Source organism: Triticum dicoccoides, chromosome 5A, assembly GCF_002162155.2.
Source record: "Triticum dicoccoides isolate Atlit2015 ecotype Zavitan chromosome 5A, WEW_v2.0, whole genome shotgun sequence".
Taxonomy (NCBI): domain Eukaryota; kingdom Viridiplantae; phylum Streptophyta; class Magnoliopsida; order Poales; family Poaceae; genus Triticum; species Triticum dicoccoides.
In genome coordinates, this window is record NC_041388.1 from 441,676,996 (window position 1) to 441,749,084 (window position 72,089).

Below are 72,089 nucleotides of genomic sequence, written 5' to 3' on the forward strand. Positions count from 1 at the left end.
GACAACACGGGGAGGGGAACATGCGAAAGGAGAGTGACAGACTCGATGTAGGCTACCGTATCAATCTAACGTACTCTGGGGCTAGACTCTTCATATTCTAAAAAAGGCCCATATCAAACCAAGGCGATGGAGGCCCAACAAAAAAACAAAAATAGTCGCGCTCCGTTCTAGGCCTCCCAGCCTGACAAGACGATATGACGGGACACTGATTGATCGCGACACGTGCGATCGCTCGAGCGTGAAAATCAAAGCACAAATAGATCGGACGGCTGGACAGAAAATTGATGTCGCCGAAAATAATAAAATTTTAAAAATCATAAATTACAAACAAAAAAATTTAATAGATAAAGGAGAAAAAAGAAAGCGAAAAATAACGCAGCCCAGCTCATTCAATTCTGCCCGTACAAAAAGGCCTAGGTTCAGACAAAAAAAGAAACAAAAATGACAGAGCGCACCAGCATATATAATATAACAAAAAATAAAAGCCCACATACTGAGATCCCGTACAGGAAAAGGGAAAGGCCGATCGGGCAAACAGCCCAAGGACACTAGTGTGACACGGGCCTTAGCGATGACAAAAAGCAACAATTCACGTCAAAGAAAACAACAACAATTTGCACAAATCTGAATCTTAAAGCCAATAATCATGTGGTGGACAACTTAGATGTGACATCCTTAAAAAACATCTAGATGTGAATTAGTCATTCTGATACATATAACACATCAATGGAGTTGCTAATCAGGAGGAAATCAATAGTTGATATTTTTCTGAAACATACAACAATTGTACGCATGAGGGTATTCAGATGCATAGTAGTAATTATTAGTATTACCATAATAAAAAGCACCAAGCTATCACGCATCATCCATTGTAAAAGATCCCTGAAATTTGCAACCACGCAAGATAAGACAGTGAACCAATCATACACATATCATCCAGAAGATGGAATCAAGAAACACAACAACATGCATGATCCTACCATGGACAATACACCCAGGGGCGGATCTGGCATAGAAATCGTGTGAAGGCCCCATCCCTACCCTACTGGAATTGATCGATTTGATTTAACAAGAAAGAGAATTGAGGCTGCAGTGGATGAGAAGAATCAACCCATCTAGCTGCTCATGCATACCTCAAAGGGAGGGAGGAGATAAGAAGGCCGGACGAAGACTGGATGGGGTGGAGACAGGAGCAGGATGTCCCCAGGCCAGAGGAAGATTCGGAGAGGCAACGACGAGGGGGTGGAGAAAGCAGCATGATGTCCGCCTCAATGCCCTTGCTGCACCTGGGCGCACTCGCGGCAGTCTTGCTCCTCGTCAGTGAGCGCCGGGTCGAGCACCAAGAGCAGCCTACTCCCCGCGCCCGCTCCGGGCCCGGAGACGGTTGAGGCAGTTGCGTCCTTCGAGGCGAGCGTTGGAAGCGTGAGGCCTGCCGGGGGTGGGGGAGAAGGGGCGGCGGAGGGTGAGTCAGAGCGGGGCGAGGAAGAGGAGAGAGATGGTGGTCGCCATTTTCGTCCTCTACTGCCCGCTTATCGTGTGGGATGGTGAAGAGGGAGAGGAGGGGAACTTGGGAGGAGATCCTCGCCTGCGTCGCGTGGGGCCGGCGGTGGACACGACGCGGCCGTGGGGAGAGGTCAGCGGGCGAGGGGAGGGAGCAGTTATTTTTGGCAGACAGAAGTGGAGAGAAACAAGAAAAATCTTCGGTTGTTTCCGTAATTAAGGGAATCATGCGAGCGAGGGAGATCACACACTAATTTTGTTCCGTAAATCAGGCAGGGTGGGCCGCGGGATCGAGGGATGCGGGGCGCGGAGAATTGGCAGACGATAGCATCTGCTTGGCAGAACATCTAATCTGAGACGTTGATCTGTTTGGCTGACCATTGACATAATATGGACGGTAGGATATGTTTAAGTTAATTTAATCGGAAGGTCCTGATTATCCCGTGTACAGTTTGTTGTGTGGCTTTAGAGGAGTTTATGTTTGCTCTTTTAATAGTAGTATAGACTAGTGGGAATCTTTCATTATAGAACTTGGCTTTTATATTCCAATGATGGGCTTCCTCAAATTGCCCTAGGTCTTCGTGAGCAAGCGAGTTGCATGCACACCCACTTAGTTTCTTTTTGAGCTTTCATACACTTATAGCTCTAGTGCATCCATTGCATGGCAATCCCTACTCACTAACATTGATATCTATTGATGGGCATCTCCATAGCCCGTTGATACGCCTAGTTGATGTGAGACTATCTTCTCCTTTTTGTCTTCTCCACAACCACCTTTCTATTCCACCTATAGTGCTATGTCCATGGCTCACGCTCATGTATTGCGTGAAGATTGAAAAAGTTTGAGAACATCAAAAGTATGAAATAATTGCTTGGCTTGTCATCGGGGTTGTGCATGATTTAAATATTTTGTGTGATGAAGATAGAGCATAGCCAGACTATATGAGTTTGTAGGCATAGCTTTCTTTGGCCATGTTATTTTGATGAGACATGATTGCTTTGTTAGTATGCTTGAAGTGTTATTATTTTTATGTCAATATTAAACTTTTGCCTTGAATCTTATGGATCTGAATATTCTTGCCACAATAAAGAAGATTACATTGATAAATATGCTAGGTAGCATTCCACATCAAAAATTCTGTTTTTATCATTTACCTACTCGAGGACGAGCAGGAATTAAGCTTGGGGATGCTTGATACGTCTCCAACGTATCTATAATTTTTGATTGTTCCATGCTATTATATTATCAACCTTGGATGTTTTATATGCATTTATATGCTATTTTATATGATTTTTGGGACTAACCTATTAACCTAGAGCCCAGTGCCAGTTTCTGTTTTTCGTTGTTTTTGAGTATCGCAGAAAAGGAAAACCAAACGGAGTCCAATTGACCTAAAACTTCACGGAGATCATTTTTGGACCAGAAGAAGCCCACAGAGTACCGGAGCTGGGCCGGAAGAGTCCTGAGGCCACCACGAGGGTGGGGGGCATGCCCTACCCCCCTGGGCGCTCCCTCCTACCTTGTGGGCCCCTCGTGGCTCCCCTGACCGACTTCTTTCGCCTATATCCATATACCCTAAAAACTTCGGGGAGCAGAATAGATTGGTAGTTCCGCCGCCATAAGCCTCTGTAGCCACCGAAAACCAATCTAGATCCGTTCCGGCACCCTGCCGGAGGGGGGTATCCCTCTCCGGTGGCCATCTTCATCATCCTAGTGCTGTCCATGACGAGGAGGGAGTAGTTCACCCTCGGGGCTGAGGGTATGTACCAGTAGCTATGTGTTTGATCTCTCTCTCTCTCTCGTGTTCTTGAGGTCGTACGATTTTGATGTATCGCGAGCTTTGCTATTATAGTTGGATCTTATGATGTTTCTCCCCCTCTACTCTCTTGTGATGAATTGAGTTTTCCCTTTGAAGCTATCTTATCGGATTGAGTCTTTAAGGATTTGAGAACACTTGATGTATGTCTTGCATGTGTTTATCTGTGGTGACAATGGGATATCACGTGATCCACTTGATGTATGTTTTGGTGATCAACTTGCGAGTTCCTCGTGAACTTATGCATAGGGGTTGGCACACATTTTCGTCTTGACTCTCCGGTAGAAACTTTGGGGCACTCTTTGAAGTACTTTGTGTTGGTTGAATAGATGAATCTGAGATTGTGTGATGCATATCGTATAATCATACCCACGGATACTTGAGGTGACATTGGAGTATCTAGGTGACATTAGGGTTTTGGTTGATTTGTGTCTTAAGGTGTTATTCTAGTACAAACTCTATGATAGATTGAACGGAAAGAATAGCTTTGTGTTATTTTACTACGGACTCTTGAATAGATTGATCAGAAAGGACAACTTTGAGGTGGTTTCGTACCCTACCATAATCTCTTCGTTTGTTCTCCGCTATTAGTGACTTTGGAGTGACCCTTTGTTGCATGTTGAGGGATAGTTATTTGATCCAATTATGTTATTATTGTTGAGAGAACATGCACTAGTGAAAGTATGAACCCTAGGCCTTGTTTCCTAGCATTGCAATACCATTTTCGCTCACTTTTATCATTAGTTACCTTGCTGATTTTATTTTTTAGATTACAAAAACCTATATCTACCATCCATATTGCACTTGTATCACCATCTCTTCGCCGAACTAGTGCACCTATACAATTTACCATTGTATTGGGTGTGTTGGGGACACAAGAGACTCTTTGTTATTTGGTTGTAGGGTTGTTTGAGAGAGACCATCTTCATCCTACGCCTCCCACGGATTGATAAACCTTAGGTCATCCACTTGAGGGAAATTTGCTACTGTCCTACAAACCTCTGCACTTGGAGGCCAAACAACGTCTACAAGAAGAAGGTTGTGTAGTAGACATCACTCTCTGTGCCTGCCCATTCAGCTGCGGATGCGTGACGGACATGTTGTCGACTCGAGTTCCTTGGGAGGCGCAGAATGCTCTGAACTCATCAGAATCAAAGTTGGAGTCGTTATCTGTGATAATATTGTGAGGGACTCCATATCTGAACGTCAGTTCTCTAATGAAACTGATGGTAGTGCTTGAGTCGAGATTCTTGATAGGCTTGGCTTCGATCTATTTGGTAAACTTGTCGACTGCTACAAGAAAATGTGTGAAACCACTTCTGCCGGTTCTCAGGGGTCCAACCATATCCAATCCCCAAACAGCAAATGGCCAGACGAGTGGAATGGTCTTTAAGGCTGATGCAGGCTTGTGGGTCATGTTGGAGTAGAACTGACAGCCTTCACACTTGTCAACTATTTCCTTTGCCATTTCATTTGCTCGCAGCCAGTAAAAACCCGCTCGGTATGCTTTGGCCATGATTGTCCGAGAGGATGCATGGTTATCACAAGTCCCCGAGTGGATATCATTGAGAATCATTCGACCTTCTTCTGGTGTGATGCATCGCTGAGCAACTCCAGTAACAATCTCTTTGTAAAGTCGTCCACCTATCACGGTGAAGACTTAGGATTGATGGACGATCTGACAGGCCTCATCCTCATCTTCTGGGAGCTCTTTTCTGAGTAGGTACGCAATATATGGCACCGTCCAATCAAGGGTGGTGACTAAAACCTCTATGACCAGGTTGACCATGGTTGGGATTTCAACTTCAGTCGGATCAGTGGAACCTTTCGGTTGTGGGGGCTTTTCTGTGAAAGGATCCTCTTGAAATGATGGAGTGTGGGGATGCTCTAAGAACACATTGCTAGGAATAGGCCCGCGCTTGGAACCTATCTTCGCCAGATCACCAATTGCTTGATTCTTGACTCAGGGTATGTGGTGGAGCTCTAACCCCTCAAACTTCTTTTCCAACTTCCTCACTGCATTGCAATAGCCGGTCATAGCTGGGCTCCTGATATCCCATTCCTTCATCACTTGATTGACCACTAAATCTGAGTCGCCGTAAACCATTAGGCGACGAACACCGAGTGAAATGGCCATACGCAACCCGTACAGAAGTGCCTCATATTCGGCTTCATTGTTGGAGGAATCAAAGTGAATCTGGAGAACATAACTGAGTTTGTCACCTCGCAGGGATACCAGGACTACCCCAGCACCATAACCATTCAGCATCTTGGACCCATCAAAGAACATAGTCCAATGTTCCGAGTGAATTTGAGTCGGTTGTTGTTGCTCACTCCACTCGGCGAGGAAATCTGCTATTTCTTGGGACTTGATTACTTTCTTTGCCTCAAACTTGATATCCAACGGAAGGAGTTCAATCGCCCACTTCGCCACTCGACCAGTTGCATCTCTGTTGTTTAGAATTTCTAATAACGGAGCATCACTGACGATTGAAACCGAGTGATCTGAGAAGTAGTGTGCAACTTTCTTTGTCGTCAAATAAATTACATAAATAAGCTTTTGATAATGCGGATATCTCTGCTTGGATGGAGTCAAGACTTCAGAAATATAGTACAGTAGGCGCTAAACTTTGTAGGCTTTGCCTTCTTCTTCTCGCTCGACTGTGAGCACTGTACTGACAACTTGTCCAGTGGCTGCAATATAAAGCAGTAAAGGCTCTTTGCTGATTGGGGCAACAAGCACCGGCTGGGTGGAAAGCAGAGCTTTGAGCTCCACAAATGCCGCGTCAGCTTCAGGAGTTCACTCGAACTTGTCTGATTTCTTCATCAATCAGTAAGAGGCAATGCCTTTTCACCGAGACGAGAAATGAATTGGCTCAATGCTGCCAAACAACCAGTAAGCTTCTGATCATCATGCACACGCACGGGGCATTTCATTCGGATAATGGCACCAACTTTCTATGGGTTTGCATCACTCCCTCGTTCGGAAACGAGGAAACCGAGTAACTTTCAACCTGGGACTCTGAATGTGCACTTCGACGGTTTAAGCTTGATATCATATCTTCTTAGATTGGCAAAGGTTTTGGCAAGGTCAGTCAGTAGGTCGGAAACCTTTACGTGACTTGACCATGATGTCATCCATGTATGCTTCCACATTCCGACTGATTTGAGTGAGCAGGCACTTCTGAATCATGCGCATGAACATGGCACCAACATTCTTGATACCAAAGGGCATGGTAACATAGCAAAAACACACGAAAGGGGTGATGAAAGCTGTTTTTATTTCATGGGGTCCATATAGTCGATCTCATGGTACCCGGAATAAGCGTCCAGAAAGGACAAACGCTCGCATCCCGCAGTCGAGTCAACAATTTGATCGATGCGGGGCAGAGGGAAATGATCTTTTGGGCAGGCCCGATTGATATGCTTGAAATGGATGCACATGTGAAGTGAATCGTCTTTCTTAGGGACCATGACAACATTGGCGAGCCACTCGGAGTGATATATCTCGTGGATGAACTCAGCTGCCAGAAGCCGAGCCACCTCTTCACCAATTGTCTTCCTCTTCTCCACGGTGGACCAACGGAGATGCTCTTTTGACAGGTTTTGCTTTCGGATCGACTCACAAACGGTGCTCAGCCAGTCCTCTGGGTACACCTGGCATGTCAGAAGGCTTCCATGCAAAGATGTCCCAGTTCCCACGGAGGAACTAGATGAGCGCTTCTTCCTATTTGTTGTCGAGTGTTGTTGAGATATGAGTCAGAGCAGCATTAGGATTGGTCAGGTGAATGTGAACTTGCTTTGTTTCACCAGACGACTGAAATGCAGATTCTAAAGCAGGCTTCTTGGCACATAGCAAATCACTCAGATATGTGTTCTTTTGGTACTCTTGCATTTCCACTGCTGCCATCTGTTCATCGGCAATCTTTGAGCCCTTCTGGAAACACTCCTCCGCTCTTTGCTGATTACTAGTGATCGTGATCACACCCTTGGTACCAGGCATCTTCAGCTTGAGGTATATGTAACATGGTCGAGCCATAAAGCGGGCATATGCAGGCCTGCCCAGAATAGCATGATAAGCACTGTGAAAATCCACAACTTCAAATGTCAACTTTTCTTTGCGATAATTCTTTGAATCACCGAAAACCACATCAAGAGTGGTCTGGCCAAGTGAATCAACTTTCTTCCCAGGGATGACACCATGGAAGCGCATATTGCTTTCACTGAGCTTGGACACCAGGATGCCCATCTCTCGGAGAGTCTCATTGACGGTGTCCTGGACTAGGGGGTACTCACCACGTTATCTCCCGATCTATTAGATTGGGCCGAGGACCCCCGTGGCCGTATACTCATGGGCCAGTTCGGACGGCTGCCGCATACAAGGAAGATTCCACAAGACTTGGCGATCAAGACAAGGACTTCTCCCCACTGGCGTATTCGGCCAGGACTCTTGTTATCCTAGGCCTCCGGTGCATTATATAAACCGAGGCCAGGCTAGTCGATAGATATACAATATATACAACAATCATACCATAGGCTAGCTTCTAGGGTTTTAGCCTCTCCGATCTCGTGGTAGATCAACTCTTGTAATTCTCATATCATCAAGAATAAATCAAGCAGGACGTAGGGTTTTACCTCCATCAAGAGGGCCCGAACCTGGGTAAAACATCGTGTCCCCTGCCTCCTGTTACCATCCTCCTTAGACGCACAGTTCGGGACCCCCTATCCGAGATCCGCCGGTTTTGACACCGACATTGGTGCTTTCATTGAGAGTTCCGCTGTGTGATCGACAAAAGGACCGATGGCTCGCCTGCAGATCAACTGCGACTTCGGCATCTTCGTCACCAGCTCGACTGGTCACCCTGGTTCGATCAAGAATTGCGCCCCGTGTTCAGATCACCATGTCCGGACGAGGGCCTTCATCAAACATCAACTCCGATCTCTATCAAGATCACGGAGGAATCATCTATGGAGCTCAGGGGCTCAATGTCAACATTGCCCTCAAGCGACCGTGCTGTTTTTCTGGATAGCGAACTCGTATCTGCCACCACCACCTCCTCGAGTATCGCTTTGACGATCTCTTTGGTGGAATTGTGCGGAATTGAGTCTATAACAACCCTAGAAAATTTCGTCGAGTTCCGATGGAGGAATCTCTGGCAATCCACGATATACCGGAGCCCTGTCAAATCTGGACGGGAATTTGGATGAGTTTAGGGCGTGGTGTCCATCTTCTAGCTCGGACGTCCTTTGGAAGATCCAACCGTTGATCGGCTGCGGAGTTCCTATATCTACCACCTCTCAAAATTTCGCCTCGATCCGACCGTCCAAACTCCGGGAACCTTCCGATTAGTGCATCACTTTTTGGATCTGTTTTCTGCGCGAAAACGAATCCGACCCAAGTTCATCTTTTTTATGAACAGGATTTCGGACATCCCTCTTGAAGGAAGTTTTGTATGGGGTATTGTGTTTTGTTCTCGAACACATCCCACTAACTGTAAGATCTTTTGAACATGATCTTCAACATCATGCTGGTGTCAAACCAGTCCGGCAATATTACTCCACGGCTGCCGACCTGCGCTAGACACGGCGTCACTTTGTTGAGCCGAGCTCAACTTCTTTGGATCATCATCTCGGCAAGCCGAACAAGAGCCCGGCATCGCGAAGGATAAATCATCACCAACACCGCCGCCCCACGGATTACACAGAGCGGGCATACCGGCATCGCCGCACGGTCACTTCATCAAGCCGGCATCGACCACGTCACGACCTGCATCGACAGGGCCGCACTATTGCTTCTTCAAGCTGGCGTCCATCACGCCGACCTACTTCGACACCTCGGCTGGACCGGGGGCTTCGCCATCTCTTCATCAACCTACTCCGGACACTTCGGCATCACTAGCCAACCAGCTCTGTCACGTTAGTTGGGCCGAGAGCTTTGCCTCGGCGAGCCAACCTTTACCAGCATTGCCATGCCGTCGTTTTATCGCCCATCAGGCAATGGGTGTGCCGAGCGAGTCCCAATTTTGGGAATCACCTTCCTTCGGATTGCTGCAACAAATAAACCAGGTGCTATCAATCCCAATATTTTTTGCTTGTTTGGGTTCATTTTTCCCAAAGAATTATTACTCTGGTTTGTCCATCATATGTACACAGGTCTATCAAATGGTTGCCGCATTAACGACAGTCGCATGGTGGTTTGGTCAGTTTCCGTACATAGTCCGGCGAACGCCGCATCCGGAGCTCGGACCGACCTGTGAATTCAGGCTTTGCCACGCCTTTACTACATCACGCCGACGCCCTGCATCGACATTGACTTCAGCGCCAGGCCATATTTCTTCTATTCCTCACTTTGCATAAATTATTTATTATGCAACATTTTTTTTATTTTTTAATTATCATTATTACTATTATCTCCGGTTTGCACTTTTTTTGTGCACAGGAAAATGATCCGGGGACTTCGGCGTCACTCCGCCGGTCTGCATTGACCGTGCTATGTCACCACTTCGGCGTGTCGAGCTCTCCGCTCCGCCACCTCGGGAACAGCTTGAGGGATGGAACTTTGCCCCGCATCAAGCTCGGACCGCGTCATCAATACCGAACACATTAACCAGCTAAGTCGCTTTCATGCTCAAAGCTTTAATTTCTAACTTGCGTTCGGTTCGACCAAGCATTATACTTTTTTGGAAAAAAGTTGCTTCTAAAAAATTTCCTTGTCCAAACTTTGTTTGTGACGCATAAATTCAAATACCCCGTTTACTTGGGGGCTTCCTTTATGAAGCTTTTCCTGTTGCATATGATTATACTTGTACGGCTTCGTTCCTTGTTCGTGTATTACGCCACAATATGCACCATATTGACTTAAGCGGTTTGCAAGCTGGGTTGCCTCGCTCCTGTGTTTACCCCTACGTTCCCGATTGTTCGGCTAGGGAGTAAAGGGAGCACCTCTGCGATTGTCACGATCGGGTCACCCGAGCCGAACCTCAGACTGGGTGAAGCCGAAAGCTAGCACTCTTATAGTTATTCAATGATGGTCTGCACACAACGGAACTCATGAGTACAAAAAATCTATTGCACAAGTCTCATAATAATAATGAGCACCGAAGAAAGGTATCGGTGGGGGTACTATTTTCTTCAAAGATGCTTCTTACACTTCACGGTAATATAGCATAAGTTCCCTGAGCGCGCTTTGTCTGTTACAGCCTTATGGCCTAATTGCCTGGTTATTGGGAACACCGTCGATATTCTCGACCGATGGAGTACATAACACTTTTTGGTCCTTGACCGAAGAGGGAGAAGCTGATGGTCGGTTAAGACGCGTTTAAAGTTCGGTTGAACATAGATATGATATAAGTACTTCGGTACATGCAATCATTCTTCTACCCAAGTCACTTGGGGGCTCTTAAGTTTATTTGAGCCGTTTTATAATAAGTGTTCTTCTTCTCAGTCGTTGCAAAATTCTATTATTATTATTTATCACTCCTTTTTTCGACGCGAGTGTGCGGTCACTAGCCGGGGAGCCTAATTTCTCTCTCAAAGCCGCTAGAGTTTAGTTTGCTAAACTGACCTAATGAGAAGTACTCCACCCTCGGGATAGGAGGTTGAAGCCGTAGGCTGACCCGCTCGAAGTCTTGAGATAGGATGTGTCATGTTAAAGGACGACAGAAGCACTTCTTTTTTCTAAGACCAATTTTCGGATTGGCACCGAACACTTGATCTTGTTCGGACGTCATGTTTTTACTGACGTTTCTTGGTTTTCCAAGCTTTTTGGCACTTTTAAACTATTTGTGCTTTTCCAGCATTAGTCTCGCAGTGCAACGCCGGACACCTTTAGGGATTCGGCAAAAACATTCTCAGATATTGCTATATATGCATCGGTTTCGAATTGTGTCTTCGGTCAATAGTTGGGTTGCCCGGCTCCTGCACTTGCTTCCTACGTTCAGTTTTGTTTGGCTAGGCGTGCAAAGGGAGAACCACTGCGATTGTGCTTCCAGCTCACATGGTTAAGCACCTTAGTGGAGAAAGCCGAAAACTGACTGTCACAATAAGCGTAAACTGGTCAGCGATCCGATGACTATGACGGGCCATTCATAACATTGGCCGAAGTGTTTACGGCTTGACCTCGACTGTCGCCGAACACTACCGGGGGCTATTAACTGGCCTCCCAAACTAAATTCTCGGTATTTTGCTCTTACATTAGAGCTGAGGTTTAATGATCATGCTTAGCATGACAACCCAAAGAAAGGAACCGATAGCGGGACTATTTTCTTTGGAAGACATTTCTTCTGTTAAACAGTGATATAACTCTCTGCGTACCTTTGTTTATAAAACCGTATGGCCAGATTGCCTTGTTTGTTGTAAATCTTTGCCCTCATAAAGGCTTTATAAAGTAGGACAAACACTCCTCGGCTACTGGTCGAGGAGGTGGAAGCCGATGGTCAGTCAAAAAAGTTTTGTACAATGCGGATCTGAGCATTAATGACGTAAAGTACTTGGATACATAGAGTCATTACACATAATTTGTGATTTTACTATGGATATTGATCCTTAATTCGGCCACCCGTGCCCGCATTAAGGCTCGGGGGCTACTGGGCTTCGGGCTTATTATTTACAAATATTAAAGGGGCACATCGATCCCCTGATCTAGTGTTGCCACCCGACCAGTGTCTCGGGGGCTACTGCATTGCTTGTCCAATGCAGAAAATTTTATGTGCAATATAGTTTCCGAGGAGATTTTGATCCTCAGGTTGGTCGGCCGCACCCAACCTGAGTCTTGAGGACTGAGCACGCCGCTTTTGTGTCCCGAAGTATTCTGCCGAGCTAGGATTTGATCCTCAGGCCGATTTTGCAAATCAACCCGAGTCTCAGCGGCTACTGGGATCAGCGGTCTTATGTCATCCTTCATGTGCATCTCGGGTTTTAGACCGATACACACCTTGAGGGCTACTGGCTATATATCTCGGCAGAGAATAAATTGCACCAATAAAAAATATTGACAAAAAATCGGCCCATAGTCGGGGTGGTGCACCACCTCGGAAGCATGTCCGGCATAAAGCTCGGGCGCTAGTGGCTGGCTCCATAGAGGGCATTTCCGGCATTAAGCTCGGCTAAACTCCTTCAACTTTTTTGAACCAAGGTGATATGACACCTCGGATATAGTCCGGCATTGGAGCCTGGACACAGTCCGGCGTTGGAGCTCGGATATATTTCGGCGTTGGAGCTCGGATACATAGTCCGGCGTTGGAGCTCGGATACATTCCGGCGCTAGAGCTGGGAAGCGGTCCGGCGTTGGTGCTCGGCTGCAAAAGATACCTCGAATGCAGTCTGGCGTTGGAGCTCGGACGCAAGAGGACCCTACCTCCCGGGAACAACTTCAAACCCGAGGTGTGGCATAAAAATAAACAAGGCATTGATAAAGGCCGGAAACTTAAAGGGGCTCCTCGGATACCCGACGTGTAAACTCGTCGAATGCATTTCGGCGATCCTCAAGATCGAATATAAAGAAGATTTGTTGAACCAGTTTTCAAGACCGGCAACCGAAGATGAAGAACAGTTCGGAAGAATCAAGGAGCGTCCCTAACTTGAAGACCGGTTCAGGGGGCTACTGACGGTGTCCTGGACTAGGGGGTACTCACCATGTCATCTCCCGATCTATTAGATTGGGCCGAGGACCCCCGTGGCTGTATACTCATGGGCCAGTTCGGACGGCTGCCGCATACAAGGAAGATTCCACAAGACTTGGCGATCAAGACAAGGACTTCTCCCCACCGGCGTATTCGTCTAGGACTCTTGTTATCCTAGGCCTCCGGTGCATTATATAAACCGAGGCCATGCTAGTCGATAGATATACAATATATACAACAATCATACCATAGGCTAGCTTCTAGGGTTTTAGCCTCTCCGATCTCGTGGTAGATCAACTCTTGTAATTCTCATATCATCAAGAATAAATCAAGCAGGACGTAGGGTTTTACCTCCATCAAGAGGGCATGAACCTGGGTAAAATATCGTGTCCCTTGCCTCCTGTTACCATCCTCCTTAGACGCACAGTTCGAGACCCCCTACCCGAGATCCGCCGGTTTTGACACCGACACTCATCATACAAAATGTTCAAGCCACTGCCACCATCCATCAGAACTTTGGTCAACCGAGTACCCCCAACGACTGGGTCGACCACCAATGCTTGCCGCCCTGGGGTAGAGTCTTAGACCACTTCAAATACGCTGGCGGTGCCGGGGCAACCATGTTTACTTCTCTGTTGATGACTTTCAATCGAGTTTTGCTCTCAACATCAGCAAAAATCACCAAAGTGGCATTGATGTTGGGGAAACCATCCTCCTCCTCTTTGTCTTCATCCTTATCAGATTCCTTTTCTTTCTCACTAGGCTGGCCCTCTCGGAACTGCTGGATAAGGAGTTGACACTGTTGAGTGGTATGCTTGGGATAAATCAGGTTCCCCTCTTCATCCTTCTTGGTGTGTATATGACACGACAAATCTAACACATCATTTCCTGCTGAGTCTTTCACCTTTTTGGGGACCCATGGCCCTTTAGGTTTTCCTTTGAATTTTCCCTGGGTCACCACTGCGGTCTCACCAGGAGCGGCAGGTTCGGCTTTGCGCTTCTATTTACGATTGGAATTACCTCCTCCGGTGTCTTGGGCGACTGGTTTGTTCTTGCCACTGCGGAGTTGGTCCTCTTCCTCACTGTTAGCGTACCGAGTGGCTATTTCCATCATTCGGGTCAAAGGTATATCTCCTGTCCGACCGAATTTCAAGTTAAGCTCTCTGTACCGAATGCCCTCCTTGAAGGCGCAAACTGCTTGGTGTGGTGACACATTTTCCACTGTGTGATGCAAAGTGGTCCACCTCTGGATGTAATCCCTCAAGGTTTCATTCGGTTTCTGTACACAATATTGCAATTCAGTCAACCCTGCAGGTCTCTTGCAGGTGCCTTCAAACGTCCTAACGAACACTCGGGCCAACTCTTCCCAACTGAATATACTGTCAGGAGCCAACTGATTCAACCAAGCCCTGGCTGACCCTTCCAGCATCAGGGGAAGATGTTTCATGGCTACATCATCATTACCGCCACCAATCTGTACAGCCACTCGGTAGTCCTCTAGCCAAGTGTCAGGTTTGGATTCCCCAGTGAACTTACTTACCCCAGTCACCAACCTGAAGTTGGGAGGGATTTCCGCGGCCCTGATGGCACTGCTGAAACATTCACGTCCAGATACATGCACTCGGCTGCTTGTTGGACGATCTCTGTCCTGTCCTTCTCCGTGAGCTCTGTTCCGGTCGACCAGACCTTGTACCAAAATTGACCTTGCATAAAATTCAGGTTCTCTGAGGCCGACTGGAAGTCTTCGCTCGTCCCCATATGGATGCCTATCATCAGGTCACCGGGGTGCATACGATCCGCCCCTCAGAGGGGGCGTTGGCACTCGACGGCGGTCTTCACGACCGAACCGATGATCATATTGCTCATGGTTTCGACCCAAGTACTGCTCTTGACAGTGCCCTCGGCCCTCACGCCACAGAGGCGATCTTGGGCTATGGGCCGACTGGACGGTGTCCGCCACCACGGGTCTGCTATGGATCCTGTTGCACGACTGGGAAACTGTTGTGTTCTGCTCTCTTGCTACTCGAAGCAGCACTCGAATCTGCATCAAACCCCTTCCAGCCTCTGATTGGGATGGCTGGATTGACTCTGCTATGCGGGCCGCAGCAGTAAGATTCTGAATCGGAGTGCGGTATACCTGAGGTTCGGGTGGGAACAATTACCGTTGTCGTCGACTGGATTCAGGGATCAGTCGCCGAGCACGTTCGTCAAGTGAATGCTGAAGCTTCTCCAGCCGCGCGCGCTCAGCCAACATGGCCAGGCATGTAGCCTCCAAGGCCCGAGCCTCAGAGGTTTCCCCGATGATGGGAGTGTGGAGTGCATCCGTATTGCAACGATGCAGCTCCTCCCTCTGTTGCGAAGTGAGGACTTGAGGACGATATTCTTCATGAACACGCAAGGGATCACCACCACCATTGCCGCTGCCGCTGTGGCGGAAACCAGGCGGGCTGCATGGTGTGTCGACCATCAGGACTTCTGCCGCAGGGTCGTTGCTGTCACACTCGGACAGGGTCTCGACGGAGCCAATCGAGAGATCGAACAACCCATATAGAGATTCGTTGGGCTCGATTGCCGCGACTTGAGGGGTAGTTGACTGACGAGCCACAACGTGCTTGACCCACCGCTTCAGCCGCGATCGACCAGATCGCTTGCGACGGCGAGCAGTGGGAAGCGAAGATATTGCAGGAGCCGACCGATACTGGGTCGACGGCTGCCGCAGAAGGACGCTGCGGACGCATGCGCGGAAGTGCGTCGCCCCGTGGACGGGGAGCCTCTCGACATCGAGAGGGGGCTCTTGGAGCCAAGCGGAGTCGTCGGCAATGAAAACGAGCGTGCCGAGACGGATCTCGCAGCCCTCGGTCAAACCACCCCCGGAAACCATGATGATGGGAATCCGAAAAGATTGCAACCTCACCGGAAGTCGTTAAGACACCTTCCCCACGGTGGGCGCCAACTATCGTGGTTCTAAGTCTGACAGTAGAATAGGGGGTATGTAGGAGGAGGCAAGATCCTAGCTACGATGAGGTTGTGCACGCAAGATTTACGAGCTCAGGACCTTCTCGGAGGAAGTAAAAGCCCTACATCTCGGTGCCCGGAGGCGGTTGACTAGATTATGCGTGAAGTTACAGGGGGTGCAAACCCTTATCTCAGTGGAGGGGGTTGGCTTATATAGAGTACGCCAGGACCCCAGCCAACCCACGTTACAAGGAGTTCAATGTACATTAAGGTGAGACGTTACTGATAGCGCCAACAATAAAGACATATAAATGATCATTAACGCTACGGAGTGAACGGCTGACTGTCGCCATCCTAAGTGACTTTATATCTTCTATACTTCGAGTGGTTTCTCGTACGGTCGAATGATGATATACTAGTCGAATGGAATTGGGTTATCTGAGTGGAGTTGTTGGTCGAGTGGGTTGCACACTGAGGTGATTCCAGTCGGTGGATGCTGCTGTGCTTTGAATGCCGTTGATCTTAAGGCAGTGTCCTTGGGAAGGGCGTCTAGGTTAGGCCTATTACCCTACCCTAGGTACATGTCATCGTCATCCATGGCGGCGGAGGGGCGGGAGCCCCTCCGAGATTGGATCTCCCTCTCTGTTCTCCTCTGTTTCGTGTTCCCCAGATCTGGCCGAAAACCATTTCTTATATTCCCGGAGATCCGTAACTCTGATTGCGTTGAGATTTTAATACGATTTTTTCTAGATATAAGCTTCCTTGCGCCCAAAGTACAACTCCAATCAACGTACGAGGTGGGTACAACACACCACCGCGCGCCAGGCTCCTGGGCCGTGCGCTGATGTCTTGTGCCCTATATGGGCCTCCGTTTGCGGTGATTCCAACTTCCAAAAATCACATATATTCCAAAATAATTCTCCATAAAATTTTATTGTATTTGGACTTTGTTTGATATGGATACTCTGCGATACAAAAAACATGCAAAAAGCAGGAACTAGCACTGGGCACTGGATCAATAGGTTAGTCCAATAAATCATATAAAAAGTTGCCAAAAGTATGTGAAAGTGGTATAATATTGGCATGAAACAATCATAAATTATAGATACGACGGAGACGTATCATTTGGTTAACGTAACAAATCCCTGGATAAGGAGATCTTAGTTTTAGTAGAACTGAAAAACCGAGTTTATAGAAAAACGACTATTTGACGTTTTTCCATGAACCAGTTCTTCATCTGCCGCCCCGATCGGCTTATGGCGCAGCTGGCATGCATGTTTCTCCTTCCCAGCACAACTCATCTCGCATCGCCCATGGCCATCGCCATAACCAATCCTCCCGCGCCGGCGACGGTCGCAACGTCGACCAGTGGTCTACTCCTTCCCCAGTAACAACTGGTCTTCTCCTTCCCAGCGACAACTCATCTTGCGGCTCTCATGGCCGTTGCCATCGCCGGGCTGTTGTCATCACTGTTGACCACTGATCATTCCTCGGCGAGCACTCATCCCGCGGCGGCTATCGCATCACAGTCAACCATTGGTCCTTCCCGAGCAGGTCGGTGCTACATCACCAGCGTCTTCAGGGCTTGGTTCCGAGTCCTAAATGCTTGTCTCAACAATTTGATCTTGAGTTGTGCAGCCGCAGCAGCTTCCTTGTATGCTAATTCTTATTCTTCAATGATTGGTCATTCACATGTTTGTCACACGAGTGTTATTTCTTCTGATCAAACTACTTGTTACCGACAATTTCAGTGCTTGCTGAAAACCACTTGTCATTTCCTTCTACTCCTTGTTGGGTTCGACACTCTTACTTATCGAAAGGACTATGATTGACCCCCTATACTTGTGGGTCATCAGGTATTGAACGGGCATGGTAGATATCTGTTCCATCCTTTACACTAAATGTCTCTCCGGCATTGAATAGGCGCACACACCGGGGACGCAGCATGGGTGTCACTCTTGGCCGGCGGCCCCTTCAATTCCAACGCAAGTGAGAGGCCGCATCACTCCGCAGAGCGGCTGCTCTACAGCGTCAAGGATGCGGGCAGCTGGCACCGGACGGGGACGCGCGTGGGCAAGGAATGAGGGTTTTTGGTAGGCCAGTGCGGTTAAACGCGAACATGGCAGTGGTCCGGACGTCTGAAAAGCCCCCCACTTTGTCTCCAGTTTGCGAAAAATAGTACGTACGGACCGCCGAACGGACCGATACAGAACCACGTTGGATGGCAAAACATGTCCAGACCGCGCGATCTGGACGATTGCGTGGGGTTTGAGGATCACTGTTGGAGATTCCCTTAATTTTCAGAAAATAGTTTAGGGAGTAAAGAGGCTGAATCTTGATACTTTAGGGTGTTATAAACGAACTTTAACTCACAAACATGGGACCTCCTATATGACGCTCTCTGCAGCAAAGAGTCGGCATTTCGCATAGGCAAGCCTCTGACTGGGCTGGCCCATGAAGGTACGCGTACTGTAGCTAAAAAATAACAGCCGTCGGGGGATTCGAACACAGGATCTCGGGCTATTCACAACATGGTACTATGGTTGAGCTAGCAGTCGCAAATGGTCATATTGCAACGCCAAACCTCAAGAACCAAGCAACAGGGCAGAATCGAATTATTTTGGGGATTTCAAAAAGTAAATTGTTTTTGAAAAAAATTGAGTGTTCTAGGAAATGAAACACTTTCCAAATTTTTGAACAAAATTTAAAAAACAAAACATTTTTGAAAAATGGACATTTGTTGAACATCATGAACATTTTTTTGAAACTGGAATATTTTCTAAAATTCCAAACCAAAATTTGGAAACATGAACTTATCTTGAAACACGGACAAAATTTGAAATTTGTGAACAATTTCTAAAAGGAACATATTTTGAAACTCTCGAAAAAAATGAAAATGGTGAATATTTTTAAAAATTTGTGAGTAATTTCAGGAAACGCGATTATTTTTTGAAATCTAGAACATATTTTGAAACTCTAAAATTTTGAACAAAAACATTCCGAACAATTTTTGAAAACTAAGCACATTTTTTAAAATTACCAAACATTATTAATAAAATGTGAACATTTTTAATTTATGAACAATTTTTAAAAACCGAGAAAGTTTTAAATTTTCAATGTTTTTAATGCACAAACAATTTTTGAAATTTCCAAATAATATTTGAAAACATGAACTGCTATAAAATAAAAATAAACTTGAAAAAGAAAAGAAAGATAAAACGAAAAATAAAGAAAAAAGAAAGAAGAAAAGAAATAATGAAGAAATAATTAAAGAAACAAGAAAATCCATAACCGGGTAGCTAGGTGTGGAAAAATGGGCCGGCCCATTTAACGCTGCGGGGGGTCGCCTGTTGCGTTCGAAATCACTAATTGAGGGGAGCAACTAGTTGACGAGTGCTCCTTTGGGAGCCTCACAAGGATCAACACTACTTGACGTACTCTCAGTCATTTGCCACCTGTTGCACTCTGGCCGCTTTGTTCGGATTTTTTTCGCACGCGTTTTCGGCTTTTAAACGTTTTTTTTCTGGGTTTTTTACGTTTTGGTTTTCCATCGGTTTTCCATAGCTTTTGGATTAAAAAATTTGAAAAAAAAATATTTGTGCGAAAAACATTTTTTTGTGAGATTCATGGTTTTGCTTTCGCGAGAGTCACGACCATACCTCTCGGAAACGAAAGAAATGGATTTTCTGTTTTTTTTCGCGAGAGTCACGGTTTTGCTTCCGCGAGAGGCATGGTTGTGCTTTTGCGAGGGTCACGGCCGTGCCTCTCGAAAAAATGCACTTTCTGTTTTTTTTCTTTCGCGAGAGTCACGCTTTTGCTTTCGTGAGAGACATGTTTGTGCTTTTGCGAGAGTCACGGCCGTGCCTTTCGGAAACGAAAAAAAAACACATTTTCTGTTTTTCCTTTCACGAGAGTCATGGTTTTGCTTCCGCGAGAAGCATGGACGTGCCTCGTCGAAAACGAAAAATAACGAGTTTTTTCTTTGTTTTTTCCTTCTGCGAGAGTCAAGTTTGCTTTCACGAGAGGCACAGTTGTGATTTATTGAGAGGCACGGGCGTGCCTCTTTCAGAAAGGGAAAAAACCCGTGCTCCTAGTTCAGTTTATTCGTTCGGTTTTTTTCGTGAAAAAAAGTTCGTTAAAATCTATCAACATGAAATCAAGTTTTGAAGATTTCAACGCGAAGAATCCAATAGTGAAAGTGGTTCGAGATTTGGTCACATGGTTTAAGAGCTAAAACGTTTTGAATAAACGGTTTTGCGAAAACAAGGAAAACTCTCAGATTGCGACAAGTGGCGCACATGCAACGCGCCACTTGTCGCAACCTGGGAAGGTTGGAGTGATCTTTGCAACGAGTATTCATAAACTAGTGATTTCGCTAATTAAGTATTACTCCTTCCAAAAGGTCACTCCGTTCTCTCAGGTTAAGATAAGTGGCGCACTACACCTGAGAGTTTTATCTTTTTTTGTAGGTTCGTTTATTCAAAATGTGTTATTTCTTAAATCGTCCGTCTAAAACTCAAACTGTTTTCACCATTGGGTTTCTGGTGTCGAGATTCAAAATTAGATACCATATTGATAGGTTTTCATGAACTTTTTTTTTCGAAAAAACCAAGCAAAAAATTATGCCTCTCGCAGAAGAAAAAAAAAGAAACATGTTTTTTGTCTGTTTCCAAGAGGAACTGCTTTGCCTCTCGTGAAAGCAAAACCGTGCCTCTCTCAGAATGAAAAAACGTGTATTTTTTTTTTCTGAAAGGCACTCGTGAAAGCAAAACCGCCGGCGCCGCCTCCCGCCGCCCCGCCTCGACCTCCTCAACCAATTCTGCAAGCTAGCTTCTCCCATGGCGGCGGAGGGGCAGGAAAAGGAGAAGATGGTGATGTTGCGGAGCGAGGACGGCGTGGACTTCGTGCTGTCAGAGTCCGAGGCAGAGGCCCAGTGCGGCAGGAAAATCAAAATAATGATGAAGCACGACTTCGAGAACCACATCATCCCTTCCGGCGACGGCGGCGGCGGCGAAATCAACTACTGCCTCATCCGCCTCCCCGTCCGAGGCGACACACTCTCCAAGGTGATAGACTACTCCAAGATGCACGCCTCCGGATCCCACGACTTTGACCCACTGGGATGCGGACTTCATCGCTGCTTTCAACCACGAGGCCCTCTTCGATCTCATCCTGGTGAGTACGTACATACATACTTTCCCAAAAAATATATATCTAAGGAAAATTATACCTCAATCAATTGATAGAACCGGCTTGGGTATAATTGTCTAAATCAAATCCATGGTTTAATAATGAACTGTGTTGTTTAACCATAATAACAAATCAATTCCTATCAAATTTCCTATAGCGAAATTTCTATAGGATACAACAGACATACACAGAGTGTACACATTATATATGAAACAAGCAAATTCATTAACTTAAGTATGCCCTCAATTTTCTATTATTAGTTGATATTATATCAATTGAATATCTTTTTTGTTTTACGAGATTTTTGCTAAAGTTGGATTTACACCTAATTCACATCGAGCTTATTTGTGAGAATTCTAAACTTTTAATTCCAGAATAGTAGAGAGGAACTTATGTCATTCACAAACAAAAACTATAAGTGTTGGATTTCAATCTGGTGTTAAAGATTATAAATCGATTTGTACACTCTCCCCGGTACGAAAACAAGGATTTGTAAGATTTTGGTCCCAGGCATCTATGATATGAGTCACGCCCATATAGCAACAAATGGTTTTGCTCATTCGAATGAGAATTATCTTTTAGAGGTCAATCAACTCCTGAAGAAAAAAAAACACCATATCTCTTTCATTTCTTTTAGAGAGAAGTGCATATTTCAACCCCAAACTCTTGCCCTGGTCTAATTTACAACCCCAAACTTCAATGCCGTCTAAATTACAACCCCCAACTCTCAAAACCGGCTAGGATTCAACCCTCTCCTCTCTGTTGACCGGTTTTGACCAGTCAACAGGTCCAGTCAGCATGCCACGTCAGCAAAAAAATTTAAATCTGTAAAATCGAAAAAAATGCAGGAAAAGAAATTAAAAAAAAACAAATTTGCAGGAAAAAATCAGGGAAAAATAAAAAAACGAATTTCCGAAAACAAAATTATCAATATTTCCATGAAAAACCAAAAAATACTTAAAATTAAAAAAAACTCCAGGGAAAAATTTCAAATTCCCAAGAAAAATATTTAAAAATGTAAAATAAAAAAGTTAAAATTTCTAGAAAAAGTAATTTCCAAAAAAAGTTATTATTTTTCCCCCGAAAATTACAGGAAAAGTTCTCAAATTTTTTTCGCAAACTTTTTCCCCAGAAAATTTTATTTTGGATTTTTTCTCGATCTTACAGATTTTTAATTATATTTTCTTGAAATTTTGATTTTTTTTGATGTGGCATGCTGATTGGACCCGTTGACTGGTCAAAACTGGTCGCCCCTGGTCAAAACCAGTCAACAGGGAGGGGAGGGTTGAATCCTGACCGGTTTTGAGAGTTGAGGGTTGTAATTTAGATGGTATTGAAGTTCGGGGTTGTAAATTAGACTAGGGCAAGAGTTCGGGGTTGAAAAATGCACTTCTCTCTTTCTTTTAAGCTTTGCATTACTACTTACAGGCTTCGGAATATCTTCAAATAAGAGGACTGATTGACCTAGCCTGCCAGACTATTGCTAGTAAGATAAAGGGGAAATCTCCACGTGAAATTTGTAATATCTTCAACATCAAGAGTGTCTTTCCTCCGGAATTAGATGGAGAAACGATAGCAAAGCGATTGCAAGATTGCACAACATGTTCCAGTGACAAGGTATGTTCCTTGATCGATCCACTCTTTTGACGAAATGCAATTTTATCACTATGGAGTCATTTATCTTACGACTTGTTTCATTTGACATCAGTAACAAAATCCTATGGTCATCTTCTACACTTATTCTATTGTTGCTTTGGCGGATAAACAACAAAATCTTACCCTCGTGTTGTGGACAAGCAGGAGTTGCCATGCAGTGAGACCCCATGTTTAATTCAAGAGCTCGAATTCGAGGAAAAGGCTTTGCAGGCTCTTGACATAGTTCATTGTCAAGAGTTTACGGGATACGACCCTAAGGTCAACACTTACACCCGTACCTGATTCGACATATTCAACCTAGCCTTCTTTGACCTTGACAAAGAGTGTGAGTATTTTCATTATTGTTTCATTCATTAATCTTCTTTAGGTACCCATTTGATGTGCATACATGGGTTTTGATTTGTGATTGTGGCCTCTATCCACAGCTGAATTTTATCGTGGTCCGCGGCTTAACATGATACCTTCATCAATACGTGACTCCATTGTAGGATCGTGTGTAAATGTCATTACCTTGAAGGTAAAGGAATCGGAAGTTGGCTTCCCGATAAAAGTTTTTGGTACCGTTGTAGCAAGAGACCAGGTAGACTATAGATGTGTTTATCTCTTCAGGCGTGAAAGGGATGATCCCCAACTCATCACCTCGGCGGTATGTACCTGTGCCTCCAATCTTTTCCTATGCTTATGTATGGCTCCAAAACACATGGAAAGATTATTTTGGTTGAATTTTCTTTTTGCGGGATGGCAAGTTAACTTTGATGGATCCATGCCGAGGGCTTGTTCCGGCGGACAGAATATATTTTGAGATGAATTTAAAGATACTCCATGATGAAGGTGAGGTTGAAGATTTCAGCAAGGGTGTAATCGTTTTCAACAGGGCCCGCCTCCCTAATGATAAGCAGACCGTGGGTGTTAGTCTAAATAGCTATCTGAGTAGGGTGGAGGTGAGATGTGTGTATGTTGCATATCCCATTGAAGCTACCATTGAAGTCAATATCTTGTAGACTACCAAGAATTATGAGTATAGTATGGATCTTTACAACGGTGGTGAAGCAGGAGCAGAGATTGAGGCAGAAGGGACCGTTCCCTTGAGTCGTCGCGTTGTAGCTGTCCCACTTGGTAGAAAGTTGGTGCTCCTTGTCACCGGTCGTAGCGTTGGTGTTGTTTTTGATAAAAAACATCATCGCACCTTTAGGACGATCAACTGAGTTGATGCATTATAAATTAGGCTCCGCACTTGTGGAGGTGAAACTTGTCTGGACAGCTCTTCCCAGACGCGAGAGAGAAGATATGATCAAGGATGTGGGAGACGAGAGCCTTTTGATGTGATGCGGCGGAGCGTCTGTTTGATGGATGGAAGACACGTGGAAAATGTACAGGCAATTGAAACCAAGCTGAAAAGTTGTATCCAAAACAATTGCATAGGATGTATACAGGCAAAATGTACAACTGCCAAAAATGGTAGCGCAAAGGGGATACATGATTAGCTGAGTAGGCGACAGTGTCTAGCCGAGCTGAACCAAAATATTTAAGCTGGAACTCTGTATCCAAATTGTATCCTGCTTATAGATGTCAGCGTAAATCACTAGTACAAACAGAATGTTTTGGAGCCAGCCATTCTACATCATTATGTACTCGTAGAATAAACAGTAAAGTTGTTCCTGCTTATATTAGTTGCACCATGGAAGAATGAACAGAAAGAAAGCGTGCACCTGCTTTAATGGAACTTATTCTGAAAATCAAAGAATGGAAACCAACATTAGTAAGTACAAATAGATCAGAAATCTGAGAGCATAGATAACTATATATATGAAAAGATACATGAGAATCAAGTATTTCGGACCTACTACCTCCTTCAACAACAGGAAGTACTGAAAATTACATGCGAATATAGACGGGCAGACGACGACTTGTGTGGTTGTGGCTAACATGGAACCCAATGCCAACAGTGGCTCTTTTTACTCCGGGACTCGTTATCGCATGATAAATTTGTTCGCTTCTCGGTCACTCTGTGGGTGATTTGGACCTCACGGCGTAGGGCGATTCACGAAGGCATCTTTCAACCCCTCAAGTGATCAACTCTTTTGTCAACAGGTCCATTGATGAACTGGAACTAGTGAAGGTGGAGAAGGCCAGTACACGGCCAGGAGCACCGCAGGCTGCACCTGGTCGCCCCAAGGCTCCACCAACGGGCTATGCTAAAATCCACGTTGACGCTGGTCAAGGGAGGTTTGGCTGCGGCTAGTCTGCCTGAGACAGAGAAGGCCATTGCTTGGGTAGTTCTGTGTTGGTTATTCGTGGAGTTGATGATCCCGCGACTCTGGAGGCATTGCATGTCGTGAGGCCTGGCTGATGATTTAAATTTTCAGCGTTTTATCATTGCTTCTAACTCGTACCAAGTACTAGTTCATGATATACAACCCATTAACAGTCGTGTAAGGAGCGCCCTCTCGCGACGACGTCCACGTGGGCACAAGGGGCTGGGCTGATTTTCTCGTTTCGTTTTATCATTTTTTTCCTGCTCATTTTGTCCTCGGAAGAAAAACGCTAGCCCATTCCCCTTCGCATCCCTGTTGCCGCCGCCGCCCTCCCAATTTCCTCTGCTCCTGCTGCTTCCCTCCACCTCTCTCTCCTCCACGCCGTCGGGGGCGCCCCTCAAGCCCCACCTCGTCTGTTCCCCACCCCGAGCTCCTTCTCCCCCACCCCGGTCGAGCATCGGATAGGCAGAGGGAGTGCCTTGGTCGAGGGACAACGAGGCTCGCCGGCTGGGTGACTCCGAGCGCTGGAGGCTAGACAGGCACAGGCAGGGGCGGATCCATGTGGGGGCATGGGTGCCGTCGCGCCATCGAAGGCCTCCACGGCGCCCTCTATCAGGTCACCTCTCTCTCCACGAACTCCTTTTTACCCACGTTTTTACCACTCTCCAAGCTCGCACTATTGTTCTGGAAAATTCCCTTTGGAATTGGGGATGAAGCAATCGATTTCGATTGATTGGCGCTGTGCAGACGACGGGCGTGGGACGCCGCGGGAGGCGTGCCGCGTTCGAGAGCCACTGTGGATTATCTTCGAGGTGTCAGGCGACATTCGCCTCGAGACCTACCTCCGGGTCTCTTCCCATATGCATTGACGGGCGCGGGTAGCGGGTCAGGCTCACCGGCAAGGCGCCGGTATATTTCTTAATCTGCTCGTTATGGTTCTCCAAATATTTTTAGAGAATAAAACTGGCTGAAGATGGTGCGTGCAGCTTGCCTCTGAACTTGTGATGTCCGGCCATTGCATCCGGGAGGAGCTCCTCTTCAGGAAGAATGCCGAGACGTACGCCACTGCTGCGACTGCCGTTCTCGTCCACGTTTTGACTACACTTGCAGGTTGGCTCTCTACTTCAGTTGCTCGCAGCTAGCAACTCTGAACGCACTTCATCCCGTGTTAATTAACTTTCAGAATTGTGCTGCTTTGTTTATAAATGATGTTGGCCATACTATATGTCTTCGTGTGAAGTGATTCTTCATTGCCTTTGCAGAGTAGCATTGATGTTCTTTAGAAGTACCCTGTGGCCGAGTGTGACATTTGTTTTATCAAATTCTAATGTGATTTTCACTTCAATCAATTAGCAATAGGTAACACTTGATATTGACACTATTATCTGCAGAATTATTTTTGTAAGATACTTATGTGATTGCCAACAAGTTTCTGAAGATGACCGTGCTCGTGATTAATTGTTTGCTCATAAACCTAATCATCTATATGCACCTGATCAGGGTTAGATGAAATTCAAAGAGTATAATTCTTGTGGTTAATCGTTTTCTCGTAAACAGGCAACTGCGAAGGCAAAATCTACATGTGAGAAGTGCAGATGAGCCCTGCTGTGCTAATTACCTGGTGAGTTCAACTAAGCAAGTTCAGCTATTCCCAGTTTATCCTCTGCATGTGGTGGTGGTGCTAGCTACTAACTTCTATATTCCTGCATGTACACTCTCATAATTTCCTGGCTGAGTAGTCCGCAACGCAAATCTTATGCTCTATCATATTCCCTTGTAAACTGCCTAAACATTGATGATTGTAATCCAGCTGTTGATTAATGACTGAATCCCCTGATAAAAAGGGCAGCCCGGTGCATGTAGCTCCCGCTTGCGCAGGGTCCGGGGAAGGGTCCGACCACTTTGGGTCTATAGTACGCAGCCTTTCCCTACATTTCTGTAAGAGGCTGTTTCCAGGACTTGAACCCGTGACCTCTTGGTCACAAGGCAGCAGCTTTACCACTGCGCCAAGGCTCCCCTTCGACTGAATCCCCTGATCTGATCCATAAAAAAAAGACATGACGCCACCTTATTTCTTGAAAATGTACATGCCTATCTAGATTTTTCTAGAACAAGTTTTTTTTTTACTCGTATGTCTAGGTTGTGAGTTGTGACTGAGTGTGATTTGAATAATTATTGTGTACAATTTTAGATTTATATATTTGTTCTTTGACATATGAGAGTTACATTGTGTGAGTAATTAGGTCATAGAACAATGATTTGATTTATCTTCTGCCAGTAAGCATTGTCCTGTAACAAACATTCAGTAATGGCATAATCGGATCACATGCTGTAGATGAATGCCTAAAGTGTACATATGATTTTTTTTTACCGAAAGCAATACTGTCTAGCTTTTTGAGAAAGCTAAAAGTCTAATTACAAAAACAAGCAAAGATGAGGCTGGGTGTCGAAATAGTACAGATCCTGCAGAAGTTCAAATTTGTACTATGAGGGTATTTGCGTGTAGCAAAGTAGGGCGATCATTGCATGGTATGCCTTCAGTCCTTGGTAGTCAGCTAATGTACATAGTATCCTTAAAGTTTCTTCAAGTTGAGGAATGATCAAACTTAATAGCAGACATCCATCGTGATACGCTATTATTATATTTCACTTATTTGCCGACTTAATACAGCTACACTGTTGATCTTTACTCCGATTTATCTTGTAATAACTCCTAACACTCACTTCCTAACACTCACTTATTTGCCGGCTTGATACAGCTACACTGTTGATCTTTACTCCCATTAAAAAGTCAATTGGTGGCGGCAGTCTGTCCACTTTCGTTACAATACATTTATATTTGGCACAAACTATTAAGATGAAAGCGGATATGGATATTTTGATTTTGCATAAACTGCGGAAAGATCTTAAAACACAGTTTTAAAATTCCATTTTAATGAATGAGTATTGTGCTTGTATGGGTGGCATCATACTGTATTTCACAGTGCTGAAAATCAAATGTACATTGTTTTCACATAATCACATTGTATTCAAACAATCTGTGTGATATGTGTCATTGTCATCCTTTGCAGTATTCTGAATTGGCTGCTGAAGTACATAAGTGAAGTCTATTGGTGAAGGAGATGTGAAGAATGATATAGAGCAAGTAGATAAAAACCGCAGTTGTTGGGCCCAAGGTAGGCTCCTTCACTCAGAGTATATGTTGGACGGTTTCTTGTTCGACATCAATTTCTGGTTGGACATTGAGCTGCATTCCAGTTTGATTATGTGATTACATCAAATTTGTGCATATTAACTGAAATGTGTAATGCTACAAAGTAGATAGGTTTTCCTAGCATTTTACCACGGGGCGTCTCTTTTCTTTGTTTTCTGCCCCTTGTCTTGTACATTCTCCATTTAATGACATATGGATGGCTAACCAACCAATTTTGTATGTTTATAACAGTTTTACATGAGTATTCCTACACATAGATGAATACCCTCCTGGTGCTAATCAAGGATTTGATATTCTGTTAGCTTTGGTTAACTTGCCTGAGTTAATGCCTACATGAGGAGCTGAACAAAAATGCGATGGGGGATCCCATCTTAGAATAGTTTTCCCTTTTCTCCCAATAGCTTTCATTTTGCAGTATATTAGCTAATTCTGCGTAGGATGATTACATATGCAACATTTGTAAAGGAGTAGACTTGTTAAAAGTTTCAATTAATATCATATGATGCCTGCTGGATTATTTTCTTGTCAAACTGAAATTTAAATGTCCCAATACTATGTTCTATTCCAATTTCAAACTAATTTCCTTGTTGTGGGTTGCATACACAAACTGTAATGCATTTCATTTGTGTTAAATAATACGAGTACAAATTAACACTTGCTAATGGAGCAAACCAGCCAAGTGAATGTTTCTTGTTGTAACCGGTTCATCCAATGGAGCGTGCATACCGGTTACATGGATATTCATGTTCCATACACAATGCAAAGCAAGACTGCAAACACACGCTAACAAATCCGACAGAAAGATAAGTGCGCTCAATCACGCAGAGGAGGCGCGCCCCAACCACTAGTTATCAATATTAGTCGAGGTAGCTATGGGGCTATAGTTAGTGAGATCAATCTCAAATCAACTCAATTTTTTGTAAAGTTGTTTTCAAAGGTCGTGCTGTCAACGTCGAAGCACATAGTCTAGCCAAGTTTTCTTTGTCTCTAGGTCTGGAACGCCACGTTTGGTATGGCCAACCCCATGTATCCCACCTGTTGTGCCTTTTGATGAATAAACTTGGTTTCACTTTCACCCCTAAAAAAAGGAATTACTTGTCTAAAATATAAGCAAAAAATGATGGCTGGCATCCAGCGGTTCACATAGGGAAACTGAAACGGTATTTTCACAATTATTTGCCAAACAATTATTACATCCATGATAAGGTATTATTATCAATTATCTGACACCACCTTTGCTAAAACAAACTTTAAGTTGGGTGTTTGCAAAGCAAAAAAAAAAAGAACTTTGAAATGCCATCAGAAGAAAATTAAAGCTCTAGATAAATCCCATCACTTGTGTACCACACACAAAAGCATATCAACAAATGATATATGTAAAAAAACAAGATGACGGCAGATATTGGATGATTAATCAAAACCAAGCACACGACTGAGCACGAAAAAAATTAAAACCATCTGCAAACTCTGATGCCAACAATAATAATTAAGAAAGAATCAGTAAAACATGACCAAGATCGCCTGCCGCGCAAACATGTTAATTAGAGCCTGTTTTTGCGTACTGCAAATGCAAATTAGCATCACAGAAATAGGAAGAAAATGGAAACTTGATTTTTTTAAAAATGCTTTTCCACACAAGCATATATAGAAGAGGACCAAAAATTACTACTCACATAAGTTGTTGAGATTTTTGCCTCTTGTTTCACTAGGTTTCGCTGGCTCAGAAAGAAATTAGTCGTCGGTCAGGTCTTGCTTGATGTGTTTATTAAGCTGCTGGCTGGATCCGGCGCCACCGCTGTTGCCACGCTTCCTGCTCTGCTCACGGGACGTCTCCACCATCTCCTCCATCTTGTGAGTCAGGTACGCCCGGGCCGCCTTGCTCGCCGACTGCAGCTCCACCGCCGAGGCGCGCTGCTGCGAGTGCGAGCTCATGCCGGCCAGAAGGCACGCGCGACCCGTCTGCTGGTACTCCCGCCGGTTGCCCACGCGGGCGCTCAAGTCGCGCAGCTCCTCCTTGATGGCCTCACACGTGGGATCATCTCCCGCCATCCCCGGCGCCGACCGCTCCACGGCCTTCAGCCGGGAGTCCAGTATCCGTGCCGCCCCGGCGTGTTGCCCGCCTTCAGCGGCATCCCGTGCGGCCGCTATGTCTTGGGTCGCGGCAAGGCGAACGCGCTCCCGCTCTACTTCCATGCACGGAGGCGACACTTATGTTTTTAGGATGTTGATGCTTATTTAGGCACCTCCACTTTAGAAATAAGCATTGGTGTTGAAGAAAAGACTAGCTTGTTTTATAAGCATCTCTCTAAGCACCTTGCACTATAGTGTGTACATGCCTAATAGGCACTTGAAGCTAGGTCTCGATTTCTTTGAGATAGCCAAATTCAGACAAACCAGATCATCAACATCTAGGCGATGAGAATTCTTCTTCAACCATATGTAAATATCTCCTAAGGTATATCATACTCCTCCCCCAATCTATCATTGTTGGCAAAGAATTTTTTAATCTATATTGATCCGTAGTCCAAAGAAGAAGGAAATAGAAAACTGACTATATTTTCACCAAAATATAAAGCTAAGTCATATTCATTAAACAACATTTGCTACAACCATCTATTGAGATATTTAAGTTTGACTAAAACATGAGACTAACACTATGTCTTGCTTTCATGTTCTGATTGACAAACAAATTAATTGCTTGTAGTACACCTACTGATAACAATATAATTGATGTTTTACCCACGAGATAGAATGGTGGCCTCCCCTAACTTCCTCATCACGTTCTAAGGCCATCTCCAATGCTAGAAGCATTCCCAGGGGCTTATAGCGAAAAAAAAAACTCTTTAGAACATCTCCAACAGACGCGGCAAAACGCGCGCCCGCGCGGTAAAAGCAGTTTTCCGCATGCGCCGGTTGGTTCCGCGCGCTCCAGCGGTGGCGGGAAGTTACCACGTGCGGGAAGCGTTTGCGCGCGCGCGGGAGAAAGCGGCACGCGGCGCGGTAGATTTGGCGCGCCGCTTCACGCGCGCCTATAAAGTCCCGCGCTTCGCCACGCGCACAGAACAGTCACGCGCCCTCCTCCTCGCAACCTCGCCGCTTTCTGTGCCACCACCGCGCCACCATGCCGCCGCGCCGCCGGGGTGCTTCGGGCTTTCGGGGCGTCCGCGAGCGCCCCAACGACTGGTACTCCGCCGAGATACGGTCCCGCGACGTCCGGCTCGACCTCGGGACGTTCCGGAGCGCGCGCGAGGCGGCCCGTGCGTACGACGCGACGGCGTGGCGCTTGGAGAGGCCCCGGTCGCAAATGAATTTTCGGGACGTCTCACGCGCGAGGAGGCGCAGCGCCTCGCTCCTCCGCCGCGTCTCATCACGGACATGGACCGTGCCGACCACTCTCGGCGGCAGCGCCGTCTCCTCGTCGCCGAAGAGGACGAGCGAGCCATGGCGGAGTGGCGCCGTCGCCACCCAGAGGACGTCGACGCCGAGCGTGCCTACTGGGCGGAGAGGACGGCAAGGCGCCACTCGGAGCGGGCGGACCGGCGTCAGCGGAAGGCAGTGGCGAACGAGCAGTGCGACATCGTCTCCGCAGGTGGGAGGTCGTTCTTCACCTCAGACGATGAACGTTGGGACGACATATGGCTCTCAACCTCGGACGACACCGACGAGAGTGATGATAGTGATGATAGCGACTTGGAGTAGTTTTCTATCTATGTATGCCGTAGTAGTTTCTATCTATCTATCTATGTCGTAGTAGTATCTATCTATCTATGTATGTCGAACTATCTATCTATCTATGCCGTAGTAGTTGCACCGATGTAAAATATCTTTATATCTTTTTTTATCTATGTAATTTTAATTTAAAAAATATTGTAGAATGAGCGCACGCTGCATTTTACCGCGCCTGCTGGAGCTGCGCGCGCGCGGCTGCTGGAGCAAACGCTGCGCGCCGCGCCAAATCAGGCGATGGGCACGCGCCAAATCCGTTTTTACCGCGCGCCACGTTGGGCACCTATTGGAGATGCTCTTAGTGCCCGGTCTTCCAATGACAGGCGCTAATAACGAGCTCTTCATAAATTATAAACAAAGGCCCGGCCATCTCATACGGGAAGAAAAGAGCCGAGCGCTCGGTGCACAAATTTACGCCGATACTGGACCAGGGCATTGGGAAATAACATTGTCACTACCAATCTACCAAGATTAAATTCCTATCGCCCTCTCCTAGCATCTACCCTTGGAGATGGCCTAATGTGTTTGGGGATCCCTGAAAACATATATTGTACTTTGAATTACCAGTAGTACATATAAAGTGAGCAGGGCGTTTTGGCTCAATTAAACTCAAAAATAGAAAAAACTAAAAGCATTTTTCTAACAAAAAATAGGATTTCTTAACGAATGACATAAGTGGTACTCTCTTCGTCCGGAAATACTTGTCATCAAAATGAATAAATACTTGTCATAAAAAAATGAATAAAAAGGGATGTATCTAGATTCATTTTGATGACAATTATTTCCGGAGGAGGGAGTATCTAGGTAAAAAAATATTAATGCTATAAAAATGTTGTTGAAACTTTTTAGAGCACTGTTTTTGGTACTGCAAATTGTTCTTTATATATGTTCTCATTAATGAATAACACCAGGAGTAGCATATATAGTAGCATGATAAAATCCACTCAAAAAATTAGCATCATAGAAATTGCAAGAAAAGGGAAACTTGATTTTTAATGTTTTTGTACACACGCATAGATGACGAGGACCACCAATTACTCATAGAAGTTGTTCAGACTTCGGAATAATAAAAAGGCATCATATCATATGTATAATCAACATGCGTCTTGTTTGTTTCACCAGGCAGAGAACTTAGTCGTCGTTCAGGTCTTGCTTGATGTGTTTAATAAGCTGGGTGGATCCGCCGCTGTTGCCACGCTTCCTGCTCTGCTCACGCGACGTCTCCACCATCTCCTCCATCTTGGGAGTCAGGTACGCCCGGGCCGCCTTGCTCCCCGACTGCAGCTCCACCGCCGAGGCGCGCTGCTGCGAGTGCGAGCTCATGCCGGCCAGAAGGACCGCGCGCCCCGTCTGCTGGTACTCCCGCCGGTCGCCCACTCGCGCGCTCAGGTCGCGCAGCTCCTCCTTGATCGCCTCACACGTGGGATCATCTCCCGCCATCCCCGGCGCCGACCGCTCCACGGCCTTCAGCCTGGAGTCCAGTATCCGCGCCGCGCCGGCGTGTTGCCCGCTTTCAGCGGCATCCCGTGCGGCCGCGATGTCCTGGGTCGCGGCGAGGCGGACACGCTCCCGCTCCACCTCCATGCACGGAGGCGGCAGGTCGGTCAGCTCCAGCGGCCTCTGGATCACCGCCGCTGGTGCGGCGGCGTTGGCGGCCTGCCCTGTCGCGGCGTCCTGGTAGGCGCAGGTCACCTTGACCAGGCGGGTGACCGACTCCGTGGGCCGGGCTCTCGGCACGTACACGAGCACCAAGAAGCGCCTCTCCTCGCCGTCGTAGAGCTCGCCGACGTCGATGGAGGCCGCGCGGCCGTCGGCGTCCACGTGGTTGCCGTAGCAGCCGGACTTGATTTCCTGGACGTGCACGCCCCGGTGCAGGCACATGACGGCGATGCGCGCCTCCTGCACGGCGACCGACAGGAGGCCGCCAATGCACTGTGCAAAAGAGTTCTGGATCGCCGCCTGGTTCCCGACGAAGGAGAAGGTGCCGCCCGTGGCCTGCGCGACTGTGTGCATCCCCAGGGCGTCGTGGTCGGTGCCGAAGCCGAACGTGTGGATCGGCCCGGGCCGGCTCCCAGCGTCCTTGAACGAGGGTGGCACAAGGTCCATGTACCTCTTTCCCCCGAGGTACGAGTCCTGGCCGTCGGAGAGAAGGATCATGCTGGCGACGGAGTTCTTGTGGCGGCGGTCGACGAGCACCTGGGCGCCCACACGGAGGCCCTGGCCGATGTTGGTGCCCGCTTGGACAACGAGGGAGTCCACGGCGAGCTTCGCCGAGGCCTTGCCCGCGTCCGACATGCGCGCGAGGCGGGTCAGGCGGGTCGCCCCATCGGAGAAGGACACGACGGAGAGGCGATCGGCCGGGCCGAGTTGATCGATGACGAACCCCATGGCCTGTTTCAGCAGCGCCAGCTTTTCGCCATTCATGCTGCCGCTGACATCGAGCACGGTGACGAGGTCGAGCGGCGCGCGCGCCACGTCGGCGGGCGCCCTGGCATGGACGAGCACCGCGAACTTGTCCCTGGACGCGCCCCTGCCGAGGGCCGGGAACTCGCAGTGAGTCTTGAGGACTAACCCCCGCCCGTTGTTCGCCAGGGGTTTCTTCTCCTCCACCGGCTCGTCGTCTTGGTAGTACGGGGCAGCCGGGGCCGCGGCCGGCGGCGGCACGGCGAGCCAGGGAAAAATGGTGTGCGACATCGATGTGCCAATAGCTAGGGTTTGGTCGATTTCCTTGGGGAGATGGATATGAATCGGCGTGTGCGTGCCTAAGCCCAATTGCCGGAATATATATGGAAGGAAACTGATCAGCAAAATCTCCTATAATTGTGTAACTGGCTCCATGCATGCAGGGACAACCCAAAACATTTTCTATAGCTATGGCCCACACGTGATCGTGGCGTAGACGAGTAGGCTTTATCTACCGATTCAATCAACATTTAAAACATGATTTTTAGACTTTTTTTTGAAACGATTTTTAGACGTTTTTTTTTGCAGTGAACGATTTTTAGACGTTGGGCAGTTGAGGTTATGAGAGTCCATGTTTGTGAATCTATAATTTATAATACCTAAATAGTTCATCTGCACTAACCTATTTCTCTTGACATGCAGCCTATCCACATCATCATTATGCCACATCAGCTTTTTCCTTTTCTTTTAGACAAATCAACCTTTTCCCTTTTTAGACAAATCAGCCTTTTTCCCTTAATCTCTACTCCTAATGTCTCGGTACGTACGCCGTTCGTTCGTTTTCACCCTTCAATCGATCTCCCCCCACCACCACGCGATCTCCCTCCCCATCGTTTTTTTCCTCCCTCCAAAAACCAGGAGACCGGTTTTTAATTCTCTCAATTTTTATACAACAAAATAAACCAGCAGCCATTAAAAATGTTCATGTATGTGTCAACCTCAACCTCAGAGGCTCATGTATGTGTCATTAAAAATGTTCTCTGAATAATCTGCAGTACATTGGTTTAGTGCCAATTGTGGAGTCAGTGATTCTTCCTGATGGTGACCATCAGATCGAGAGAACTCTTTTGGTGGCGGAGAAGTGCAGTATGAGCCTCTGAGGTACTCTTTGACCTAGCCGAAAATGATTTTCGTTTTGAGGGTATCCTGGTTTGGTTTGCTTTATTTTTTGATTTATATGTACGTTGATGATTCTAAAGCTATTGGGTTTGTTCTTCGAACTGAAATAATTCCTTTATGTGTGAGTACTATGGAGATGGGAAGTGAACTTCCCAAAACAGTATGAACTCAACTCTTTCTCTGAATTTAATTATTTTATGATGCTTTCAAAGCCGATGATGACCACGTCTCGGACCCACACAACGGAGGAAAGGGATGTCGGACACGAAGACGAGGATGGTCGTGGCTCCATTGAGGACGGTGGTCGCGAGGAGCAGTCATAGGACTGGACAACAAACAAGCTAATAACTACCTGGTACTCGTCGTGATTCTGGAACGGGAGGAGGGTCGCTACCCCTACCGCCCACGAAGCTAAAGATGCTCATGTGGCCGTCATGTGGCAGCGAGGTGGTGGCTGTGGAGGGGAAGGGGGATGCGGTTGGAGATGCGTGGGCAAGAAATTCTCCGCCTTCGATTGAGAGGCAAGCATGAAGAAGCTAACCAACTTTTGGTAAGTGTTGTATCTGCTGTTACTGTGTGTTGACAGGAGTTCGTCTTTGTGGAAGAGCAAGAAGAACTACATGACCTCTTCACTGTTGTTTGTTCATTTCCAGAGAGAGTATCAGAGAGAAACGGAGGATGTGCTTTAAGAACTTCTATTGATGAGCTTATGCATGAGAAGGGAAGGAGCTCAATCAGATTCGTCTATCTTTTGCCAGGGTGCATTTGCATTACATATTGTTAGTTAATGCTCTGATTTTCCAATCTGTAGGTTAAGGTGTACTTACCTTGCTGGCCAAAGTGCTTTATTTATTTATTTATTTTTATTTTGCACATCATAGCCGACGAGAGTTTATCAGCCTACTTATCTTACTATTACCTTCTATTCTAACTGCAGGCATACTATAAAGCATATTGCAGCTGAACACAAGAAAGGAGAAGATGCTGACATGCATGCCTTAAATATATTTATGCAGAACAAGCATTAGTACATGTATAGACTTGTAGAGGACGAAATATAGCAATTAGTACCAGCTGCATATACAACGATGTGGCGTTTGACTGTACGTATATATTATGAACCAAGAATAGGATAGTCCTATATGGTCAGTCATATGTTTGATATGTTGTGATAATCAAATATATAACCTCATGCCTTCGGTTCTGACTGCACGATACAAATTGTTCACTTGATAGTATTTTCGTAAAATAACATTCCAGTTTTATTACAGCTATATAAGTAAATTTGCAAGAGTTTGTGCCTGATTTTGACCATTGCACTGCTGATAATAATTATATTCTCCTTAACTGATCTGATTAGGAGATTAGGCATTGGTACTTTTTAGTTGCTGATAATAATTTTATTCTCATTGATGCTAATTAATGTCTGAATGCACTTGATAATATGTATGATTGGTGCCATAAGCAATTCTTTATTTATAGGTAGTAAGCTTTGGTTGTATTTACTTTTATTTGGAGTTGTGGAATCTTGTCTGGTGATTTCCTTAGACATCTTATTTGGTTCTTAGTGTACTTCTGACCGGACTGCGGTAAGCAAAGAACAACAACACATGTACTCGAAAGGCTATCTCCTCATCGTTCCGTATGGAAACTACTTGGAGGTGCCAAATTTATCAAAATGAACAACAAGCACATGTATTGAAAGCTATATACCATATTGTTCAATCTGGAGTTTACTCCGATCTGTCAAATATGCTAATTATCAAACTGAACCACACTACTCATAGATTAATTTGTCCGATATTTGTATTAGTTCAAATGTAGCCCACGGGTGGACACTTTTAAAATGGATCACTAACCCGATATAGAAATAGAATTGATATTTGTGCAACAACAAGACGACACTATCTCAAAAGAGAATTATTATGTTTAATCAACATCTTGATAATGTTCATATACGATGGATCATGGTAGAAGTAGTTTAGCTAAACATATATTATTTGCATGTCAATTTTTTATGTTGTCCCTGTACCATGGTTATTTATTTTGTTATTTTGATTTATCCTACTTGCTCACCCAAGCTCTAGACGTTTTCCTCAGCCGCCGAACTCCTCATTCCACTAAATTGAGTACTCTTTCCATTCTTTGTTCTCCATTCTCTCATCAACCGAGGGTTCTGGGGTGACATAGGAGGAGATGTTTGGTTGATTCAGAGTGAGAGTTTGCTCCAATGTTTTTAAGGCTAGGCGAGGCGCTGTGGGGAGGGCAGCCAGTCATACAGGCACGCATAGAAAGAAAGAATCAGGAGGGAGCGCAAGGGAGGGCCGAGATCTCACCCCCCCCCTCCCCCACCTCAGTTTCCTGCGCGAGCTCCATGTTCCCGCTCGAGAGCTATTTCCCGCTGCCCGCCCTAACTATGGCTTCTAATTTCGCCCAAGGCGGTGCTTTGCGCGCCTATGGCCTTGTACAATGCTAGGTGCTTAGAAAAATAAACCGGATTTTTTAAGCACCAGTGCCTATTCCAGAGGAGAGACGCATAATTAAGTGTCTATCCTTTACATAAGCACCAATGTTTCAAGAAACTCTGGTTTGCACCTCCTCTAAGCGTCTTGCATTGTACAAGGCTTAAGCGACGCTCCAGACGCCTCAAGCTCCAAAGTGGGCACCTTTCGTAGCTGTCAAAGGCGAGCCCAGCGCCTTGAGGTTGGTGGGCGCCCTGACTTCTAAGTGCCGCCTTAGAAACGCCTTGAAAACAATGGTTTGCTCTCATTATCGACCAACATAACGACAAATAAGTCGTGTCTATTTTTTTTCTCTATTGGTTGTCAGTGGTTGGAGTATATTTCGGGGCCAAAATAAGTAAATAATTATTTTGTGACTTAATGAGAGAGAAGCTAATGGAAGTGCCTTTCTTTTGGCAAATAACGGGACCTTTGGAAGTTAGGAAATGACAACTTTAGCTTTGGCATGTAAGGTTTAGCCACTTGTAAAATCTAAACAACCGCTTTTGATTGCAACTGGACTATCAAAGAAATCAATGGCTATCTATTTAGATAGGCATCATAATAAGCAATGCGGCACGACAACAGGCGTGGGGTGGGTCTAGGAGACATGCATGTAGAGAGAGATGGGTGCCACACATAGGACGCTGCTTGCACTGTTTTTAAGCATGAAATGTGACCCTCAAATAAGATTATAATTTGTCTGGTTGTATATGATGTATGTAAATAATGTATATTATTTACCCGTAGCAACGCACGGGTATTTACCTAGTAAAAGATTAAGAGACGCCCAACCTTCTCTCCCGCAAAGAACCTATGAAACCAACCGTCTGACCGAAGAATATATACCGCCCTTCGTTAGCCAGAAAATAAATTAGGGCATCTCTAGCCGTTCGGCCCCTCAGGGCGCCTAAGTAGAGCGGCCTGGGGGCGTGCCGACGCTAGTTCGGCCCCTGAGGGCGACCTAGCTCCCAGTCACGCCCCCAAGCGCCGGCCCCAGGATGCGGGAAATTTGAACTAGGTCGTTCCCGCTCACAAAAGACGCCACAAATTCGGCGATCGGACGTAGTCTGGCGTTATAAAAAACAGAGCGCCGCACGCCGCAAGTTCGCGTGCGCAACGAATCACTCGGCGGGGTCGGCTCCAGGCGTTGGCGGAGTCGGCGTGCGCGGGCTCGACGGTGTCGGAGCTGCTTCGGTGCTGGGATGTGTCAGCGCGGCTTCGGTACCGCTGGGCGGCGATGTAGAGGCGTCGTTCGGGCTTGGCGTCCGTGTGGCCGTGGGCGCGGGAGCTGGCGTCGTCGGCGTCGTCGGCGTTGCCGTCTGCATCTGGTTCAGGATGAGGCCGCGCTCCGCCATGTACCACGCCCTGAGTTACTCGTCGCTGCTCTGGAGCATGTCCGCCCCGCCCATCAGAAAAGTCATGTCGGTGTTCCTCTTCTTCGCGGCGACGTTGGTCCGGAGCAGGTCGACGTTGGTCCGGAGCAGGTCGAGCTTGATGGCGCTGTTCGTCATCAGCGACGACCACCGCGCCTCGGTCTTCTCTTCACGTAGGACGACCCGGGCCTGGGCGTCGGCGAGGCAATGCTCGATGGACTCCTGCACTCGCGTGGTTGCCGCGTCGGCGTTTTTCCCCTTCTTTGCCAATTTGTGGCCGTCCGGCCGCCCCTCTGACGTGCCCGGAGTCGTCGCGTCCGGCTTGTATGTCTCCTTGGCCTTGTCGAGGGTACGTCGGACTTTCGCCCACTTCTCGCACTTGTCAATGCGCTTGTAGACGTGGAGGTACTTGAAGTCGGCGTCGAGGTTGTCGCGCCGATACATGGTGAACATGCGCAGCAACTGCGCGGATGAACAAACAGTTGGCGGGCGGCGGGCGTAGACGACGAAGAGATGCGGGCGAACGGCGTGTGTACCTGATCCTCAATGCTGGCGCCGCTCTCCGGGCGAGCCGCGACCTCCTCGACGATTCCATGCCATCTGTTGCACGCCCCCTGGATACGCCCCTAATGGTTCGCCATCGCCTTGGAGCCGCACTGCATGTAGACGCCTTTGAAGTAGGGGTCGACGAGCTTCCGCTCGTCGAACTCGGCCTTGATGCGGTCCCAGTACGTCTCGAAGCTCTGGTTCGTGCCGGTGGTCGGGTCGAGGCAGACGACTTTCCATACTTCGGCGAGGCATTCCTCCTCCTTGGACGTCCACTTGATGCGCGGTTCGCCTGGCCTAGCCGCCCGCTTCTTCTTCTGACGCCCCTTCGTCGGATCAGGAGCCGGCTCCTCCTCCTCCTCCTCCTCCTCCTCCTCCTCCTCCTCGTCCTCCTCCTCCTCCTCGGGTTCCTGCGCTTTGTGCGCGTCCTCGCCGTAGACGTAGCCGAGTTCGGCCCCCATGTCGCCGCTGAGATCCACTACCTCGGGAGACGCGGCGGCCGCGGTCGATCCTGTCGCGATGATGTCGTCCATGTCGGCTCCTGTGTCATCGGTGTCGCCGAGGTGCGAGAAGGGCAGCGGTCCACGACGGAGATGGGGCGTCGGTGTGGACGCGTAGGCGGGCGGCGAGTAGTTGTATGGAGGGTACTGCACGCCGACGAAGGCGGGCGAGGGTGTGCGTGTCGCGGGGTGGCCATGAGGGAAGGTCACGTTTGGGTTGAACCCACCGTGCGCGTCGCCGTCGGCGTAGCCGGGCGACGACGATCCCCATGGAGATCCGACGCCTTGCTATCCCCAGGGCGCATACTGGGCGTGGCTGACAACGGGTGGATTCATCATCCCTGCGTGGTCGACCGATGAGGAGGACGCCGCCGCGTGCGCCGCGTTGTCACGGGTCTTCTTGGCGATGGCCCTGTTCCCCGGTCGGCGGTGACTGCATCGCGTCGCTGAACTTCCACCCTCCACTCGGTGTTCGACATGCCCAGTGGCTTCAATGGCGGCGTCCTCGGCTTCCTCTGCTTTGGCTGGGCCACGGTGCCAGTCATGGTTGCCGCCGCGCGCGCCATGGCGTACTTCTTCGGCGGCATGGCGGCGACTAGAAGGCGAGCGGGAGGGGGTTTGGCGGGAGAAAGGGAGGGAATGACGGGAGGAAGGCGAGCGAGCGGGAGGGATGCGAGGGAAAAGTGTCAAGAAACGGCGGGAAAAGGCCCTCGGGTCACCGCTAGGGCGGATCCACGCGCCTTTTTCGCTTGTGCCGGCTCCCCAAGTGCCCCCCAGGTGCCGGGTTCGGCCTGGGTCCGCCGGCACCAGTTTTGGTCCGAGCCGACAAAAAACGGGCTTCTTGGGACGCAACTGGGCCGTTTTTTGGTGCCAGCGCGGCAAAAACGCCTAAGAAGGGCCTGTTGGGGGCGCGGCTGGAGATGCTCTTAGTGGCCTCCTCCTCTTTCGCCTTCCCTAACCGAAGAATACCGCCCACTTTAGATAGACTATATAAGCGGCGCTCTTCCATCTCCGTCTCCCAGATCACAAAAATCCACCGCCACCGCGTCCTTATCTTCTCTCTACTTCACCTCTTAAGATCCATCCATCTTGATCCCGTCTGTTGTTCTCTGGTCATGCCGCCGGTGGCCTCGCAATGCACTGCGCCTCCGCCCTCACCTCCTCCTGCTGCCCCCATGCGCCTGGCCATGGGATCACTGGTTGTTGACGTTCTACTGTGGCGCCACGCCGCCAACGGCCAACCTACTGCTGCAGAGGACGGAGGAGTTGACCTGTGGTCGGCTGCCTTGCGCAACCTGGATCCTGAGCACGATCACACCCATCTCCCCGTCTAGAGTTTTTTTATTCCATTCAAGCTACTCTGGTAAGTGGTGTATATGTTGATCCGTTTTGTAATACCCACGAAGCAAATTGGTTGCCACACCCCCGTTACACCATTGGACTCTCATCAGGTTGTTGCTCATCCATTGTTTTTTTAATCAGGTAGCTGGATGCTCGCGTCCAAGATCTGCATGACTGCAGGTGATTAGGAAATAGTTTCCCAACTTCTCTATTTTAGCTACCTAAGAAAGGATATCTATCCAAGGCATGCATCATTAGTCCAACATAAAATTTCCACACCCAAGGTCATCTGTGATCGGAGGAACACTTTATGTACAGACACGTGGAAGTGAAACTGAAGAGCTATGTAACTACTCTATGTAATATGGGCTTTTATTTTTGACAAGGTATGTTAATTATATGAGATGACCACTAACTTGATTTTTTCAGAGGTATGGATCTGTTATTTTAGTTTATATCCCATGATGTCTCTTTCCTTTGTGAAGCATGAAATTGCATCGGTCCTAACCATGTATTGTCATATCGCGCAACCCAGGAATTGATGATATTAAAAGAGAAGTATGATGATCAGTTGTATGAAAATATTCGATACATCCAGGACTATGGTCATGAGAGGATTGTTCCTACAGGACCAATGAATGTTAAATATATCACTGACCATGTATTGTCATATTTGCGCATCCTAGGAACTGATGAGATTAAAAGAGAAGTATGGTTCCAGTTGTATGGAAAGATTTGATACATCCAAGACTACAGTAATGACAATTGTCTCTAGAGGACCAGTGAATATTTTATATAAATTCCGACAATGGACTTCACATACTTTATATTGTGTATCATTTGGTCTTGGTTTTGTTGTTTTCTTGAGGAATGTAGGTATATTGTTGTTTTCTTGAGGAACACATGTTATCTATGTTATGTACTCAGTTTAAGTTTAAACCCTTCTCATATTTATTTTATGCAGTTGCCACTCATCTTTGTTGACTAAGTATCATCAGGAACACATGTTATTTCTGGAAAGCCTTGATGGGTCTTACATCTACACATCCCCCTCTTCTTAAGAATCTTGGTTATGAATACAAACAAATTATTCTATGCAAACAGTGTTTTCTTAGTCAAGTGTTTTGCAATTTGCATATGCTGAACCAACTAAGTGATAACTCATTCACACTTAGTCATTAAGGATTTTATCATCTTATAATCAAGTAGTATTCTGGTAGCCTACTATATTTCAGGGATAAACTTTTTCTGGTATACCAATGAAGGATCATAAGGACAATGATCAGTATAGATTTTATGTTGAACGCCACATCTCAAATCAACTCAAATCTTGTATTTTATGTGTAGTATATGATTGCCTGACTCCATGCTATTTGTTTTTAGTTTTCATTCGCTTATTTTTCTAATATACCTACTGTCCGAAGTATGAACAAAATAATTCAGCACGGTTGAGATCCTAAACCACAAAAAATGAATTTTTTCATTTTCCATTTGCTCAATGTAGCTTATAATATTCATTTGTAGTTTCTTTTTGTTGTAATTTTACAAAACGATAATATGTATATTGGTGCTTTTGTGTGTAAGTACACATGCTCTTTCAGCCCAACTCTTTGACACAGAGAAATTCATATTCACTTCGATGAAAAAATAAATTATAAAAGGAATTAGTACTCTTCTAATCCAGTGATCATGATTAGTTCTGCTTTTATTGTTGATATTGGAGCTCCATCCAGTATGTTGTAGTTTTGTGTCAGCTGAGGTCATATATCTCTACTATGCAAAAAAGGCATTTATTTATTTTTTACGACGTGCAAAGGGCTAACAATTCCCGCAGCAACGCGCGGGGGTATCATCTAGTTATATAGATACGGGGAGGCCCGTTTTGGCTCTTGCATGCATTTGCTCCCTACTAGTGAGCAGTAAATTAAAAAAAATAGAAAATAAATTTTAAAAATCCATTTTTTTGGTAGATGTTCATGTTAGTGTCGCAAACATGTTCCGTATTTTTCATGCAAAATGGAGCAACAGTGTATCATCGCTGAAAAATACAAAGTTGGGTGTAACATTTGATGTTCAACTTGTTTTTTTGTGCATGCCAAGATGCTTAAGCTTTTCACCTAAATATTTGCGAGTAGCATTTGGATGTGACTATGAACACATCGTTTTTTCTTTGATTTTGTTTACATTTGAAATGTCATTTTTTTGGCATGTAGGAGCAGATGCTCCTAAGAGTCGAAATGGACTTTTGGAAATTTAGATTGCCATTCAATGTCAATGATATCCATCTATTATGAAGATGAAAACTATGGAGATCAGATGTGATTGGTGTCGTGGTTCTAAGTCTGACAGTAGAAGGGGGGGGTACGTAGAAGGAGGCAAGATCCTAGCTACGGTGAGCTTGTGCACGCAAGATTTACGAGTTCAGGCCCTTCTCTGAGAAAGTAAAAGCCCTACGTCTTGGTGCCCGGAGGCGGTCGACTGGATTATGCGTGAAATTACAAGGGGTGCAAACCCTTGTCTCAGTGGAGGAGGGTGGCTTATATAGAGTGCGCAAGGACCCCAGCCAGCCCATGTTACAAGGAGTTCAATGTACATTAAGGTGAGATGTTACTGGTAACGCCACCAATAGAGACTTATAAATGATCATTAACGCTACGGAGTGAACGCCTGACCGTTGCCATCCTGAGTGAATTTAGATCTTTTGTACTCCGAATGGTTTCTTGTATGGTCGAATGATGATATACTGGTCAAATGGAATTGGGTTATTCGAGTGGAGTTGTTGGTCGAGTGGGTTGCACTCTGAGGTGATTCAAAGTCGGTGGATGCTGTTGTGCTTTGAATGCTGTTGATCTTAGGGTAGTGTCCTTGGGAAGGGCATCTAGGTCAGGCCTATTACCCTACCCTAGGTACATGTCATCGTCATTTGCCCCCGAATGGATCGAGGTCTGAGGGGAGAAGAGGTTGAAGATGGTTCCGACCCAATTCTCATGCTTCGGGGGCATCTTACCTGGGTTGGTGAACCACGCTGGAACTTCAACTTTATTTTCAATCGCCTTCATCCATTCAGAAATTGTCGAGTGAACTTATCCTGATATGCTTCGAGTGTCGGAGGGGTATGAAATCTTGGGCGTGACTGGTTGCACTGCTATTCCCAGATCTCACGGGATTTGAAATTTGGGGAAGCGCGCGGGACGGAGAGTGACGCAGTAAATGAGACGGATTAGGCAGGGGCGCCTCGATCTCCATGCCACCTTTTTTGCCACGTACCGAGCGCGCGGCTGTTGCAGGATTTGACAGGATCTCTTGGGCCCGCATGTCAGCCACTCGGAAGCGGGCAAATAAAATACTCCGCGGCTGGTGCGTCTGCACAACGCATCCCATTCTCCTTCTCCTTCCTCTATTTCTCCACCTCGTCCTCCGCCACTCTCGACACCACCGGACCACCCGTGAGCAGCCTGCGGCGATGGGGAAGGACAAGACGGCGTCCCTGGAGCGTGCCAAGAAGAAGGCGGCGGCGGCGACGGGGAAGCCGAAGGGGTAGAAGACAAGTCGGGGGGGGGGGAGTCTTCTTCAAGGTCCGGCTTGCCGCCCGGCTGGATCCAAGGCGACTGGATTCGGTCCACGATTCAGCAGGAGGATGTGGAGGATCTGGCTGAAGGGGGCTTGATTGCTCATGGATCTTGGAGGCTGCCTGGCAATGAGACCGAGCCGCAGCCGCAGGAGGGTGAGTGCGTCCTCCTCGCGACTCACGTTGACTGTGGTTTCTCTTTGCCCCCTCATCCTTTCTTCCGGGGTTTTCTGAACTTTTTTAGAGCCCAACTTCACCACTTTACCCCCAACACCATCACGTACCTCGCTGCATTCATTTCCATGTGTGAAAATTTTCTGGGCTGTCAACCGCACTAGGGTCTCTTCAAACACATCTTTACATGTCGCTCTCAGTCTGTGAAAAAGGCTAATCCGAGTGATGAGAGGACGCACGTGATCCAGATGTGTGGAGGTCTAGGTATTCATATGAGAGGCAAAAGTACTTTTCCAGCTGTGATTCTTCTCGAGTCAGTTAGAGGGTGGCAGTCGACCTGGTTTTACTGTAAGGACCAACCGACTCCTGGCCAGTCGGCCGGTCTTCCTCCCTTCTCCATGGAGCGAGTCCAGCAGCCCACTTATTTGAAGGTAACTCCAGCAGAGAAAGCAGAGGTGAACATGCTGATGGAACGAGTCGTCCAATTAGTCCGCGACGGCGTGACTGGTATGGACTTGCTGGAGGTGTTTCTCAGTCAACGCATCCAGCCACTCCAGGCCCGTGATCATCCTATGTGGATGTACTCGGGTATTGAAGACACCACTCGGATCCACCCGGAGGAGGTCACCGAAGAAACGGTGGAGCAGTGGTTGCAGGGCATCACTGGAAACAAAGATAACCCCAGGGGGTCCAGAAGAGTCCAACCATTTGGTGCTGACCATGAACCTGAAAAGGTCCGTCCTTTACTGTCGAGTGTTTCTTCATTCTGATTTGCAACTATCTTTGTGTCCAACTGATGTCTATGCTATTCTTTGCCTTGCAGGTTTACACTGAGATGTACTCGATGCCCAATGGAGAGCAGGACCAGGAAGGAGAGGCAAGTGGAGGCGAAAGTGGCGACTGGAAATCCAATGACGAAGACGGGGAGGAGAACGAGGACTCAAGCGACGGCGAGGAAGTCGACTCCCCACCTCGCATTGGAAGGCGCTCCAAGCAGACCCATGACCCAACGAGTATCCGTGGCAAGGCAGTCGCGCAGACGTCAAAACGCACTCAGACTTCCTCCCCTGTTCCGACTGAGAAGGCCCCGAAGCAACCCAAGATTGCGGCTCCCAAGCCTCGGAAGACCCTGCCTAAGATCAAGGTTGACGTTCCGATCGCCTCCGGGTAAGAGTTTTGTTTTCTCTTTTTACTCAAGAACTTCTTAAGTAGCTGTCGACTCGTTTTCTTGATTGACCGAGTGAGTTCGGGAACTTGCAGTGCTACTACTTCTGGGACCTCCATGGATATTTACAGGGATGAAGATGATGCGGAAATGGAAGATGCGGCCACCTCCAAAGCAGGTGTGACTCTGCCATCTTGCCTCCACTTTGTCAATTAATTTGCAGGTCGACTGATATCTTACGGTCGAATCTTTTGCAGCGTCGCAACATGTGATTGAACTTCTAGACGATGATGAAGATGTGCCCCAGAGGCCTATGGGGAGGAGAGGCAGGAGCTCGGGCAGGAAGGCGCCGGCCGGCAAGACATCTCAGACGACATCAGTGCTCGAACCGATGATCCAGCAGGCTGGAGACCTCAATTGGGCCTCTGTCACTTTTGTTGATCCTGTGTCGACTCAACGTCCTTTAGTGTCAACTGCTCAAGATCCTGCTTCATCTGTACAACTCCATACTTTAGATCCTCAGACTGCTGCGACTGTTCCACCATCTCCGCTATTCGTCACCCATCATGTCCCGGAGGATCAGGCGAGCGCGGCTAAAGAAGCCATACGCCAAGCAGGCCTGATGATGGAGCGGATGAAGATGGTGCGTGAGACCAGCCAAGCCGCCCATGACGCCAGTGCAGCTCCCCAAGCCAACGTCCAGGTTAGTTGATTTCCGACTGATCTCCTAGCTTGACACTTGGAAACTGCTGCCTTATTATTCGTAAGATGTCCGTGGATGAGCATTTCACTTCATGTGCACCTGTTCACCCACTGGGTGTTTTATTTTATTTTGCAATCTTGTTCTCTTGAGTCGACTCTGTCTCGTCGAATGAACTTTCAGATTTGTGGGGGCACGTAGAGTGCACCCACTGGGTGTAGTCCTCGAGACCGTCGTCGAATGTTTGATTCGGCGAGGGTCTTAGATCTTATTTATAATATATCCACTCAGTCTTGAATGGATCTCATCGAGTGAATTCTCGAATCCAGTGGGGGCACGCCAAGTGCACCCACTGGGTGTAGTCCCCGAGACCGCGGTCGACTGCGGGCAGTCGGCAGTGATCTAAGAATCAATGTTGTAGTTGCTTTTCTCTTCCTTCTCTTTTTTTGACGACTGGGTTGACCAAATCGAGTACCGAACCGAACCAGTGGGGGCACGCCAAGTGCACCCACTGGGTGTAGTCCCCGAGACTACTGTTGGATGTTTGATTCTGCAGTAGTCTTAGAACTCTTTTTGTCGTAATATCCTAAACTCATACCTTCATTTCCGTCGACTAACATATCTTATTTGCTGACTTCAGAAATCCTGTGAGCTCATATCCCAATTTGCTGAATTCGAGAGGAAGCAGATCCAGCTCAATCTTGACCTAGACTTGGCCAAGCAGAACTTGCAGAAGGCTATGGATGAAACAACTGGTATGGAAGGTAAAAGCCTGCCGACTATGAGTTTGGACTGTCTCTCGTGTCATATTTACGTTCTTCTTTCTGAACCGAGTGTTATTTTTTTAGAGAAAATGAGGCAAGCTCTAGCACAGAAGGACCTTGATCCCGCAGCGGCACAGAAAGAATCCCAAGAGAAAACAGCACTCGCCGACGAGAAGTTGGCTTCAGTCCGGACGTTAGAGGAAGACAACGCCAAGCTGAAGACTGCTCTTGTCGAAGCTAACAAGGAAGTGACACGTCTGAAGAAGGACAAGGTAGCCCTGAACGACAAGATTGAAGATATCTCCTGGAAGAGGAATGAGAGCTGGAGGCTTATTTGGGGGGACTTGCCAAGAAGTTATTCCTCATGCTTGAAGGTATTTTCTCCTGCTCGACTGGTTTCTCTTGATAGTTGTTGATTCTTTAGACAGCTCTTCAACTCATTATTTTGCTGCGCCGTGCAGAATTTTGCCAAAACTTCGAAGAAGAGACTGGGCGGATTGAAACGAACTTGGACCCCATCAACTCTCATGTTAAGGATGAAGCTGCCATGAATGTACTCTGACTGGAATCTCGTCTTGCCAGCGTCGTGGATTATCTGGCTCGACTGAAGGTGGCGGTTTCCCGAGTCGACACGGAGCTCTGGCCGAAGGAGAGGTTCCAGAATGACCTCGAGTCTCTGATGACTCGACTCAATGAGATCCCCGGCCGAGTGCAGGCATGGAAGAAGTCATCTGCCCGATGTGGTGCTGATGTGGCTCTGTCTCTGGTTCGTGTCCACTGCAAAGAGGCCAAGGAGGAGAAGCTAGCAGCGCTCAAGGTCTCCAACACCAAGCATCGCCAGTTCTAGTCCTTCATGGAGACCTTCATTGAAGCAGCCACTCGCATCACGGACGTAATCGACCTGGACGAATTCATCGAGCCAGCCAGTCCTCCTCCAGAGGAGTGAACAAACTTTATGCCTTAATTAAATTTGCCTCGGAATGCCGAGTGATTTTGTAACCGTTAAAACTCCTTTGGGCCTAATACTTGAGCACTTTTATCTATGGTTCTTAACCCTGCGAGATTTATCTGAACTTGGTTTTTCTTCGAATATGTTTGTCTTCATCTGTGCTGCTTTTGAATCTCTTGACTCCGAGTGAAACTTGATTCTTCAGTCGGAACTGTCATTGACTTTGTGATGCAGCTCTATCGAGTGGGTTATGGACAAGAGCACTAGGTGTTGTGCACGACCTGCACTTCGTCCCCCTTGTGGATCGGGATGGAGCGGACATTGTACTTGTGGCGTAGCTCCGTCGAGTGGGTCATGGACAAGAGCACTAGGTGCTATGCACGACATGCACTTCGTCATCCTTGCGGATCGGGATGGAGCGTACGTTGTACTTGTGACGCAGCTCCGTTGAGTGGGTCATGGACAAAAGCACTAGGTGATGTGCACGACCTGCACTTCACCGTCCTTGCAGATCGGGATGGAGCGTACGTTCTACTTGTGACGTAGGTCCATTGAGTGGGTCATGGACAAGAGCACTAGGTGCTGTGCACAACCTGCACTTTGTCATCCTTGCGGATCAGGATGGTTTTTAACTTAGGCGAGTACCAAACCGTGGCTAAGCCCCGGAGTGGGAGGATTGCTCTCCACTCAGTAGGATTTTAGAAAATTAGGCGAGTACGGGACTGCAGCTAAGCCCCCGAGTGGGAAGATTTCTCTCCACTCGGCAAGATTTTAGAAACAGAGGCGAGTATGGGACTGCAGCTAAGCCTCCGAGTGGGAGGATTGCTCTCCACTCGGTAGGATTTTAAAAACTTAGGCGAGTACGGGACTACAGCTAAGCCCCCGAGTGGGAGGATTGCTCTCCACTCGGTAGGATTTTAGAAACTTAAGGCGAGTACGGGACTACAGCTAAGCCCCCGGATTGGAGGATTGCTCTCCACTCGGTAGGATTTTAGAAATTGAGGCGAGTACGGGACTGCAGCTAAGCCCCCGAGTGGGAGGATTGCTCTCCACTCGGTAGGATTTTAGAAACTTAGGCGAGTACGGGACTGCAGCTAAGCCCCCGAGTGGGAGGATTGCTCTCCACTCGGTAGGATTTTAGAAACTTAGGCGAGTACGGGACTGCAGCTAAGCCCCCGAGTGGGAGGATTGCTCTTCACTCGGTAGGATTTTAGAAACTTAGGCGAATCAGGTTCGCGGCTAAGCCCTTGAGTGGGAGGATTGCTCTCCACTCAGTAGGATTTTAGAAACTTAGGCGAATCAGGTTCGTGGCTAAGCCACCCACTGGGAGATTTGAACATACATCCTAACAGGACAACAATTATTAAGGTACTACAAAAATCTTGTGTTTGATAAGCAAACTGAACGATTCTTATTACAACTCATTGACTCGAGTGTTTAAGTGTAAAAATGGCGGAGCAGATTCGTGTTCCAAGCGCGTGGCTTGTCTTTCTTGTGTTCCACATTGTAAAGGTGATATGCTCTGTTGTGGAGCACCTTGGTGATGATGAAGGGACCTTCCCAAGCAGGAGCAAGCTTGTGAGGCCTTTGTTGATCCACTCAGAGCACAAGGTCTCCTTCCTGAAATGCTCGACCTCTCACATTTCTGGAATGGAATCAGCAGAGGTCTTGCTAATAAATGGTCGATCGGATCAAGTCCATCTCTCTCTCTTCTTCCAAGAGGTCAACAGCATCTTGCCGAGCCTGCTCTGCTTCAGCTTCTGAGAAAAGTTCCACTCGGGGTGCATTGTGAAGCAAATCGCTTGGCAGTACGGCTTCAGCCCCCATAGACCATGAAGAAGGGAGTCCGGCCAGTCGACCGATTTGGCGTTGTTCTCAATCCCCAAAGGATGGATGGCAACTCATCTACCCAAGAACCTGTTGCATGCTTGAGATCACGCATTAAGCGGGGTTTCAGCCCTTGGAGGATCAAACCATTTGCTCTCTCTGCCTGCCCATTCGACTGCAGATGCGTGACAGACGCATAGTCGACCCGAGTTCCTTGGGAGGCATAGAATGCTCTAAACTCATCAGAATCAAAGTTGGAACCGTTATCAGTGATAATACTGTGAGGGACTCCATATCTAAATGTCAGCTCTCAGATGAAACTGATGACAGCGCTTGAATCGAGACTCTTGATAGGCTTGGCTTTGCTAACTCTTGAGCATGTGTTGGTTTTCCCTTGAAGAGGAAAGGGTGATGCAGCAAAGTAGCATAAGTATTTTCCTCAGTTTTTGAGAACCAAGGTATCAATCCAGTAGGAGACTACACGCAAGTCGCTTAGTACCTGCACAAACAATCAAGAACCTTGCAACAAACACGATAAAGGGGTTGTCATTCCCTTCACGGCCACTTGCAAAAGTGAGATATGATAAATATAATAAGATAAATATTTTTGGTATTTTTGTTGCATAGATTGGAAAGTAAAGATTGCAAAATAAACGGTGACAGAAATTGGCAAGTTGACGGGAAACTAATATGATGTAAAATAGACCCGGGGCCATAGGTTTCACTGAAGGAAATATGCCCTATAGGCAATAATTAAGGTATTATTTATTTCCTTATTTCATGATAAATCTTTATTATTCATGCTAGAATTGTATTAACCGGAAACATAATACATGTGTGAATACATAGACAAACAGAGTGTCACTAGTATGCCTCTACTTGACTAGCTCGTTGATCAAAGATGGTTATGTTTCCTAACCATAGACATGAGTTGTCATTTGATAAACGAGATCACATCATTAGGAGAATGATGTGATTGACTTGAACCATTTCGTTAGCTTAGCACTTGATCGTTTTAGTTTACTGCTATTGCTTTCTTCATGACTTATACATGTTCCTATGACTATGAGATTATGCAACTCCCGATTACCGGAGGAACACTTTGTGTGCTACCAAACATCACAACATAACTGGGTGATTATAAAGGTGCTCTACAGGTGTCTCCGATGGTACTTGTTGAGTTTGCATAGATCGAGATTAGGATTTGTCACTCTGATTGTCGGAGAGGTATCTCTCGGCCCTCTCGGTAATGTACATCATTATAAGCCTTGCAAGCAATACAACTAATGAGTTAGTTGTGATATGATGCATTACGGAACGAGTAAAGAGATTTGCCGGTAACGAGATTGAGCTAGATATTGAGATACCAACGATCGAATCTCGGGCAAGTAACATACCGATGACAAAGGGAACAACATATGTTGTTATGCGGTTTGACCGATAAAGATCTTCGTAGAATATGTAGGAGCCAATATGAGCATCCAGGTTCCGCTATTGGTTATTGACCGGAGACGTGTGTCGGTCATGTCTACATAGATCTCGAACCCGTAGGGTCCGCACGCTTAACGGTCGGTGACGATCGGTATTATGAGTTTATGTGTTTTGATGTACCGAAGGTAGTTCGGAGTCCCGGATGTGATCACGAACATGACGAGGAGTCTCGAAATGGTTGAGACATAAAGATTAATATATTGGACGACTATATTCGGATACCGGAAGTGTTCCGGGTGATTTCGGAGAAAACCAGTGTGCCGGAGGGTTACCGGAACCCCCCCGGGAGAAGTAATGGGCCACATGCGCCTTAGTGGTGATAACCCACAAGTATAGGGGAACGCAACAATTTTCGAGGGTAGAGTATTCAACCCAAATTTATTGATTCGACACAAAGGGAGCCAAAGAATATTCTCAAGTATTAGCAGCTGAGTTGTCAATTCAACCACACCTAGAAACTTAATATCTGCAGCAAAGTGTTTAGTAGGAAAGTAATATGATAGTAGTGGTAACGATAGAAAAAGGTAATGATAGCAAAAGAAATGTTTTTGGTATTTTGTAGTGATGATAGCAATAGCAACGGAAAAGTAAATAAGCGAAGAACAGTATATGGAAAGCTCGTAGGCAATGGATCGGTGATGGAGAATTATGCCGGATGTGGTTCATCATGTAACAATCATAACATAGGGTGACACAGAACTAGCTCTAGTTCATCAATGTAATGTAGGCATGTATTTCGAATATAATCATACGTGCTTATGGAAAATAACTTGCATGACATCTTTTGTCCTACCCTCCCGTGGCAGCGGGGTCCTAATGGAAACTAAGGGATATTAAGGCCTCCTTTTAATAGAGTACCGGAACAAAGCATTAACACATAGTGAATACATGAACTCCTCAAACTACGGTCATCACCAGTAAGTATCCCAATTATTGTCACTTCGGGGTTAACGGATCATAACACATAATAGGTGACTATAGACTTGCAAGATAGGATCAAGAACTCTCATATATTGATGAAAACATAATAGGTTCAGATCTGAAATCATGGCACTCGGGCCCTAGTGAGAAGCATTAAGCATAGCAAAGTCATAGCAACATCAATCTCAGAAAATAGTGGATACTAGGGATCAAACCCTAACAAAACTAACTCGATTACATGATAGATCTCATCCAACCCATCACCGTCGAGCAAGCCTACGATGGAATTACTCACGCACGGCGGTGAGCATCATGAAATTGGTGATGGAGGATGGTTGATGATGACGATGATGATGGATCCCCCTCTCCGGAGCCCCGAACGGACTCCAGATCAGCCCTACCGAGAGGTTTTAGGGCTTGGCGGCGGCCCCGTATCGTAAAACGCGATGAATCCTTCTCCCTGATTTTTTTCTCCCCGAAACCAAATATATAGAGTTGGAGTTGAGGTTGGAGGAGCTCCAGGGGGCGCACGAGGTAGGGGCGCGCCCTAGGGGGCAGGCGCGCACCCCACCCTCGTGGACAGGTGGTGGGCCCCCTGGCCTTCATCTTTTGCAAGGATTTTTTATTATTTCCGAAAAGTTGTTCCGTGAAGTTTCAGGTCATTCCGAGAACTTTTGTTTCTGCACATAAATAACACCATGGTGATTCTGCTGAAAACATCATCAGTCCGGGTTAGTTCCATTCAAATCATGTGAGTTAGAGTCCAAAACAAGGGCAAAAGTGTTTGGAAAAGTAGATACGACGGAGACATATCAACTCCCCCAAGCTTAAACCCTTGCTTGTCCTCAAGGAATTCAGTTGATAAACTGAAAGTGATAAAGAAAAACTTTTACAAACTCTGTTTGCTCTTGTTGTTGTAAATATGTAAAGCCAGCATTCAAGTTTTCAGCAAAGATTATGACTAACCACATTCACAATAACGCTTAGGTCTCAAGTTTACTCATATCAATGGCATAATCAACTAGCGAGCAATAATAATAAATCTCGGATGACAACACTTTCTCAAAACAATAATAATATGATATAACAAGATGGTATCTCGCTAGCCCTTTCTGATGTCGCAAAACATAAATGTAGAGCACATTTAAAGATCAAGGACTGACTAGACATTGTAATTCATGGTAAAAGAGATCCAGTCAAGTCATACTCAATGTAGACTAACAGTAATGAATGCAAATGACAGCGGTGCTCTCCAACTGGTGCTTTTTAATAAGAAGATGATGACTCAACATGAAAGTAAATAGATAGGCTCTTCGTAGAGATAGGCTCTTCGTAGAGGGAAGCAGTGATTTTTAGAGGCGCCAGAGCTCGGTTTTGAAATAGAGGTGAATAATATTTTGAGCGGTATACTTTCATTGTTAACATAACAACCAAGAGATGGCGATATCTTCCATGCTACACACATTATAGGCGGTTCCCAAACAGAATGGTAAAGTTTATACTCCCCCTTCCACCAACAAGCATCAATCCATGGCTTTCTTAAAAAAATGAGTGCCTCCAACTAACAAGAGTCCTAGGGGGAGTTTTGTTTGCAATTATTTTGATTTAGTTTGCATAAAGCATGGGACTGGGCATCCCGGTGACTAGCCATTTTCTCGTGAGTGAGGAGCGGAGTCCACTCCTCTTGAGAATAACCCGCCTAACATGGAAGATACAGACAGCCTTAGTTGATACATGAGCTATTTGAGCATACAAAACATGATATTTATTTGAAGGTTTAGAGTTTGACACATACAAATTTACTTGGAACGGCGGGTAGATACCGTATATAGGTAGGTATGGTGGACTCATATGGAATAACTTTGGGGTTTATGGAGTTGGATGCACAAGCAGTATTCCTGCTTAGTACAGGTGAAGGCTAGCAAAAGACTGGGAAGCGACTAGCTAGAGAGCGACAACAGTCATGAACATGCATTAAAATTAATCAACACCAAATGCAAGCATGAGTAGGATATAATCCACCATGAACATAAATATCGTGAAGGCTATGTTGATTTTGTTTCAACTACATGCGTGAACATGAGCCAAGTCAAGTCACTTAAATCATTCAGAGGAGGATACCACCCTATCATACCACATCACAACCATTTTAATAGCATGTTGGCACGCAAGGTAAACCATTATAAGCTCCTAGCTAATCAAGCATGGCACAAGAAACTATGATCTCTAGTTGTCATTGCAAACATGTTTATTCATAATAGGCTGAATCAGGAACGATGAACTAATCATATTTACAAAAACAAAAGAGGTCGAGTTCATACCAGCTTTTCTCATCTCAGTCACTCCATCATATATCGTCATAATTGCCTCTCACTTGCACGACCGAACGATGTGGATAATAATAATAGTGCACGTGCTTTGGACTAAGCTGGAATCTGCAAGCGTTCAATAAACAGGAGAAGACAAGGCAATATGGGCTCTTTTGTCAGATCAACAATAATGCATATAAGAGCCACTTCAACAATTTAATTATGGTCTTCTCCTATCGACCCCCAAAGAAAAGAAAAGAAATAAAACTATTTAAATGGGAAAGCTCCCAACAAGCAAAAGAAGAACATGAAATCTTTTTGGGTTTTCTTTTTAATTACTACAACAAGCATGGAAAGTAAACTAATTAAAAGCTACAACTAATTTTTTGGTTTTTCTTAAGGTTTATTAAACACACAAGAAGAAAACATAAAAAGGAAAATAAACTAGCATGAATGATATAATGAAAAAGTATGAGCACCGACATCTAGCAATGAGTGTGTGAACATGAATATAATATCGGTGGGAAATACATACTCCCCCAAGCTTAGGCTTTTGGCCTAAGTTGGTCTATGACCACGGTTGGCCTGGCGGATATCCCTAATAATAGTTGGGGTCGTACTGAGAAGAAGAAGACTCTGATTTCCACTGGTAGGCAATCATCTCCGGATCCCACTAGTAATTAGACTGTCATGGAGGATCAACTTGTGGTTCCGGTTCTGGCTCTGGGTTGATGTAGGGTTTCGATAGGCATGAATAGCCTCTAATGGAACAAGGTACTGGCCTGCAGATAAATCAAACAAGGAAGGAGCAGGCAGAGTAATAGTCTCAGGATGATGTTTATCAAAGAACAATTTGTATTTAAGCTCCCCTTCCCTATTCTTAACAATAAAATCGTGTGCTACCATACTATTATAATCTAAGTAAACATGTGGCCGCAATTTTTCTTCCTTGTCATAATGCCTAATAGGTATGTTAAAATGTGCAGCTAGGTGTGAAGCATAGATGCCTCCAAAGATGGGCCCCTTGGTACGGTTCAGACTTAACCGTTTAGCAATAATACCGCCCATACTAACAGAGTTATCACTGAATAAATAGTGGAACAGAATAATAATATCAGGAACACTAAGGTTTCCACAGTTTCCGCGACCAATTAAGCAACAACTAGCAAATATTGCAAAATAGCGTAAAACAGGAAAATGTATGCTAGTGATTCGTGCATCGGAAACCTTCCTTGTTTCCCCTATAGTGATGGTATCAATAAACCCATCGACATCGCTGCGATGTGGTTCCTCTGTCGTGCCCTCGAAATCGACCAAACAGACCCGACAAAAATCATAAAGTGACATCTCCTTATGCTCATCATATAAATAAAACTCCACCGTAGGTGGTGAGCTCCTAGAATGGAAATGAAAGTTTTGCACAAAGATATTTGTGAGTGAGCGATACTGATCGCGTTGGTCATGGAGGAAAGCGGTGAGGCCTGCATTCTCAGCCAATTCATAAAAATCTTCATAAATCCTGGCTGCTCTCAAGAAATCATCGGAAGGCCATTCACAAGACCGAACCTCCGTTGTGCGAGGCAGATTATATTTGGGCTTCTGTGCCTTTTCCTTCGAGATTCGGCTCGATGAGCCCCTCAAAAGTCTCTTCATTGTTTTCTGAAAATTTCTGAAATTTTTATTAACTTCAAAATAAAAGTAAACCAAACTCAATAATATTGATAGCAACTACTCCTACAAGTGCCTAGAGCCTATATCATGCATCAAAACTACTTTTGACCATATAAATTTGACATGCAAGCTCAAGAACAGGGTCACCTAAGCAGCAAAAATATGCAATGAATAAAGCACTAGAACAAAAACTTATTGGACCAATGGAGGAGTTACATACCAAGGAACAATCTCCCCAAGCAGTTTTGTGAGAGGTGCTTTGAGCCAGGAGATCGAAAATGGTAGCAAAATGAGCTAGAACTCGTGCTTGAGCTGGATATTCGTGTTTGTGGGAGGAAGAAGAAGTGTGTGGGTGCAGGAATAAGTGGAGGAGGGCCACCATGGGCCCACGAGGCAGGGGGCGTGCCCTCCACCCTCGTGGCCAGGTGGATGACTCCCCTGTTGTGTTCTCAGTGCCAAATATTCTAGAAAAAAATTCATATTTAAATTTTAGGGCATTCGGAGAACTTTTATTTTTGGGGTATTTTTTATTGCACGGATAATCAGATAACAGACAAAAAATACTAATTTTATTTTATTTAATATAAATAATAGAAAGTAAAAGGAGGGTACATAAGGTTGTGCCTTCTAGTTTCATCCATCTCATGATCATCAAAAAAGAATCCACTAACAAGGTTGTTCAAGTCTTGTTAACGAACTCATTCCGAATAACATGGAACCGGAGAAATTTTGAATAACACTATGTTACCTCAACGGGATATGCACATCCCCAATAATAAGAATATCATATTTCTTCCTGACAGTAGGAAGAGGTAATTCAAAATCTCCAAATATAATCGATGGAATTTTTCCAATAGAGTTGATACTATGAACTTGAGGTTGTTTCCTCGAAAAGTGTACCGTATGCTCATTACCATTAACATGAAAAGTGACATTGCCTTTAGTGAAATCAATAACAGCCCCTGCAGTATTCAAAAAGGGTCTTCCAAGAATAATAGACATACTATCTTCCTTGGAAATATCAAGAATAACAAAGTCTGTTAAAATAGTAACGTTTGCAACTACAACAGGCACATCCTCACAAATACCGACAGGTATAGCAGTTGATTTATCATCCATTTGCAAAGATATTTCAGTAGGTGTCAACTTATTCAAATCAAGTCTATGATATAAAGAGAGAGGCATAACACTAACACCGGCTCCAAGATCACATAAAGCAGTTTTAACATAGTTTCTTTTAATGGAGCATGGTATAGTTGGTACACCGGGATCTCCAAGTTTCTTTGGTATTCCACCCTTAAAAGTATAATTAGCAAGCATGGTGGAAATTTCAGCTTCCGGTATCTTTCTTTTATTAGTAACAATTTCTTTCATGTACCTAGCATAAGGATTCATTTTAAGCATATCAGTTAATTGCATACGCAAAAAGATAGGTCTAATCATTTCAGCAAAGCGCTCAAAATCCTCATCATCCTTTTTCTTGGATGGTTTGGGAGGAAAAGGCATGGGTTTCTGAACTCATGGTTCTCTTTCTTTACCATGTTTCCTAGCAACAAAGTCTTTCTTATCATAACGTTGATTCTTTGATTGTGGGTTATCAAGATCAACATCAGGTTCAATTTCTATATTATTATCATTACTGGGTTGAACATCATCATGAACATTATCATTACCATTATCACTAGTTTCAGGTTCATTACCAGATTGTGTTTCAGCATCAGAGATAGAAATATCATTTGGATTCTCAGGTGTTTCAGTAATAGGTTCACTAGAAGCATGCAAAGTCCTATCATTTTTCTTTTTCTTCCTTTTAGAAGGACTAGGTGCATCTGTATTATTTCTCCGAGAATCTTGCTCAATTCTCTTAGGATGGCCTTCAGGATACAGAGGTTCCTGAGTCATTCTACCACCTCTAGTCATAACTCTAACAACATTATCATTATCCTTACTATTCAATTCATTGAGTAAATCATTTTGAGCTTTAAGTACTTGTTCTACTTGAGTGGTAACCATAGAAGCATGTTTACTAATAAGTTTAAGTTCACCTTTGACATTAGCCATATAATCACCCAAATGTTCAAGCATATTTGAATTGTATTTCAATTGTCTACCAAAATAAGCATTGAAGTCTTCTTGCTTAACCATAAATTTATCAAACTCATCTAAGCATGGGCTAGCAAACTTAGTAAATGGTATTTCAGCTTTATCATATCTATAGAGAGAATCTACCTTTACTACCTGTGTCGGGTTATCAAGACCATGTACTTCTTTAATAGGTGAAGGATTAAGATCATATGTTTCTTCAACAGGTGGTAAATTAAGACCATGTATTTCTTCAATAGGAGGTAAATTCCTAATATCTTCAGCTTGAATACCTTTTTCTTTCATAGATTTCTTTGCCTCTTGCATATCTTCAGGACTGAGAAATAGAATACCCCTCTTCTTCGGAGTTGGTTTAGGAATAGGCTCAGGGGTTGGCTCAGGAAGTGTCCAATTATTTTCATTTGTCAACATATTATTCAATAGAATTCCAGCTTCATTCGGTGTTCTCTCCTTGAAAACAAAACCAACACAACTATCCAGGTAATCTCTGGAGTCATAGGTTAGTCCATTATAAAATATATCAAGTATTTCATTTTTCTTAAGAGGATGATCATGCAAAGCATTAAGTAGCTTGAGAAGCCTCCCCCAAGCTTGTGGGAGACTCTCTTCTTCAATTTGCACAAAATTATATATATCCCTTAAAGCAGCTTGTTTCTTATGAGTAGGGAAATATTTAGCAGAGAAGTAATAAATGATACCTTGGGGACAACGCACACAACCAGGATCAAGAGAATTAAACCATATCTTAGCATCACCCTTTAATGAGAACAGAAATATTTTAAGGATATAAAAGTAACGAGTTCTCTCATCAGTAGTGAACAAGGTGGCTATATCATTTAATTTAGTAAGATGTGCCACAATAGTTTCAGATTCATAGCCATGAAAAGGATCAGAATCAACCAAAGTAATTATATCAGGATCAACAGAGAATTCATAATCCTTATCAGTAACACAGATAGGTGAAGTAGCAAAAGCAGGGTCAGGTTTCATTCTAGCATTAAGAGATTGCTGCTTCCATTTAGCTAATAACATCTTGAGTTCGTATCTATCTTTGCAAGCTAAAATAGCTAAAGACGCTTCTTTATCAAAAACATAACCCTTAGGAATAACAGGCAAGTCTTCATCGTCACTTTCATCAATATTATCAGATTCAATATTTTCATTCTCTCTAACTCTAGCAAGTTGTTCATCAAGAAATTCACCAAGTGGGACAGTAGTATCAAGCATAGAAGTAGTTTCATCATAAGTATCATGTATAGCAGAAGTGGCATCATCAATAACATGCGACATATCAGAACGAATAGCAGAAGCAGGTTTAGGTGTCGCGAGCTTACTCAAAATAGAAGGTGAATCAAGTGCAGAGCTAGATGGCAGTTCCTTACCTCCCCTCGTAGTTGAGTGATTAATCTTGGTTCTTGGATCTTTCAAGTTCTTCATAATGACAAGAAGATATAAATCTCAAGTGACTCAAAGAATAGAGCTATGCTCCCCGGCAACGGCGCCAGAAAATAGTCTTGATAACCCACAAGTATAGGGGATCACAACAGTTTTCAAGGGTAGAGAATTCAACCCAAATTTATTGATTCGACACAAGGGGAGCCAAAGAATATTCTCAAGTATTAGCAGCTGAGTTGTCAATTCAACCACACCTGGAAACTTAATATCTGCAACAAAGTGTTTAATAGCAAATTATATGATAGTAGTGGTAACGATAGCAAAAGGTAATGATAGAAAAAGGTAATTATAGCAAAAGTAATGTTTTTGGTATTTTGTAGTGATGATAGCAATAGCAACGGAAAAGTAAATAAGCGAAGAACAGTATATGGAAAGCTCGTAGGCAATGGATCGGTGATGGAGAATTATGCTGATGTGGTTCATCATGTAACAATCATAACATAGGGTGACACAGAACTAGCTCCAGTTCATCAATTTAATGTAGGCATGTATTCCGAATATCGTCATACGTGCTTATGGAAAAGAACTTGCATGACATCTTTTGTCCTAGCCTCCCGTGGCAGCGGGGTCCTAATGGAAACTAAGGGATATTAAGGCCTCCTTTTAATAGAGTACCGGAACAAAGCATTAACACATAGTGAATACATGAACTCCTCAAACTACGGTCATCACCGGTAATTATCCCAATTATTGTCACTTCGGGGTTAACAGATCACAACACATAATAGGTGACTATAGACTTGCAAGATAGGATCAAGAACTCTCATTTATTGATGAAAACATAATAGGTTCAGATCTGAAATCATGGCACTCGGGCCCTAGTGACAAGCATTAAGCATAGCAAATTCATAGGAACATCAATCTCAAAACATAGTGGATACTAGGGATCAAACCCTAACAAAACTAACTCAACTACATGATAGATCTCATCCAACCCATCACCGTCCAGCAAGCCTACGATGGAATTACTCACGCATGACGGTGAGCATCATGAAATTGGTGATGGAGGATGGTTGATGATGACGATGGCGATGGATCCCCCTCTCCGGAGCTCCGAATGGACTCCAGATCGGCCCTTCCAAGAGGTTTTAGGGCTTGGCGGCGGCTCCATATCGTAAAATGCGATGAATCCTTCTCCCTGATTTTTTCTCCCCAAAACCAAATATATAGAGTTGGAGTTTAGGTCGGAGGAGCTCCAGGGGTCCCACGTGGTAGGGGGCGCGCCCCCACCCTCGTGGATAGGTGTTGGGCCCCCAGTCCTTCATCTTTTGCAAGGATCTTTTATTATTTCTGAAAAGTTGTTCCGTGAAGTTTCAGGTCATTCTGAGAACTTTTGTTTCTGCACATAAATAACACCATGGTAATTCTGCTGAAAACAGCGTCAGTCTGGGTTAGTTCCATTCAAATCATGCAAGTTAGAGTCCAAAACAAGGGCAAAAGTGTTTGGAAAAGTAGATACGACGGAGACGTATCAAGTGGAGAGAGAGAGGGCCAGCCAGGGCAGGCCGCGCGGCCCCTCTCCCTCTGGTCCGAATTGGACTAGGGAAGGGGGGCGGTGCCCCCCTTTCCTTCTCCCTCTCCTCATTCCTTTCCCCCTCCTACTAGAAGTAGGAAAGGGGTGTCCTACTCCTACTAGGAGGAGGACTCCTCCTCCTGGCATGCCCTGCAAGGGCCGGCCGGCCTCCCCCTTGCTCCTTTATATACGGGGGCAGGGGCACCCTAGGACACACAAGTTGATTGTTCCAAGCCGTGTGCGGTGCCTCCCTCCACGATAATCCACCTCGATCATATCGTAGCGGTGCTTAGGCGAAGCCCTGCATCGGTAGCAACATCATCACCGTCATCACGCCATCGTGCTGATGGAACTCTCTTGTGAAGCTCTATTGGATCGGAGTTCGTGGGACATCATCAAGCTGAACGTGTGCTGAACTCGGAGGTGCCGTACGTTCAGTACTTGGATCGGTCGGATCGTGAAGATGTACGACTACATCAACCGCGTTCTCATAATGCTTCCTCTTACGGTATATGAGGGTACGTGGACGATACTCTCCTCTCTCGTTGCTATGCGTCACCATGATCTTGCGTGTGCATAGGATTTTTTTTTTGAAATTACTACATTCGCCAACAGTGGCATCCGAGCCAGGTTTATGCGTAGATGTTATATGCATGAGTAGAACACATGTGAGTTGTGGGCCATACAAGTCATACTGCTTACCAGCATGTCATACTTTGGTTCGGCGGTATTGTTGAATGAAGCGGCCCGGACCAACATTACGCATACGCGCATGCTTACGCGGGACTGGTTCTACCGACGTGCTTTGCACACAGGTGGCTGACGGGTGTCAGTTTCTCCAACTTTAGTTGAACCGAGTGTGACTACGCCCGGTCCTTGTTGAAGGTTAAAACAACACTAACTTGACGAAATATCATTGTGGTTTTGATGCGTAGGTAAGAATGGTTCTTGCTCAGCCTGTAGCAGCCACGTAAAACTTGTAACAACAAAGTAGAGGACGTCTAACTTGTTTTTGCAGGGCATCTTGTGATGTGATATGGTCTAGGCATGATGCTATATTTTATTGTATGAGATGATCATGTTTTGTAACGGAGTTATCGGCAACTGGCAGGAGCCATATGGTTGTCGCTTTATTGTATGCAATGCAATTGCCCTGTAATTGCTTTACTTTATCACTAAACGGTAGCGATAGTCATAGAAGCAATATTTGGCAAGACGACAATGATGCTACGATGGAGATCAAGGTGTTGCTCCGGTGACGATGGTGATCATGACGGTGCTTTGGAGATGGAGATCAAAGGCACAAGATGATGATGGCCATATCATATCACTTATATTAATTGCATGTTGTTTATCCTTTATGCATCTTATTCTGCTTGATGGACAGTAGCATTATAAGATGATCTCTCACTAAATTTCAAGGTACAAGTGTTCTCCCTGAGTATGCACCGTTGCCAAAGTTCGTCGTGCCGAGACACAACGTGATGATCGGGTGTGATAAGCTCTATGTTCACATACAACGGGTGCAAGCCAGTTTTGCACACCCAGAAATACTCGGGTTAAACTTGACGATCCTAGCATATGCAGATATGGCCTTAGAACACTAAGACCGAAAGGTCGAGCATGAATCATATAGTAGATATGATCAACATAGTGATGTTCACTATTGAAAACTACCCCATTTCATGTGATGATCGGTCATGGTTTAGTTGATTTGGATCACGTGATCACTTAGATGATTAGAGGGATGTCTATCTAAGTGGGAGTTCTTAAATATGATTAATTGAACTTTAATTTTTTATGAACTTAGTACCTGATAGTATTTTCCTTGTCTATATTGTTGTAGATAGATGGCCCGTGCTGTTGTTCCGTTGAATTTTAATGCGTTCCTTGAGAAAGCAAAGTTGAAAGATGATGGTAGCAATTTCACGGACTGGGTCTGTAACTTGAGGATTATCCTCATTGATGCACAGAAGAATTACGTCCTGGAAGCACTGCTAGGTGTACCACCCGCGCCGGCAACATCAGACATTGTGAATGCCTGGCAGTCGCGTGTTGATGACTACTCGATAGTTCAGTGTGCCATGCTTTACGTCTTAGAACCGGGACTTCAACGATGTTTTGAACGTCATGGAGAATATGAGATGTTCCAGGAGTCGAAGTTAATATTTCAAGCAAATGCCCGGATTGAGAGATATGAGGTCTCCAATAAGTTCTATAGTTGCAAAATGGAGGAGAATAGTTCTGTTAGTGAACATATACTCAAAATGTCTGTGTACTGCAATCACATGATTCAACTGGGAGTTAATCTTCCGGATGATAGTGTCATTGACAGAATTCTTCAATCACTACCACCAAGCTACAAGAGCTTCGTGATGAACTATAACATGCAAGGGATGAATAAGACAATTCCCAAGCTCTTCGCAATGCTAAAGGCTGCGGAGGTAGAAATCAAGAAGAAGCATCAAGTGTTGATGGTCAACAAGACCAACAATTTCAAGAAAAAAGGTAAAGGGAAGAAGAAAGGGAACTTCAAGAAGAACGGCAAACAAGTTGCTGCTCAAGAGAAGGAACCCAAGTCTGGACATAAGCCTGAAACTGAGTGCTTCTACTGCAAAGGGACTGGTCACTGGAAGAGGAACTGCCCCAAGTATTTGGTAGATAAGAAGGACGGCAAGATGACCAAATGCCGTTCTTTGGAACTATGCAGCGAGCAATAGATTTGTTGGAAATCATACATACTGATGTATGTGGTCCGATGAATGTTGAGGCTTGCGGCGGGTATCATTATTTTCTCACCTTCACAGATGATTTGAGCAGATATGGGTATATCTACCTGATGAAACATAAGTCTGAAACATTTGAAAAGTTCAAAGAATTTCAGAGTGAAGTGGAAATCATCGCAACAAGAAAAAAAAGTTTCTACGATCTGATCGTGGAGGAGAATATTTGAGTTATGAATTTGATCTTCATTTGAAACAATGCGGAATAGTTTCGCAACTCACGCCACCCGGAACACCACAACATAATGGTGTGTCCGAACATCGTAATCGTACTTTACTAGATATGGTGCGATCTATGATGTCTCTTACTGATTTACCGCTATCATTTTGGGGTTATGCTTTAGAGACAGCTGCATTCTCGTTAAATAGGGCACCATCTAAATCCGGTGAGACAACACCTTATGAACTATGGTTTGGAAAGAAACCAAAGTTGTCGTTTCTTAAAGTTTGGGGTTGTGATGCTTATGTGAAAAAGCTTCAACCTGATAAGCTCGAACCTAAATCGAAGAAATGTGTCTTCATAGGATACCCAAAGGAGACTGTTGGGTAGACCTTCTATCACATATCCGAAGGCAAGACATTTGTTGCTAAGAATGGATCCTGTCTAGAGAGGGAGTTTCTCTCGAAAGAAGTGAGTGGGAGGAAAGTAGAACTTGATGAGGGAACTGTACCTGCTCCCTTATTGGAAAGTAGTCCATCACAAAAATCGGTTCCTGTGACACCTACACCAATTAGTGAGGAAGCCAATGATGATGATCATGAAACTTTAGATCAAGTTACTACCGAACCTCATAGGTCAACCAGAGTAAGATCCACACCAGAGTGGTACGGTTATCCTATTCTGGAGGCCATGTTACTTGAACATGACGAACCTACGAACTATGAGGAAGCGATGATGAGCCCAGATTCCACAAAATGGATTGAGGCCATGAAATCTGAGATGGGATCCATGTATGAGAACAAAGTGTGGACTTTGGTTGACTTGCTCGATGATCGGCAAGCCATCGAGAATAAATGGATCTTCAAGAAGAAGACTGACGCTGACGGTAACATTACTGTCTACAAAGCTCGACTTGTTGCGAAAGGTTTTCGACAAGTTCAAGGAGTTGACTATGATGAGACCTTTTCACCTATAGCGATGCTTAAGTCCGTCCGAATCATGTTAGCAATTGCTGCATTTTATGATTATGAAATTTGGCAAATGGATGTGAAGACTGCATTCCTGAATGGATTTCTGGAAGAAGAGTTGTATATGATGCAACCTAAAGGTTTTATCGATCCAAAGTGTGCTAACAAAGTGTGCAAGATCCAGCGATCCATTTATGGACTGGTGCAAGCCTCTCGAAGTTGGAATAAACGTTTTGATAGTGTGATCAAAGCATATGGTTTTATACAGACTTTTGGAGAAGGCATGTATTTACAAGAAAGTGAGTGGGAGTTTTGTAGCATTTCTAATGTTATATGTGGATGACATATTGTTGATTGATAATGACATAGAATTTCTGGATAGCATAAAAGGATACTTGAATAAGAGTTTTTCAATGAAAGACCTCGGTGAAGCTGCTTATATATTGGGCATCAAGATCTATAGAGAAAGATCAAGACGCTTAATTGGACTTTCACAAAGCACATACCTTGATAAAGTTTTGAAGAAGTTCAAAATGGATCAAGCTAAGAAAGGGTTTTTGCATGTGTTACAAGGTGTGAAGTTGAGTAAGACTCAATGCTCGACCACTGCAGAAGATAGAGAGAAAATGAAAAGTGTTCCCTATGCTTCCGCCATAGGCTCTATCATGTATGCAATGCTGTGTACCAGACCTGATGTGTGCCTTGCTATTAGTTTAGCAGGGAGGTACCAAAGTAATCCAGGAGTGGATCACTGGACAACAGTCAAGAACATCCTGAAATACCTGAAAAGGACTAAGGATATGTCTCTCGTTTATGGAGGTGACAAAGAGCTCGTCGTAAATGGTTACGTCGATGCAAGCTTTGACACTGATCTGGACGATTCTAAATCACAAACCGGATATGTGTTTATATTGAACGATTGATGTCTACTACACAACCTTCTTCTTGTAGACGTTGTTGGGCCTTCAAGTGCAGAGGTTTGTAGGACAGTAGCAAATTTCCCTCAAGTGGATGACCTAAGGTTTATCAATCCGTAGGAGGCATAGGATGAAGATGGTCTCTCTCAACCAACCCTGCAACCAAATAACAAAGAGTCTCTTGTGTCCCCCAACACACCCAATACAATGGTAAATTGTATAGGTGCACTAGTTTAGCGAAGAGATGGTGATACAATTGGTATATGGATAGTAGATAATGGTTTTTGTAATCTGAAAATATAAAAACAGCAAGGTAACTAATGATAAAAGTGAGCGTAAACGGTATTGCAATGCTAGGAAACAAGGCCTAGGGTTCATACTTTCACTAGTGCAAGTTCTCTCAACAATAATATCATAATTGGATCACATAACTATCCCTCAACATGCAACAAAGAGTCACTCCAAAGTCACTAATAACGGAGAACAAACAAAGAGATTATGGTAGGGTACGAAACCACCTGAAAGTTATTCTTTCCAATCAATCCGTTGGGCTATTCCTATAAGTGTCACAAACAGCCATAGAGTTCGTACTAGAATAACACCTTAAGACACAAATCAACCAAAACCCTAATGTCACATAGATACTCCAATGTCACCTCAAGTATCTGTGGGTATGATTATACGCTATGCATCACACAATCTCAGATTCATCTATTCAACCAACACATAGAACCTCAAAGAGTGCCCCAAAGTTTCTACCGGAGAATCACAACGAAAACGTGTGCCAACCCCTATGCATAGGTTCATGGGCGGAACCCGCAAGTTGATCACCAAAACATACATCAAGTGAATCACATGGAATCCCATTGTCACCACAGATACGCACGACAAGACATACATCAAGTTTTCTCAAATCTTTAAAGACTCAATTCGATAAGATAACTTCAAAGGGGAAACTCAATCCATTACAAGAGAGTAGAGGGGGGAAGAAACATCATAGGATCCAAATATAATAGCAAAGCTCGCGATACATCAAGATCATACCACCTCCAGAACACGAGAGAGAGAGAGAGATCAAACACATAGCTACTGGTACATACCCTCCGCCCCGAGGGAGAACTACTCCCTCCTCGTCATGGAGAGCACCGGGATGATGAAGATGGCCACCGGAGAGGGATTCCCCCCTCCGATAGGGTGCCAGAACGGGTCTAGATTGGCTTTCGGTGGCTACAGAGGCTTCTGGCGGCGGAACTCCCGATCTATTGTGCTCCCCGATCGTTTTAGTGTATATGGATATATATAGGCGGAAGAAGTACGTCAGGGGAGCCACGAGGGGCCCACGTGGGTGGAGGGCGCGCCCCCCTACCTCGTGGCTTCCTCGAAGCTTCCTTGACGTGGACTCCAAGTCTCCTGGGTTGCTTTCCTTCCAAAAATAAGTTCCGTGAAGTTTCAGGCCAATTGGACTCCGTTTGATTTTCCTTTTCTGCGATACTCTAAAACAAGAAAAAAAACAGAAACTGGCACTGGGCTCTAGGTTAATAGGTTAGTCCCAAAAATCATATAAACTAGCATATAAATGCATATAAAACATCCAAAGTTGATAATATAATAGCATGGAACAATCAAAAATTATAGATACGTTGGAGACGTATCAGCATCCCCAAGCTTAATTCCTGCTCGTCCTCGAGTAGGTAAATGATAAAAACAGTGAGGGAGTCCTGGATTAGGGGGTGTCCCGGTGGCCGGACTATACCTTCGGCCGGACTCCTGGACTATGAAGATACAAGATTGAAGACTTCGTCCCGTGTCCGGAAGGGACTTTCCTTGGCGTGGAAGACAAGCTTGGTGATACAGATATGTAGATCTCCTACCATTGTAACCGACTCTGTGTAACCCTAGCCCTCTCCGGTGTCTATATAAACCGGAGAGTTTTAGTCCATAGGACGAACAACAATCATACCATAGGCTAGCTTTTAGGGTTTAGCCTCTCTGATCTCGTGGTAGATCTACTCTTGTACTACCCATATCATCAATATTAATCGAGCAGGACGTAGGGTTTTACCTCCATCAAGAGGGCACGAACCTGGGTAAAACATCGTGTCCCCTGCCTCCTGTTACCATCCGACCTAGACGCACAGTTCGGGACCCCCTACCCGAGATCCGCCGGTTTTGACACCAACATTGGTGCTTTCATTGAGAGTTCCTCTGTGTCGTCGCTTTTAGGCCCGATGGCTTCTCCTATCATCAACAGCGATGCGATCCAGGGTAAGACTTTTCTCCCCGGACAGATCTTCGTATTCGGTGACTTTGCACTGCGGGCCAATTCGCTTGGTCATCTGGAGCAGATCGAAAGCTACGCCCCTGGCCATCAGGTCAGATTTGGAAGTTTGAACTACACGGCCGACATCCGCGGAGACTTGATCGTCGACGGATTCGAGCCACAGCCGAGCGCGCCGCACTGTCACGATGGGCATGATTTAGCTCTGCCGCTGAACAGTGCCCTGGAGGCTGCACCTGTGTCCGCTCCGACCCCTAGCTCGGAGCCGATCACACCAACCGAGGATGGGTGGTTAGACACCGCCTCGGGGGCTGCAATCTCTACGGCGATCGGGCCGAACACCAGCCCTATTCTCTGCGAAGCCCGTGACTCCAAGGAGCCGGACTCCTCTCCGGACTCCGAGCCCTCTGCGCCCCTAACGATCGAACCCGATTGGGCGCCAATCATGGAGTTCACTGTCGCGGACATCTTTCAGCACTCGCCCTTCGGTGATATTCTGAATTCACTAAAGTCTCTCTCTTTGTCAGGAGAGCCCTGGCCGGACTATAGTCGGCAAGGTTGGGATGCGGATGATGAAGAAATTCAAAGCCCACCCACCACCCACTTCGTAGCCACTATCGATGATTTAACCGACATGCTCGACTTCGACTCCGAAGACATCGACGGTATGGACGCCGATGCAGGAGACGATCAAGATCCAGCGCCTATAGGGCACTGGAAAGCCACCTCGTCGTATGATATATACATGATGGACACCCCAAAAGAAGGCAATGGCGATGGAACAACAAAGGATGACCCCTCCAAGAAGCAGCCTAAGTGCTGGCGTCAGCAGCGCCGCTCTAAATCCCGCCAAAAAAAAACGGTGATTCCGGCACGGGGGATAATAACACCCCGGATAGTGCCGAAGACAACCACCTCTAGCAAGATTCAGCACAGGAGGATAGAGAAGCCAGCCCTCATGAGAGAGCGGCAGACAGAGAGGTTGAGGACGATAATTATATGCCTCCCTCTGAAGACGAGGCAAGCCTCGACGACGACGAATTTGTCGTGCCGGAGGATCCCGTCGAACAAGAGCGTTTCAAACGCAGGCTTATGGCCACGGAGAACAGCCTCAAGAAAAAACAGCAACAACTTAGAGCTGATCAGGATTTGCTAGCCAACAGATGGACTGAAGTCCTTGCGGCCGAAGAGTATGAACTCGAACGCCCCTCCAAGAGCTACCCAAAGCGCAGGTTGCTACCCCAATTAGAGGAGGAAGCACTTAAACCTACATCACCAGCGCATGATGCGGCCGACCGACCACCCCGTGGCCGCGACAGAGAGGCCTCTCGGCCCTCCACTCAAGTTGCACCCCGGCGCCGCTCAAAAACTACCAAGGCATGGGAAAATGTGCCAGACCTGCGAGACATATTGGAGGACAAGGCAAGGCAAACAAGATCGATCTATGGATCACGTGGGCGCCCCACGGCACGAGACGGTACTCGTCACGCCGGATATAGTAAATCCGGCCGGGCCGAATACAGTAGACAAAGCTCATTTGAGCTGCGTCGTGATATAGCCCAGTATAGAGGCGCCGCACACCCACTATGCTTCACAGATGAAGTAATGGATCATCAAATCCCCGAGGGTTTCAAACCCGTGAACATCGAATCATATGATGGCACAACAGATCCCGCGGTATGGATCGAGGACTATCTCCTTCATATCCACATGGCCCGTGGTGATGACTTACACGCCATCAAATACCTCCCACTCAAGCTTAAAGGACCAGCTCGACATTGGCTTAACAGCTTGCCAGCAGAATCAATTGGTTGTTGGGAGGACCTGGAAGCCGCATTCCTCGACAATTTCCAGGGCACTTATGTGCGACCACCAGACGCCGATGACCTAAGCCACATAATTCAGCAGCCAGAGGAATCGGCCAGACAATTCTGGACACGGTTCCTAACCAAGAAAAATCAAATTGTCGACTGTCCGGACGCAGAGGCCTTAGCAGCCTTCAAGCATAACATCCGTGACGAGTGGCTTGCACGGCACCTAGGATAGGAAAAGCCGAAATCTATGGCAGCCCTCACAACACTTATGACCCGCTTTTGTGCGGGAGAAGATAGTTGGCTAGCTCGCAGCAATAACATGACCAAGAACCCTGGTAATTCGGATACCAAGGACAGCAGTGGCAGGTCATGTCGCAACAAGCAAAAGCGCCGCATTAACGGCGACAATGCTGAGGATACGGCAGTTAATGCCAGATTCAGAGGCTCTAAACCCGGTCAGTGGAAAAAGCCATTCAAAATAAAGACTCCGGGCCCGTCCAGTTTGGACCGAATACTCGACCGCTCATGCCAGATACATGGCACCCCCGAAAAACCAGCCAATCACACCAACATGGATTGTTGGGTGTTCAAGCAGGCAGGCAAGTTAAATGCCGAAAGCAGAAACAAGGGGCTGCATAGCGATGACGAGGAGGAGCCCCGGCCGCCGAACAATAGTGGACAGAAAGGTTTTCCCCCACAAGTGCGGACGGTGAACATGATATACGCAACCCACGTCCCCAAGAGGGAGCGGAAGCGTGTGCTTAGGGACGTATACGTGAT

General features: G+C 45.8%; 1 protein-coding gene, 1 long non-coding RNA gene and 2 pseudogenes across 3 annotated transcripts; all 4 read left to right on the forward strand.

Moving 5' to 3' along the window:
* Positions 1-20,730: 20,730 nt before the first annotated feature.
* Positions 20,731-23,020, forward strand: LOC119297584 (SKP1-like protein 1). The gene is made up of 3 exons (XM_037575319.1): positions 20,731-21,075; positions 22,511-22,699; positions 22,883-23,020. The coding sequence occupies exons 1-3, from the start codon at positions 20,731-20,733 to the stop codon at positions 23,018-23,020; spliced, it is 672 nt and encodes a 223-aa protein (XP_037431216.1).
* A 149-nt stretch (positions 23,021-23,169) lies between these two features.
* Positions 23,170-24,064, forward strand: LOC119297585 (annotated as a pseudogene).
* A 1,209-nt stretch (positions 24,065-25,273) lies between these two features.
* On the forward strand, positions 25,274-28,724 carry LOC119302189. 2 transcript variants are annotated; one of them, XR_005147393.1, is made up of 6 exons: positions 25,274-25,609; positions 25,741-25,902; positions 25,980-26,103; positions 26,551-26,614; positions 28,065-28,169; positions 28,439-28,724. It is a non-coding gene; the product is annotated as an uncharacterized LOC119302189 (long non-coding RNA). The 2 variants fall into 2 exon arrangements; XR_005147392.1 differs by lacking the exon at positions 28,439-28,724 and having other exon boundaries at positions 28,065-28,430.
* Positions 28,725-31,328: 2,604 nt separating this feature from the next.
* On the forward strand, positions 31,329-31,906 carry LOC119299736 (annotated as a pseudogene).
* Positions 31,907-72,089: the final 40,183 nt, after the last annotated feature.

Coding starts and splice junctions, on each gene's coding strand:
- LOC119297584 (XM_037575319.1), top strand. CDS start 20,731: ATGGCGGCGGAGGGGCAGGAAAAGGAGAAGATGGTGATGTTGCGGAGC. Junction 21,076..22,510: donor GATCTCATCCTGGTGAGTAC/GTACATACATAC, acceptor TACTACTTACAG/GCTTCGGAATATCTTCAAAT. Junction 22,700..22,882: donor CAACATGTTCCAGTGACAAG/GTATGTTCCTTG, acceptor GTGGACAAGCAG/GAGTTGCCATGCAGTGAGAC.